Below are 70,988 nucleotides of genomic sequence, written 5' to 3'. Positions count from 1 at the left end.
AGCTGCTGAGTGTTTCATGCTTAACAGTTTCCCGTCTGTATCAAGAATGGTACACCACACAAAGGACATCCAGACAACTGTGGGAAACATTGGAGTCAACACTGGACTTGTGGATTGACTTTTGAACTGTAAATTTGATTGTGAACAGAATTATGTGCTTAATGATTTAGGCCAGGTGTATGTGCTTGATGATAAGATTATTCCCCACAATTCTCATAAGATTTTCTTGCTCATTTCAGGAGCTACGGCTAAGGTCAAACGTTAAAAGCTCTCAAACTGGTAATGTTCCCAAATCACCAATGTCCATCTCAAGTGGATCAAGAAATCTGTGGACGTTTAATTTGAAAAAATATGGCATCATAAAAAACATTGTTTTTTTTTACAACACCATATGGTACAGTAACATTTGTGAACAAATGAAAAGGCTCAAACATCCTCAACCACACAAGCAAACAACAATTCAACACATTGTTGCCTCAATCATACATTCACTACCCCCTTCCTTTGCTCAAAGTTAAAGATCAAATGGAATGGCCACAAAAACATTTACCATTTGTCCTCAATCTCTAGCTTCATTGAGAGCCAAAGTCAAAATAATTTGACAAAGCCAACATAGTATTACAACCAAGTAACTATGTCTTGCTCTAACTGTGCTTTTCAAATTGGTTGAACTGTGTTCTTTCTGACTCAAGAATGTGTGGAGAACAAAGTGCAACATTTATTGTGTTTGCGGGTAATGGGGAAAAATAGATAATAATAGTTCAATGATGGTATTTTCACTATATGACAGACTTACAACCTACAGTTGAAGTCAGAAGTTTACATACACTTAGGTTGGAGTCATTTAAACTTGTTTTTCAACCACTCCACAAATATCTTGTTAACAAACTATATTTTTAGCAAGTCTGTTAGGACATCTACTTTGTGCATGACACAAGTCATTTTTGCAACAATTGTTTACAGACAGATTATTTCACTTATAATTCACTGTATCACAATTCCAGTGGGTCAGAAGTTTGCATACACTCAGTTGACTGTGCCTTCAAGCAGCTTGGAAAATTCCAGAAAATGATGTCATGGCTTTAGAAGCTTCTGATAGGCTAATAGACATAATTTGATTCAATTGGAGGTGTACCTCATCCTGCCCTGCCTATCTAAGGTCTTCGAAAGCCAAGTCAACAAACAGGTCACTGACCATCTCGAATCCCACCGTACCTCGGCAGACTCAGGCGCCTCGGTTTTTCTGATGACTGCCTTGCCTGGTTCACCAACTACTTTGCAGACAGAGTTCAGTGTGTCAAATCGGAGGGCATGCTGTCCGGTCCTCTGGCAGTCTCTATGGGGGTGCCACAGGGTTCAATTCTCGGGCCGACTCTTTTCTCTGTATATATCAATGATGTTGCTCTTGCTGCGGGCGATTCCCTGATCCACCTCTACGCAGACGACACCATTCTGTATACTTCCGGCCCGTCCTTGGACACTGTGCTATCTAACCTCCAAACAAGCTTCAATGCCATACAACACTCCTTCTGTGGCCTCCAACTGCTCTTAAACGCTAGTAAAACCAAATGCATGCTTTTCAAATCAAATCAAATCAAATCAAATCAAATTTATTTTTCACATACACATGGTTAGCAGATGTTAATGCGAGTGTAGCGAAATGCTTGTGCTTCTAGTTCCGACAATGCAGTAATAACGAACAAGTAATCTAACTAACAATTCCAAAAAAAACTACTGTCTTATACACAATCTAAGGGGATAAAGAATATGTACATAAGGATATATGAATGAGTGATGGTACAGAGCAGCATAGGCAAGATACAGTAGATGATATCGAGTACAGTATATACATATGAGATGAGTATGTAAACCAAGTGGCATAGTTAAAGTGGCTAGTGATACATGTATTACATAAGGATGCAGTCGATGATATAGAGTACAGTATCTACGTATGCATATGAGATGAATAATGTAGGGTAAGTAACATTATATAAGGTAGCATTGTTTAAAGTGGCTTGTGATATATTTACATCATTTCCCATCAATTCCCATGATTAAAGTGGCTGGAGTAGAGTCAGTGGCATTGACAGTGTGTTGGCAGTAGCCACTCAATGTTAGTGGTGGCTGTTTAACAGTCTGATGGCCTTGAGATAGAAGCTGTTTTTCAGTCTCTCGGTCCCAGCTTTGATGCACCTGTACTGACCTCGCCTTCTGGATGACAGCGGGGTGAACAGGCAGTGGCTCGGGTGGTTGATGTCCTTGATGATCTTTATGGCCTTCCTGTAGCATCGGGTGGTGTAGGTGTCCTGGAGGGCAGGTAGTTTGCCCCCGGTGATGCGTTGTGCAGACCTCACTACCCTCTGGAGAGCCTTACGGTTGAGGGCGGTGCAGTTGCCATACCAGGCGGTGATACTGCCCGCCAGGATGCTCTCGATTGTGCATCTGTAGAAGTTTGTGAGTGCTTTTGGTGACAAGCCGAATTTCTTCAGCCTCCTGGCGCTGCTGCGCCTTCCTCACGATGCTGTCTGTGTGAGTGGACCAATCAGTTTGTCTGTGATGTGTATGCCGAGGAACTTAAAACTTGCTACCCTCTCCACTACTGTTCCATCGATGTGGATGGGGGGGTGTTCCCTCTGCTGTTTCCTGAAGTCCACAATCATCTCCTTAGTTTTGTTGACGTTGAGTGTGAGGTTATTTTCCTGACACCACACTCCGAGGGCCCTCACCTCCTCCCTGTAGGCCGTCTCGTCGTTGTTGGTAATCAAGCCTACCACTGTTGTGTCGTCCGCAAACTTGATGATTGAGTTGGAGGCGTGCGTGGCCACGCAGTCGTGGGTGAACAGGGAGTACAGGAGAGGGCTCAGAACGCACCCTTGTGGGGCCCCAGTGTTGAGGATCAGCGGGGAGGAGATGTTGTTGCCTACCCTCACCACCTGGGGGCGGCCCGTCAGGAAGTCCAGTACCCAGTTGCACAGGGCGGGGTCGAGACCCAGGGTCTCGAGCTTGATGACGAGCTTGGAGGGTACTATGGTGTTGAATGCCGAGCTGTAGTCGATGAACAGCATTCTCACATAGGTATTCCTCTTGTCCAGATGGGTTAGGGCAGTGTGCAGTGTGGTTGAGATTGCATCGTCTGTGGACCTATTTGGGCGGTAAGCAAATTGGAGTGGGTCAAGGGTGTCAGGTAGGGTGGAGGTGATATGGTCCTTGACTAGTCTCTCAAAGCACTTCATGATGACGGATGTGAGTGCTACGGGGCGGTAGTCGTTTAGCTCAGTTACCTTAGCTTTCTTGGGAACAGGAACAATGGTGGCCCTCTTGAAGCATGTGGGAACAGCAGACTGGTATAGGGCTTGGTTGAATATGTCCGTAAACACACCGGCCAGCTGGTCTGCGCATGCTCTGAGGGCGCGGCTGGGGATGCCGTCTGGGCCTGCAGCCTTGCGAGGGTTAACACGTTTAAATGTCTTACTCACTTCGGCTGCAGTGAAGGAGAGAACGCATGTTTTCGTTGAAGGCCGTGTCAGTGGCACTGTATTGTCCTCAAAGCGGGCAAAAAAGTTGTTTAGTCTGCCTGGGAGCAAGACATCCTGGTCCGTGACTGGGCTGGGTTTCTTCCTGTAGTCCGTGATTGACTGTAGACCCTGCCACATGCCTCTTGTGTCTGAGCCGTTGAATTGAGATTCTACTTTGTCTCTGTACTGGCGCTTAGCTTGTTTGATAGCCTTGCGGAGGGAATAGCTGCACTGTTTGTATTCAGTCATGTTACCAGACACCTTGCCCTGATTAAAAGCAGTGGTTCGCGCCTTCAGTTCCACACGAATGCTGCCATCAATCCACGGTTTCTGGTTGGGGAATGTTTTAATCGTTGCTATGGGAACGACATCTTCAACGCACGTTCTAATGAACTCGCACACCGAATCAGCGTATTCGTCAATGTTGTTGGCTGACGCAATACGAAACATCTCCCAGTCCACGTGATGGAAGCAGTCTTGGAGTGTGGAGTCAGCTTGGTCGGACCAGCGTTGGACAGACCTCAGCGTGGGAGCTTCTTGTTTTAGTTTCTGTCTGTAGGCAGGGATCAACAAAATGGAGTCGTGGTCAGCTTTTCCGAAAGGGGGGCGGGGCAGGGCCTTATATGCGTCGCGGAAGTTAGAGTAACAATGATCCAGGGTCTTTCCACCCCTGGTTGCGCAATCGATATGCTGATAAAATTTAGGGAGTCTTGTTTTCAGATTAGCCTTGTTAAAATCCCCAGCTACAATGAATGCAGCCTCCGGATAAATCGTTTCCAGTTTGCAGAGAGTTAAATAAAGTTCGTTCAGAGCCATCGATGTGTCTGCTTGGGGGGGGATATATACGGCTGTGATTATAATCGAAGAGAATTCTCTTGGTAGATAATGCGGTCTACATTTGATTGTGAGGAATTCTAAATCAGGTGAACAGAAGGATTTGAGTTCCTGTATGTTTCTTTCATCACACCATGTCACGTTGGCCATAAGGCATACGCCCCCGCCCCGCTTTTCAACCGTTCGCTGCCTGCACCCGCACGCCCGACTAGCATCACCACCCTGGATGGTTCCGACCTAGAATATGTGGACATCTATAAGTACCTAGGTGTCTGGCTAGACTGTAAACTCTCCTTCCAGACTCATATCAAACATCTCCAATCTAAAATCAAATCTAGAGTCGGCTTTCTATTCCGCAACAAAGCCTCCTTCACTCACGCCGCCAAACTTACCCTAGTAAAACTGACTATCCTACCGATCCTCGACTTCGGCGATGTCATCTACAAAATGGCTTCCAATACTCTACTCAGCAAACTGGATACAGTTTATCACAGTGCCATCCGTTTTGTTACTAAAGCACCTTATACCACCCACCACTGCGACCTGTATGCTCTAGTCGGCTGGCCCTCGCTACATATTCGTCGCCAGACCCACTGGCTCCAGGTCATCTACAAGTCCATGCTATGTAAAGCTCCGCCTTGGTCACGATGGCAACAACCACCCGTAGCACGCGCTCCAGCAGGTGTATCTCACTGATCATCCCTAAAGCCAACACCTCATTTGGCCGCCTTTCGTTCCAGTTCTCTGCTGCCTGTGACTGCAACGAATTGCAAAAATCGCTGAAGTTGGAGACTTTTATCTCCCTCACCAACTTCAAACATCTGCTATCTGAGCAGCTAACCGATCGCTGCAGCTGTACATAGTCTATCGGTAAATAGCCACGCAATTTTACCTACCTCTTCCCCATACTGTTTATATTTATTTACTTTTCTGCTCTTTTGAACACCAATATCTCTACCTGTACATGACCATCTGATCATTTATCACTCCAGTGTTAATCTGCAAAATTGTAATTATTCGCCTACCTCCTCATGCCTTTTGTACACAATGTATATAGACTCTCTTTTTTTTTCTTTTTTTCCCTACTGTGCTATTGACTTGTTAATTGTTTACTCCATGTGTAACTCTGTGTTGTTGTCTGTTCACACTGCTATTCTTTATCTTGGCCAGGTCGCAGTTGCAAATGAGAACCTGTTCTCAACTAGCCTACCTGGTTAAATAAAGGTAAATAAATAAAAACCTGTGGATGTATTTCAAGGCCTACCTTCAAACTCAGTGCTTTTTTGCTTGACATCATGGGAAAATCAAAAGAAATCAGCCAAGACCTCAGAAAACAAATTGTAGACCTCCACAAGTCTGGTTCATCCTTGGGACCAATTTCCAAATGCCCGAAGGTACCACGTTCACCTGTACAAACAATATTACGCAAGTATCTTTGCTTGACATCATAGTATGCAAGTATAAACACCATGGGACCACGCAGCCATCATACCGCTCAGGAAGGAGACGAGTTCTGTCTCCTAGAGATGAACGTACTTTGGTGCGAAAAGTGCAAATCAATCCCAGAACAACAGCAAAGGACCTTGTGAAGATGCTGGAGGAAACGGGTACAAAAGTATCTATATCCACATTAAAACAAGTCCTATATCAACATAACCTGAATGGCCGCTCAGCAAGGAAGAAGCCACTGCTCCAAAACCGCCTTAAAGATGCCAGACTACGGTTTGCAACTGCACATGGGGACAAAGATTGTACATTTTGAAGACATGTCCTCTGGTCTGATGAAATAAAAATAGAACTGTTTGGCCATAATGACCATCATTATGTTTGGAGAAAAAGGGGAAGTCTTGCAAGCCGAAAAACACTGTCCCAACCGTGAAGCACGGGGGTGGCAGCATCATGTTGTGGGGGTGCTTTTCTGCAGGAGGGACTGGTGCACACAAAATAGATGGCAACATGAGGGAGGAAGATTATGTGGATATATTGAAGCAACATCTCAAGACATCAGTCAGGAAGTTGAAGCTTGGTTGAGAATGGGTCTTCCAAATGGACAATGACCCCAAACATACTTCCAAAGTTGTGGCAAAATGGCTTTAGAACAACAAAGTCAAGATATTGGAGTGGCCATCACAAAGCCCTGACCTCAATCCTATAGAGAATTTGTGGGCAGAAATGAAAAAGCGTGTGCGAGCAAGGAGGCCTACAAACCTGACTCAGTTACACCAGCTCTGTCAGGAGGAATGGGCCAAAATTCACCCAACTTATTGTGGGAAGCTCATGGAAGGCTTCCCAAAACGTTTGTCCCAAGTTCAACAATTTAAAGGCAATGCTCCCAAATACTAATTGAGTGTATGTAAACTTCTGACCCACTGGGAATGTGATGAAATAAAAAAAAGCTGAAATAAATCATTATCTACTACTATTCTGACATTTCACATTCTGAAAATAAAGTGGTGATCCTAAGTGACCCAAAATAGGAAATCATTTTTACTAAGATTAAAAGTTAGGAATTGTGAAAAACTGAGTTTGGCTAAGGTGTATGTATACTTCTGACTTCAACTGTATATGGAATATACAAAACATTAAGGGCCAGCTTCCCGGACATAGATTAAGCCTAGTCCTAGACTAAAAAGCATTTGAATGGGGAATACTAGGCTTAATTTGTGTCCAGCCCTAAAACAATGTTATGTGAATGGGTGGGTGGTAGTTGCAGGATCTATATAGAGAGCTAACCATAGTTATAAGTAAAGTAATTAAGTAGGGCTTGTCCAAATCAAAATGGCCCGTAGGCTCCTTCCCTCTCTCCAGATTATATATCGTAAATCAGCTTGATGTACAAGTAGACCACCTCCTGGACAGGACACTAGTCTATTGCAGGGCCTTACCCCCAATCGATCTAATTATAGGGATAGTGCAACATTTTACAAATGGACATATTGGTTTCTTTACCCTGTAAGCAGTCATTGCTTTGATTTTATTTACCTGACTTTTTAGCCTTTCTGGCACAAATGGGAACAATATAAGCATCTTCGTTCTTCATGTCCAAATCATCTCTAAGTAAGAGCAACAAAATACATTTTTATATACTTTAGGAAGGATTATTTGGATGAAGCTTGAAAATGCTAATTTTGTTCCCATTGACTTGCATTGGATTTGTGCAACAAATGTTACAACATTTGCATTTGAAACAGTGTCTAGGTAAACAAAAACAAAGGATTGATTGCTGTCATACCTTGTCCATAGTCTGCTTACAGGGTAAGATTTCACCGACTAAGGGCTCTTGTCACACCTGCTCCTGCTCCTCCTCTCTGATACTCGAGGGCACAATGCGGCCCATCATTAACGCACACCTGTCACCATCATTACGCGCATCAGCACTTCATTGGACTCACTTGGACTCTATTACTTTATTGATTATCTCCCCTATATCTGTCACTTCCTCAATTTCTTCCCTGTTTCTGCATTAATGTTTTGTTCCCCCAGTCCAGATGCTGTTCTTGTTTTGTTATATGTCCGTTTATCCATTAAATCTTCACTCCCTGTATTTGCGTCTCGTCTCTCAGCATCTGTCCTCGCAGCTCTATTCAATCTGTATCACTGAAGCGTTACAGATTGCACAATAGAAATGTTAAGGTAATTTCAGACTGAGTCAACATATACAACATTTACTGTGAATGCAGTCTCTGCTAATGTGGGAACATTGCTTTTAAATCTCAATCTTGCTGTAACGCTAAACTTCCGGGATACTAAGGGCAGGCTTTTAATCCCCTCTACCACACGGAACCCCACTAATCTACTGACGGAACGCAAGAGGTGGCTAATAACAGACCTCCATCCTATGCTAGCTTGCTACCGATGGCCTGGCTAGCTGTCTAAATCGCCGTAACCCCCAACCAACCTCTCTACTCACTGGACCCTTTTGATCACTCGACTAAGCATGCCTCTCCTTAATGTCAATATGCCTTGTCCAATGCTGTTCTGGTTAGTGTTTATTGGCTTATTTCACTGTAGAGCCTCTAGTCCTGCTCACTATACCTTATCCAACCTATTAGTTCCACCACCCACACATGCAATGACATCTCCTGGTTTCAATGATGTTTCTAGAGACAATATCTCTCTCTTCATCCCTCAATACCTAGGTTTACCTACACTGCATTCACATCCTACCATACCTTTGTCTATACATTATACCTTGATGCTATTTTATCGCCCCCAGAAACCTCCTTTTACTCTCTGTTCCAGACATTCTAGACGACAAATTCTTATTGCTTTTAGCCGTACCCTTATTTTACTCCTCCTCTGTTCCTCTGGCGATGTAGAGGTGAATCCAGGCCCTGCAGTGCCTAGCTCCACTCCTATTCCCCAGGCGCTCTCTTTTGACGACTTCTGTAACCGTAATAGCCTTGGTTTCATGCATGTTAACATTAGAAGCCTCCTACCTAAGTGTGTTCTATTCACTGCTTTAGCACACTCTACCAACCCGGATGTTCTAGCTGTGTCTGAATCCTGGCTTAGGAAGACCACCAAAAATTCTGAAATTTTAATCCCAAACTACAACATTTTCAGACAAGATAGAACTGCCAAAGGGGGCGGTGTTGCAATCTACTGCAAAGATAACCTGCAGAGTTCTGTCCTACTATCCAGGTCTGTACCCAAACAATTTGAACTTCTACTTTTAAAAATCCACCTCTCTAAAAACAAGTCTCTCACCGTTGCCGCCTGCTATAGACCACCCTCTTCCCCCAGCTGTGCTCTGGACACCATATGTGAACTGATTGCCCCCCATCTATCTTCAGAGCTCGTGCTGCTAGGCGACCTAAACTGGAACATGCTTAACACCCCAGCCATCCTACAATCTAAACTTGATGCCCTCAATCTCACACAAATTATCAATGAACCTACCAGGTAGCTCCCCAAAGCCTTAAACACAGGCACCCTCATAGATATCATCCTAACCAACGTGCCCTCTAAATACACCTCTGCTGTCTTCAACCAAGATCTCAGCGATCACTGCCTCATTGCCTGCATCCGTAATGGGTCAGCGGTCAAACGACCTCCACTCATCACTGTCAAACGCTCCCTGAAACACTTCAGCGAGCAGGCCTTTCTAATCGACCTGGCCGGGGTATCCTGGAAGGATATTGATCTCATCCCGTCAGTAGAGGATGCCTGGATATTTTTTTAAATGCCTTCCTAACCATCTTAAATAAACATGCCCCATTCAAGAAATTTTGAACCAGGAACAGATCTAGCCCTTGGTTCTCCCCAGACCTGACTGCCCTTAACCAACACAAAAACATCCTATGGCGTTCTGCATTAGCATCGAACAGCCCCCGTGATATGCAGCTGTTCAGGGAAGCTAGAAACCATTATACACAGGCAGTTAGAAAAGCTAAGGCTAGCTTTTTCAAGCAGAAATTTGCTTCCTGCAACACTAACTCAAAAAGTTCTGGGACACTGTAAAGTCCATGGAGAATAAGAACACCTCCTCCCAGCTGCCCACTGCACTGAAGATAGGAAACACTGTCACCACTGATAAATCCACCATAATTGAGAATTTCAATAAGCATTTTTCTACGGCTGGCCATGCTTTCCACCTGGCTACTCCTACCCCGGTCAACAGCACTGCACCCCCCACAGCAACTCGCCCAAGCCTTCGCCATTTCTCCTTCTCCCAAATCCGTTCAGCTGATGTTCTGAAAGAGCTGCAAAATCTGGACCCCTACAAATCAGCCGGGCTAGACAATCTGGACCCTTTCGTTCTAAAATTATCTGCCGAAATTGTTGCCACCCCTATTACTAGCCTGTTCAACCTCTCTTTCGTGTCATCTGAGATTCCCAAAGATTGGAAAGCAGCTGCGGTCATCCCCCTCTTCAAAGGGGGGAACACTCTTGACCCAAACTGCTACAGACCTATATCTATCCTACCATGCCTTTCTAAGGTCTTCGAAAGCCAAGTCAACAAACAGATTACTGACCATTTCGAATCTCACCATACCTTCTCTGCTATGCAATCTGGTTTCAGAGCTGGACATGGGTGCACCTCAGCCACGCTCAAGGTCCTAAACAATATCTTAACCGCCATCGATAAGAAACATTACTGGGCAGCCGTATTCATTGATCTGGCCAAGGCTTTCAACTCTGTCAATCACCACATCCTCATCGGCAGACTCGACAGCCTTGGTTTCTCAAATGATTGCCTCGCCTGGTTCAACAACTACTTCTCTGATAGAGTTCAGTGTGTCAAATCGGAGGGTCTGCTGTCCGGACCTCTGGCAGTCTCTATGGGGGTGCCACAGGGTTCAATTCTTGGACCGACTCTCTTCTCTGTATACATCAATGAGGTCGCTCTTGCTGCTGGTGAGTCTCTGATCCACCTCTACGCAGACGACACCATTCTGTATACTTCTGGCCCTTCTTTGGACACTGTGTTAACAACCCTCCAGGCAAGCTTCAATACCATACAACTCTCCGTCCGTGGCCTCCAATTGCTCTTAAATACAAGTAAAACTAAATGCATGCTCTTCAACCGATCGGTACCTGCACCTGCCCGCCTGTCCAACATCACTACTCTGGACGGCTCTGACTTAGAATACGTGGACAACTACAAATACTTAGGTGTCTGGTTAGACTGTAAACTCTCCTTCCAGATCCATATCAAACATCTCCAATCCAAAGTTAAATCTAGAATTGGCTTCCTATTTCGCAACAAAGCATCCTTCACTCATGCTGCCAAACATACCCTTGTAAAACTGACCATCCTACCAATCCTCGACTTTGGCGATGTCATTTACAAAATAGCCTCCAATACCCTACTCAACAAATTGGATGCAGTCTATCACAGTGCAATCCGTTTTGTCACCAAAGCCCCATATACTACCCACCATTGCGACCTGTACGCTCTCGTTGGCTGGCCCTCACTTCATACTCGTCGCTAAACCCACTGGCTCCATGTCATCTACAAGACCCTGCTAGGTAAAGTCCCCCCTTATCTCAGCTTGCTGGTCACCATAGCATATCCCACCTGTAGCACACGCTCCAGCAGGTATATATCTCTAGTCACCCCCAAAACCAATTCTTTCTTTGGCCGCCTCTCCTTCCAGTTCTCTGCTGCCAATGACTGGAACGAACTACAAAAATCTCTGAAACTGGAAACACTTATCTCCCTCACTAGCTTTAAGTACCAACTGTCAGAGCAGCTCACAGATTACTGCACCTGTACATAGCCCACCTATAATTTAGCCCAAACAACTACCTCTTTCCCTACTGTATTTAATTTATTTATTTGCTCCTTTGCACCCCATTATTTTTATTTCTACTTTGCACATTCTTCCATTGCAAATCTACCATTCCAGTGTTTTACTTGCTATATTGTATTTACTTTGCCACCATGGCAGAGAGACCGTGGAGCATGTATTGCTACAGTGTGGGCAGTATCAGAGGGAAAGAGAGAGAGTCTGAAATCTAGTATGAGGGAGAAGGGGATACAGGAAATTAGTTTAGAATATATTGAGGAGAACGTCATTAGATATATTCTAAAATATTTTATATTTTTTTAAGAGCAACGGGGCTGACAGGTAGGATTTAGTTTGTCCCTGTCTCTGGCCCACACTCCAGTACAGTAGGTGGCGGTAATGCATCATAACGTTGGATGCCAACCGCCGATAAACCCCACCGAAGAAGAAGTTGTAGCTAGCTGCTGAAATCAAGCAGGACGTGAAATAAGGTACGTGTTATCCTCATTGAAAGCGAAATAACCCGAATGCATTTCTTAGTGTTCACACACATGTGTATATACTGACGTTTAAATACTTTTTGTTCGACAGCTGTTACATAGCTAGCTAATGCTAGCTGGGCTAGCTAGCTAACGTACATTGCTAACTTGTCCCTAGCAACGCTCTCCTGTGGTCCTCATTTATAACGGTTGCGTTAATGTTATAGTAATCTGCTCGCGCAATTTCTGAAAAGACTGTGCACGCACACAAATATTTGAGCAACAAGGCCCGAGTGGGTGTGGTATATGGCCAATTTACCACTGCCAAGGACTGTTCATTCCACAACGCAACGCGGAGTGCCTGGACACAGCTCTTAGCCCAGGTATATTTGCAATGTACCACAAACCCCAGAGGTTCCTTATTGCTATTATAAACTGGTTACCAACGTAGTTAGAGCAGTTTTGTCATACCTGTGGTATACCACGGCTGTCAGCCAATCAGCATTCAGGGCTCGAACCACCCAGTTTATAATGAGAATTTATAGACGTGATAGTGATGTTGTGTTTCCATAAGTGGCTGAATTGGTCTAATTCATGTATGGTAAAGCTTCAGACACTTCCAATTCAAATGAACTCATGACGAAAACTTTTTGAGCTTAGGAGTCTAAGGTGACAAACCGCCCACCCGGTTTCGGTTGGGTCATTTATAATTCAAAACAATGCATTCTGAAGCATAAACTGGGTGGTTCGAGCCCTGAATGCTGATTGGCTGAAAGCTGTGGTATATCAGACTGGGTATGACAAAACATGTATTTTTACTTCTCTACAGTAATTACGTTGGTAACCAGTTTATAACAACAATAACGCACCTCAGGTGTTTGTCGTTTATTGCCAATGTGACACCGCTAAGAGCTGTATCCAGGCACTCCGCGTTGATTCGTGTATTGGAACAGCCCTTAGCAGTGGTATATTGGCCATATACCACACCCCCTCGGGCCTTACTGCTTAATTATAAACGGAGTGGTTCGACCTCTGAGTGCTGATTGGCTGAAAGCCGTGGTATATCAGACCGTATACCATAGGTAGGACAAAACATTTGTAATTACGATGTTAACCCGTGTGGCACAGCGGTCTAAGGCACTGCATCTCAGTGCAAGAGGCGTCACTACAGTCCCTGGTTCGATTACAGGCTGTATCACATCCGAACACAAGCCTAAGATCACCATTCGACAATGCCAAGTGTTGGCTGGAGTGTTGTAAAGCTCGCCGCCATTGGACTCTGGAGCAGTGGAATCGCGTTCCCTGGATTGATGAATCACGCTTCACCATCTGGCAGTCCGACGGACGACTCTGGGTTTGGCAGGTGGCAGGGGAACGCTACCTGCCCCAATGCATAGTGCGATCTGTAAAGTTTGGTGGAGGAGGAATAATGGTCTGGGGCTGTTTTTCATGGTTCGGGCTAGGTCCCTTAGTTCCAGTGAAGGCTATATATAGGTTATATACAAGGAGTACCGGTTCTGGGTCAGTGTAATGGGGTACGAGGTAGTTGGGGTGATTGATTGAGGTAATAAGTGCTTGTAGTTTTGGTAAGGTGATTAATTGAAGTACTATGTACATGTAGACTTGGCGTTCCAGTACTGCTTACAATGCGATAGCAGAGAGTACATATAATGCCATATCTTTTAGTATCAGTGTTTGGACCTAAGATCTAGCCTTTGGGATCTGGTGAAGATTCTTCCAGATGAATCTCTTGCTCTTTCTTTTGTAGAACAGAAGATGGAGGCAGATTCGTCTCTCCTGAGCTCGGAAATGGAACTGCAGCAGCAAGAGGAGCTCTACCAACAGCTTTTAATACAGGTTTGGATGATTGTGTTAAAAGAAATTTGAAGTGTGCACTTTATTAAAGATGAACACCATTGACATCCAATTGCTGCCAAGTGGGCATACACATTGGGTATGCCCATTTGACTCTGGCCTACAGTGCCTTCAGAAAGTATTCTCACCCCTTGACTTTTTCCACATTTTGTTGTGTTACAAAATAGGATTAAAATGTTTAATTGTATTTTTTTTTTGTCAACGATCTACACAAAATACAAAAAAGTGGAAGAAAATGTCAAACATTTACAGTGGGGCAAAAAAAGTATTTAGTCAGCCACCAATTGTGCAAGTTCTCCCACTTAAAAAGATGAGAGGCCTGTAATTTTCATCATAGGTACACTTCAACTATGACAGACAATGAGGGAAAAAAATCCAGAAAATCACATTGTAGGATTTTTTATGAATTTATTTGCAAATTATGGTGGAAAATACATATTTGGTCACCTACAAACAAGCAAGATTTCTGGCTCTCACAGACCTGTAACTTCTTATTTGAGAGGCTCCTCTGTCCTCCACTCGTTACCTGTATTAATGGCACCTGTTTGAACTTGTTATCAGTATAAAAGACACCTGTCCACAATCTTAAACAGTCACACTCCAAACTCCACTATGGCCAAGATCAAAGAGCTGTCAAAGGACACCAGAAACAAAATTGTAGACCTGCACCAGGCTGGGAAGACTGAATCTGCAATAGGTAAGCAGCTTGGTTTGAAGAAACTGTGGGAGCAATTATTAGGAAATGGAAGACATACAAGACCACTGATAATATCCCTCGATCTGGGGCTCCATGCAAGATCTCACCCCGTGGGGTCAAAATGATCACAAGGTCCTGGAGTGGCTTAGCCAGTCTCCAGATCTCAACCCCATAGAAAATCTTTGGAGGGAGTTGAAAGTCTGTGTTGCCCAGCAACAGCCCCAAAACATCACTGCTCTAGAGGAGATCTGCATGGAGGAATGGGCCAAAATACCAGCAACAGTGTGTGGAAACCTTGTGAAGACTTACAGAAAACATTTGACCTCTGTCATTGCCAACAAAGGGTATATAACAAAGTATTGAGATAAACTTTTGTTATTGACCAAATACTTATTTTCCACCATCATTTGCATAAAAATTCTACAATGTGATTTTCTGGATTTTTTTCCCTCATTTTGTCTGTCATAGTTGAAGTGTACCTGTGATGAAAATGTACAGGCCTCTCTCATTTTTAAGTGGGAGAACTTGCACAATTGGTGGCTGGCTAAATCCTTTTTTGCCCCACTGTATTTAAAACATATATATATATTATATATAGTTGAAGTCGGAAGTTTATGTGCACGTATGTTGGCGTAATTAAAACTTGTTTTTCAACCACTCCACAAATTTCTTGTTAAATTAACAAACTATAGTTTTGGCAAGTCAGTTAGGACATCTACATTGTGCATGACACAAGTACTTTTTCCAACAATTGTTAACAGACAGATTATTTCACTTTCAATTCCAGTGGGTCAGAAGTTTACATACACTAAGTTGACTGTGCCTTTAAACCAGCTTGGAAAATTCCAGGAAATTATATCATGGCTTTAGAAGCTTCTGATAGGCTAATTGACATCATTTGAGTCAATTGGAGGTGTACCTATGGATGTATTTCAAAGCCTACATTCAAACTCAGTGCCTCTTTGCTTGACATCATGGGAAAATCAAAAGAAATCAGCCAAGACCTCAGAAAACAAATTGTAGACCTCCACAAGTCTGGTTCATCCTTGGGAGCAATTTCCAAATTCCTGAAGGTACCACGTTTGTACAAACAATAGTACGGAAGTATAAACGCCATGGGACCACGCAGCCGTCATACTGCTCAGGAAGGAGACCCGTTCTGTCTCCTAGAGATAAATGTACTTTGGTGCGAAAAGTGCAAATCAATCCCAGAACAACAGCAAAGGACCTTGTGAAGATGCTGGAGGAAACCGGTTCAAAACTATCTATATCCACAGTAAAACGAGTCCTATATCGACATAACCTGAAAGGCCGCTCAGCAAGGTCGCAAATGGGTCTTCCAAATGGACAATGACCCCAAGCATACTTCCAAAGTTGTGCCAAAATGGCATTAAAGTTAAGATATTGGAGTGGCCATCACAAAGCCCTGACCTCAATCCTATAGAATATTTGTGGGTTAGAAATGAAAAAGCGTGTGCGAGCAAGGAAGCCTACAAACGTGACTCGGTTACACCAGCTCTGTCAGGAGGAATTGGCCAAAATTCACCCAACTTATTGTGGAAAGCTTCCCAAAATGTTTGACCTAAGTTAAACAATTAAAATCAATGCTACCAAATACTAATTGAGTGTGTGTAAACTTCTGACCCACTGGGAATGTGATGAAAGAAATAAAAGCTGAAATAAATAATTCTCTCAACTATTATTCTGACATTTCATATTTTTTAAATAAAGTGGTGATCCTAACTGACCTAAGACAGGGAATTCTTACTATAATTAAATGTCAGAAATTGTGAAAATGGAGTTTAAATGTGTTTGGCTAAGGTGTATGTAAACGTCTGAGTTCAACTGTAAGTATTCAACCCTCTGTGTCAATACACGTTTGAATCACCTTCAGCAGCAATTACAGCATTTAGTCTTTCTGGGTAAGTCTTCTAAGAGCGACACACACCCTGATTGTACAATATTTGCACATTAGTCTTAAAAAATTCTTCAAGCTCTGCGAAGTTGGTTGTTGATCAGTGCTAGACAGCCATTTAAGTCTTTCCATAGATTTAACTAACCAGGCCACTCGGGAACATCCAATGTCATCTTGGTAAGCAACTCCAGTGTATATTTGTCCTTGTGTTTTAGGTTATTTTAATAAAATAAAAAATACAAAAATTGTCCTGCTGAAAGGTGAATTCTGTTGGAAAGCAGACTTAAATGTTTTTTTTTTTTTACCTTTATTTAACTAGGCAAGTCAGTTAAGAACAAATTCTTATTTTCAATGACGGCCTAGGAACAGTGGGTTAACTGCCTGTTCAGGGGCAGAACGACAGATTTGTACCTTGTCAGCTCGGGGATTTGAACTTACAACCTTCCGGTTACTAGACCAACGCTCTAACCACTAGGCTACCCTGCCACCCCGAAGACTGAAGGTTTTCCTCTAGGATTTAGCCTGTGCTTAGCTCTTTTCCGTTTCTTTTTATTGTAAAAAAAACTCCATCGTCCTTGCCAATGACAAGCATACCCATAACACATTTTTATTCTGTACAGGCTTTCTTCTTTTCATTGTCATTTAGGTTAGTATTGTGGAGTAACTACAACGTTGTATATCCATCCCCAGTTGTCTCCTATCACAGCCATTCAATTGTGTAAATGTTTTAAAGTCACCATTGACCTCATGGTGAAATCCCTGAGTGGTTTCCTTCCTCTCCGGCAACTGAGTTAGAAAGTAAGCCTGTATCTTTGTAGTGACTGGGTGTAGTGATACACCATCCAAAGTGTAATTAATAACTTCACGATGCTCAAAGGAATATTCAATGTATTCTCTTTTTTTCTTGTTTTTACCCATCTCCCAATAGGTGCTCTTCTTTGCTAGGCATTGGATTGAATCTCTGTTTGAAATGCACTGCTCAACTGAGGGACCTTACAGATAATTGTGTGTGGGGTACAGAGATGAGGTAGTCATGTTAAACACTATTATTGCACTTATTTAGGCTTGCCATAACAAAGGGATCGAATACTTATTGACTCAAGATATTTCAGCTTTTGATTCATTTAAAATTTGGAAAAAGTCAAGGGATGTGAATACTTTCTGATGGCACTGACTGTATATATTGCCATTTATGATGTTGTTTTGACAGCTTCTATCAAGATTATAACTTTGGCTTTGGCTCTCAATGAAGCTGGATATGAGGGCCTAGGTTAAATGAATTTGTGGCCATTTTAATTGTTATTCAACCATGAGCGTAGGAAGGATGAAGATTTTGTAATTAAGCTGTAGCTCTTGAAATGAGAAAAACATAATTTTGTAGTTTTAGCATCATACACATATCCCTGGAACATAATCCTGCTCCCAATCCAATTTTCAGTTCAATAGTCAATCCAGTTATCTGTTCAAAAGTCAACTGTGTAAACATTTATCCCTGCATGCATCTATCCATCCTCAACCTTAAGCCCTGATCAAACCTACAGTGTCATTGCGCAAAATGGTGCACGGCATCATCTGGATATGTGTGCAAGAAAATATTAATATTCCTCTTCTGATACCATTTCTGCCAAGCAATCTTCACGAATTTGATGCAAATCCAAAGTATGCATCTGACTGCAACTGCCTCTGCAATGCAAAGCTAAGAGCTGTTATAAATCTCTACTGAGAATGTGCCTGGCATTGAATCAATTTCCTTCTCTCTCTTTTTCTCTCTTGCTCATCTTACTCTCTCTCTCTTTTAGACAATGGGAAAAATGCAAAGTGAAAATCCTCGTGATTCTAGAGTCATCCGGCCACAGCCTGGTCAGTCTCCCTTTGGCACACACACACACACACACACACACACACACACACACACACACATAAACAACAGCTATGTGTTTGTTGAATCCGTAGGTCTGTGTGTGAAGACTTTCACCCTGCCTGATAAACAGAAGGTATTTGTCAACATCTGCCAGTCTGCTGCCGTCCCGCCCCCACCCCCCCTCTCCAGGGAGGCACTAGTGGAGCTCCTAGAATCAGAAGACCCCACAGGATACAGAGTGCCCATGAGCATCGGAGAGGCCCACACAGAGGTGGACAACAGTGAGTGAATGGCTACTTTCTGAGGATGTCTTGACTTGACAGTTAATGCAGTTTTTACATTCTGATCATGGAGTTCCGAACAGATTGTGCATCTACACCTACATTTACAGTACATGTGTCCACCTGGTCCACATGGTGTCTGGATTCACTTTTCCCGTGCTATGTTCAAATGCCAGTATGCATTCTGCAAACGATGGAATAGGAAAAAATCGCTAATAATACAATAATTTTGATAGCATTAGCTAACTAATGGAGCTAGTCAGCTAACCTCTGTAGCTAGCCTGCTAGCTAGCAAAGCTAAAGGGATTGCAAAAGGGATAGCATAACTGTAGCCAGAGACGGCGGCGGAAGTAGGGATGCGGGTGGTGCAGATATTTCTGTATTTCATTTTCAACAAATTAGGAAAAATATCGAAAAACATGTTTTCACTTAGTCATTATAGTGTATTGTGTGTAGGTGGGTGAGAGAAAAAAACATATTTAATCAATTTTGAATTCAGGCTGTAACACAGCAAAATGTGGAATAAGCCAAGGAGTATGAATACTTTCTGAAGGAACTAAGTGTCAGTTGTAGACGTGCGCTGATTCTCTACGCTTCTCTCGGTGTGCACTCGTACACTGCTCCTCTTGGATTTAAGAATGGACTGGTGTGAGGAATATGGTGGAAACCATCTCCAGCCATGCTTACTTTTCAAAGCAAGAGAGGGAGGGAAGGAGTGCACACTTCTGGAGAACAGTAGAGAATTGGAACGCAGCCATGTATCCCAATATTCCTGCATGAATTCCTCTCCTTGTTTAATACTCTCCTTCAACCCGCTTCACTTATCCCTGAAGTGTGTACTTGTACCGGAGCAGTTCTTCCCAACCATTCGTTTTTTCACCCCCCCCAAACCTTTACCCTAAATCGGGGGTGTTCAATCAACTACACTTTGTACAGTATAGCAAAATAAATGCTGCGGTAGCTGTTTTCAAAGTTTTTCTGTCATTTTGTTTCATAGTTGGTAGATAATCACACAAGAACTACGAATCCTACAATATATCCCACTGCAGCAACACACTACCTGGCAGGGGAGCTGTGCGCACCGTGATTGAGGTGCTGAAGATACATTTTTAGAAGCGCTGTGCACAGGAATAAAAGTTGGCCTAATTTACTTGAAAGTCTACTAAAGTGAGACATTGTCCAATAATACACTGCTCAAAAAAATAAAGGGAACACTTAAACAACACAATGTAACTCCAAGTCAATCACACTTCTTTGAAATCAAACTGTCCACTTAGGAAGCAACACTGATTGACAATAAATTTCACATGATGTTGTGCAAATGGAATAGACAACAGGTGGAAATTATAGGCAATTAGCAAGACACCCCCAATAAAGGAGTGGTTCTGCAGGTGGTGACAACAGACCACTTCTCAGTTCCTATGCTTCCTGGCTGATGTTTTGGTCACTTTTGAATGCTGGCTTTCACTCTAGTGGTAGCATGAGACGGAGTCTACAACCCACACAAGTGGCTCAGGTAGTGCAGCTCATCCAGGATGGCACATCAATGCGAGCTGTGGCAAGAAGGTTTGCTGTGTCTGTCAGCGTAGTGTCCAGAGCATGGAGGCGCTACCAGGAGACAGGCCAGTACATCAGGAGACGTGGAGGAGGCCGTAGGAGGGCAACAACCCAGCAGCAGGAGCGCTACCTCCGCCTTTGTTTAAGGAGGAGCAGGAGGAGCACTGCCAGAGCCCTGCAAAATGACCTCCAGCAGGCCACAAATGTGCATGTGTCTGCTCAAACGGTCAGAAACAGACTCCATGAGGGTGGTATGAGGGCCCGACGTCCACAGGTGGGGGTTGTGCTTACAGCCCAACACCGTGCAGGACGTTTGGCATTTGCCAAAGAACACCAAGATTGGCAAATTCGCCACTGGCGCCCTGTGCTCTTCACAGATGAAGGCAGGTTCACACTGAGCACATGTGACAGACGTGACAGAGTCTGGAGACGCCGTGGAGAACGTTCTGCTGCCTGCAACATCCTCCAGCATGACCGGTTTGGCGGTGGGTCAGTCATGGTGTGGGGTGGCATTTCTTTGGGGGGCCGCACAGCCCTCCATGTGCTCGCCAGAGGTAGCCTGACCGCCATTAGGTACCGAGATGAGATCCTCAGACCCCTTGTGAGACCATATGCTGGTGCGGTTTGCCCTGGGTTCCTCCTAATGCAAGACCTCGTGGCTGGAGTGTGTCAGCAGTTCCTGCAAGAGGAAGGCATTGATGCTATGGCCTGGCCCGCCCGTTCCCCAGACCTGAATCCAATTGAGCACATCTGGGACATCATGTCTCGCTCCATCCACCACAGACTGTCCAGGAGTTGTCCTGTCATCAGGAGCATGCCCAGGCGTTGTAGGGAGGTCATACAGGCACGTGGAGGCCACACACACTACTGAGCCTCATTTTGTTTTAAGGATATTACATCTAAGTTGGATCAGCCTGTAGTGTGGTTTTCCACTTAAATTTTGAGTGTGACTCCAAATCCAGACCTCCATGGGTTGATAAATTTGATTTCCATTGATAATTTTTGTGTGATTTTGTTGTCAGCACATTCAACTATGTAAAGAAAAAACGTTTTTAATAAGAATATTTCATTCATTCAGATCTAGGATGTGTTATTTTAGTGTTTCCTTTATATTTTTGAGCAGTGTACATTACTTAGGTTGTTTTCCAAGTTATGAATTTACTTAAACTGTTGCTAGTCAGAATCTCACAGGCATACTTTCACTGATGACTCGAGTGCCCCTCATTGCCACGGTAACCTTCTGCCCTTAAAGGGGCAGCTGAAAATTTTGGCCTCATCGGGTCATCGGGATCCTAATTTTAAAAATAAATATCTTATACTTCTAATTGGCTATGCATGGCCTGTCTGCAACAAACTTAATATCAAATGGATCCGGCCCTAAGCTCGCCCTAACAAACTTACAACATTGTTGTCTGGGGCCCTCGGGGTTTCTGGGCAAGCGATATCAGGTATTTTAAGACGTTTGTTTAAGGATGGATGGGGGAAAACTGAGGATGGATCAACAACATCATAGTTACTCCACAATAATAATCTAAATGACAGTGAACAGAAAGAAGCCTGTACAGAATAAAAATGTTCAAAAAAATGCATCCTGTTTGCAATAATGCACTAATGTGAAACTGAAAAAAATGTAGCAAAGAAATGAACTTTATATCCTGAATGCAAAGTGTTATGTTGGGGCAAATCCAACAAAACACATCAATGAGTACCACTCTTCATATTTTCAAGCATGGTGGTGGCTGCATCATGTTATGGGTATGCTTGTCATCGGCAAGGAATTGGGTTGTTTTTGGCCTAATTAACGTTTTGAATTAAATCGTCTTGAAAATCTATAGCAAGACTTGAAAATGGCTGTCTAGCAACGATCAACAACCAATTTAACAAAGCTTGAAGAATTTTTAAAATAATAATGTGCAAATATTGTATAATCCAGGTGTGCAAAGCTCTTAGCGACAGAAAGACTCAAAGCTGTAATCGCTGCCATAGGTGATTGTAACATGTATTGACTTGGGGGTTGACTACTTATGTAATCAAGATAGATATACAGTGCCTTGCGAAAGTATTCGGCCCCCTTGAACTTTGCGACCTTTTGCCACATTTCAGGCTTCAAACATAAAGATATAAAACTGTATTTTTTTTTGTGAAGAATCGACAACAAGTGGGACACAATCATGAAGTGGAATGACATTTATTGGATATTTCAAACTTTTTTAACAAATCAAAAACTGAAAAATTGGGCGTGCAAAATTATTCAGCCCCTTTACTTTCAGTGCATCAAACTCTCCAGAAGTTCAGTGAGGATCTCTGAATGATCCAATGTTGACCTAAATGACTAATGATGATAAATACAATCCACCTGTGTGTAATCAAGTCTCCGTATAAATGCACCTGCACTGTGATAGTCTCAGAGGTCCGTTAAAAGCGCAGAGAGCATCATGAAGGACAAGGAACACACCAGGCAGGTCCGAGATACTGTTGTGAAGAAGTTTAAAGCCGGATTTGGATACAAAAAGATTTCCCAAGCTTTAAACATCCCAAGGAGCACTGTGCAAGCGATAATATTGAAATGGAAGGAGTATCAGACCACTGCAAATCTACCAAGACCTGGCCATCCCTCTAAACTTTCAGCTCATACAAGGAGAAGACTGATCAGAGATGCAGCCAAGAGGCCCATGATCACTCTGGATGAACTGCAGAGATCTACAGCTGAGGTGGGAGACTCTGTCCATAGGACAACAATCAGTCGTATATTGCACAAATCTGGCCTTTATGGAAGAGTGGCAAGAAGAAGAAGATGATGGTTAAAATTGATGGGAAGATGGATGGAGCCAAATACAGGACCATTCTGGAAGAAAACCTGATGGAGTCTGCAAAAGACCTGAGACTGGGACGGAGATTTGTCTTCCAACAAGACAATGATCCAAAACATAAAGCAAAATCTACAATGGAATGGTTCAAAAATAAACATATCTAGGTGTTAGAATGGCCAAGTCAAAGTCCAGACCTGAATCCAATCGAGAATCTGTGGAAAGAACTGAAAACTGCTGTTCACAAATGCTCTCCATCCAACCTCACTGAGCTCGAGCTGTTTTGCAAGGAGGAATGGGAAAAAATGTCGGTCTCTCGATGTGCAAAACTGATAGAGACATACCCCAAGCGACTTACAGCTGTAATCGCAGCAAAAGGTGGCGCTACAAAGTATTAACTTAAGAGGGCTGAATAATTTTGCACACCCAATTTTTCAGTTTTTGTTTGTTAAAAAAGTTTGAAATATCCAATAAATGTCGTTCCACTTCATGATTGTGTCCCACTTGTTGTTGATTCTTTACAAAAAAATACAGTTTTATATCTTTGTTTGAAGCCTGAAATGTGGCAAAAGGTCGCAAAGTTCAAGGGGGCCGAATACTTTCGCAAGGCACTGTATATATATATTTTTGTGTGTGTACATCGTTGACAAAAAATTACAGTTAAATCCATTTTAATCCCACCTTGTAACACAACAAAATGTAGAAAAAGGCAAGGGGTGTGAATAATTTCTGAAGGCACTGTACCTGTTTGAGCTCCTGTTAGACAGATTCGATTTGGTTTCTCAAGGGGAGTCTTACCCTCTACCTGTGTCCGTTCAGATAGGACAGGTCGCGCCTGATACAGAAGCAATCTTTTTTGACCGTGTATATTTGGTCAATCGAGTTGTATATTTTGTATGATATGGCGTTTTTACCATTGGATCACCAAGACCTGTAAATAATATACACTCTGAGCACGTCAACCTGCCTTCTGCTGATTTCATTCCCCTACCACCGCTCCACGGTCTCTATTTTACAATTACATAGGCTAATCAAAGATTTTCAGTCATTGCATGTATAGATCATTTATTTGCTTGACTTACATGTGACTTGACTAACTCATAGAATGCATGACTTGGGCTTGACTCGAGAGATTACATGTTCTACTTGGGACTCGACTTGAGACTCGGATCTCAAGACTTGCTTGTGACTCGAGAAATAGTGACTTGGTTCTGTCCTGTGCCCACAGACTCCCAAGGCTGCACAGCCTACGACGTGGTCATCAGTGAAGAGTTCTTCCAGAAATGCCAGGTGTGTGTGTGTGTGTGTGTGTTTGTTTGCAGGGGTGTGTGTGTTTGCAGGGGTGTGTGTGTAACTTCTGTCTGTGTGTTTGTAGAAGGATCCTCTATTCCAGCAGTTTCTGATCGCTGTGTCATTGGAGGGGCTGGAGAACAAATACAACCTGGAGCTCAGCCGAGGTATGTATGCCTGTATCTTCAGTGTACGTGTAAGCTTCAATATGGATTAGTTTTTTTGTTTCGTATGTGTGAGTGAGTGTGCGAGCATTAATCAGACCCATGTTCTGTGTGTTCTGCTCCAGATGAGGTAATATCCATCTGTTTCACCTTACATCCTGTGTTTTTCTCTCCTTCCCTCCCAGACTGGAAGGTTCTGAAGAACAGGAAGTTTCTGGGCTCTGTGAACGAACAAAATATCCGCACTAAGAGCAAACCTGTGATTCAGGAAATAGAACCCAAGTATGTTTTTGCTCTTTCTTTCTTTCTCTTTCTTTTTTTTTGTACCCTCACTCTCTCTCAGACACACACACCACACAACTCACATCTGTTATCATTAATTCACCACTAGAGGATGGTGTAGAGTTAACTACAGTCTGTATGTGGAGGAGTTCAATCTCCTCTCTCTCTCTCCACAGGGATACTCGCACAGCGCCAGAACCAGCCAAACGGTAGGTCTGTCTGAGTTGTCCGCTGTGGATTTGATTGTCACATACCAAACTGGAACATATTAATTTTCTCCTTCTTTCTCACTCTCTTGCGCTAACCCACCTCTCTCTCCCTCTCGTCTCTTCTCTCCATCCATCTCCAGGCCAGAGTTCTGTCTGCTGGTGGAGCCCCCTGTAGGTGATCCAGAGTTTCTGATAGCCGAGATACAGCTGCCTGGAGTGGTGAGAGACAAGCCCAGTCCTAAACACATCTCTCTCTCCCTATACTCTGTGTTTAACTTCTTCCCCTATAGCAGGGGTGTCAGTCATTTGGCCCTAGGGGCTGCATTCGGAGGGCCGCACTAAAAATCTGTTATTTCTTCACAGTCAAAATTTGCAACGAATAGTCCTCTATCCATTGGTCGCAGTTGCAAACCAGGTCGCAGTTGCAAATGAGAACAACTAGCCTACCTGGTTAAATAAAGGTGGAAAAAAAACTAATCATGTTTTTGGGGAATTTTCGATGCTCTCTGACTATTTAGTGATTTATTAGCGAGCTGGACACAGTCGAGAAACTGTATGAATGTAGGTCCATTATTTAGTCATTTTAAAGTATATTGAGTTTGTTTTTTATTTAACCCGGGGCCTGGATTATACCCCCTCGCAAGCCATATTTTATCATGATCATTTATACAGTTTCGACACCCCTGCCCTATAGACTAGGTCCTAAACCCATTCCTTCACCACTTATACTCAAACCGTTTCCTCACCCATAGATCTATAATCTATATACTATTGTAAACCCATTCTTAATTTCATATTCTCAACGTGTTAAACTGCTTCCTCACTCCCTCCCTATACTCTATGCCAGTGTTCTTCTTAGCTGGTCCTGGGGACCCACAGGATGTGCTGGGTTTTGTTCCAGCCCAGCACCAACACACCTTTTTAAAAATAATTATCTAATCAACATACGTGGCAGTGATTTTAATAGGACCCAGAGTTTTTTTTACTGATTACCTTTGGGTGCTTATTATGACATTAACACGTAAGCCAGCAACGTTTCCCTTGTCCTCTCTCCTTCACTCCCTCCCTTCTCTTTCCAGGCCTCCTCTCTCTCCCTCGTTCTGGACCTTGGGGAGGACAGGCTTGTCCTGAATGCCCGGCCCTCCCTCTTTCATCTGGACTGTTTCATTCCCTTCTTCATTGACCAGGAGGGCAGCGTAGCACAGTACAACACCAACACACAGGTACACACACACATTCTAAAACACAGTACAGCTATTCACTGACACACGGTGTCTGATATTGACACTCTTTGTTCTCCTCTCTCGCTCTCTCCGCCTCCCCTTTCTCTCTCCACAGATTCTCACGGTGACAATGCCAGTGGTGTCTTCATGAAGAAGCTGAATGTCAGATATCTGTCCGTTTTTGTTAGCTAGGTCTTTTTATTTTGTCTAAATTTGCACTAAGAATGGCATAATCAAGTTATATGAAAATAAAACTGTTATTTTTAATCACCGTCTGTGAGCGCTTATGTTCACATCACTTCAGTTCGTCTTTGATAAATGAAGAGTTATCACACGAAACATTAGCCATGCATTCTCATTATCACACCAGTCATATTTAGCCATAACAATCCTTCAAACACTCTTGCAGTTAGTCGACATATATTCCAACAATACCCCATTCAACCGTCTCTTTAGTATGGGTGTTACTCTTTTTTTTACTACTTGTTTCCGGGAGTCCCTCTATGAACGGAAGACCCTATTCGTGGAAAGGGATGGAAGAAAATACTCATCCCACCTATTTCTGGCCATTTATTTCTGGCCCTGGTATGCTCCTCTCATCCATCCCTCTTTTGTCTCCCCTTTCTCTCTCTCCGCTTTCATTCTCTGTGTGTCTCTGTCTCTGTCTCTCTCGCCACCTGCCCCTCTTTTGTTCAGTGAGGTCATTCCCTCGTTCTCTTAATCCCAGTAGGCGGTTGTCTTTCTCCCAAAGTTCTCTCCTAATCCGCCCATGGCCCTCTGCCCTACACACACACACACACTGCCCATCACCACCCCTCCCCTGTATAAAACTCCCATTGTCTCACGACAATAGTCATTCTCCTGGGCTCCTCTGTCTATCGGTCTGTCACACCGTTGAATCCTCACCTTGCTCTTGGTAAGTCTTTCTCCAACTCCTCCTGTACATCCAGGTGCTGAATGACCTTTCACCTCTTGATGCTGCTCGCTCAGTTTTGGTCATGTAGGGTCAGTTTCTCAGACAGAGATTATGCCTAGTCTTGGCCTAAAGTTTTTTTGATCCAAGACTCAGTTTCACCTGTGTCCGGGAAACTGGCATCTTAAGATATTCCTAACAAAAATATACTTATCTGTCTGTGGCATCAGTTTTTGTACCTTTTTAGATCAAACCGACACCCTGTCATTGTCTTTAGTTGGTGCATATACAGTTGAAGTCAGAGGTTTACATACACTTAGGTTGGAATCATTCAAAATGGTTTTTCAACCACTCCACAAATTTCTTGTGAACAAACGATTGTTTTGGCAAGTCGGTTACGACATCTACTTTGTGCATGACACAAGTCATTTTTCGGACAATTGTTTACAGACAGATTATTTCACTTATAACTCACTGTGTCACAATTCCAGTGGGTCAGAAGTTTACATACACTAAGTTGACTGTGCCTTTGAACAGCTTGGAAAATTCCAGAAAATTATGTCATGGCTTTAGACGTTTCTGATAGGCTAATTGACATCATTTGAGTCAATTGAAGGTGTACCTGTGGATGTATTTCAAGGCCATACCTTCAAACTCAGTGCCTCTTTGCTTGACATCATGGGAAAATCAAAAAGAAATCAGCCAAGACCTCAGAAAGAAAATTGTAGACCACAAATCTGGTTTATCCTTGGGAGCAATTTCCAAACGTCTGAAGGTACCATCTGTACAAACAATAGTATGCAAGTATAAACACTTGGTCACAAAGGGATCTTACAAATGGACAATGACCCCAAACATACTTCCAAAGTTGTGGCAAAATGGCTTAAGGACAACAAAGTCAAGGTATTGGAGTGGCCGTCACAAAGCCCTGACCTCAATCCCATAGAAAATTTGTGGGACTTATTGTGGGAAGCTTGTGGAAGGCTACCTGAAACGTTTGACCCAAGTGAAACAATTTAAAGGCAATGCTACCAAATACTAATTGAGTGTATGTAAACGTCTGCCCCACTGGGAATGTGATGAAAGAAATAAAAGCTGAAATAAATCATTCTCTCTACTCTTATTCTGACATTTCACATTCTTAAAATAAAGTAGTGATCCTAACTGACCTAAAACAGGGAATTGTTACTAGGATTAAATGTCAGGAACTGTGAAACTGAGTTTAAATGTATTTGGCTAAGGTGTATGTAAACTTCTGACTTCAACTATAAGTATTGCCTGTACTGATCAATGTAGGCCTGGTCATATATGATGGTTTGTGTTTTGGGTATTTTGTCTCCTGTGGATGATTATGGATTGTACTTTAATTGCAGCGGCTGGGATAAGTCCAGGACCCTCATTGACCTTGTAGCTCTTTTAGCCAGCCCTAACGTCCAGTCAGCTAGTCCGTTATACTGTGCTAACTCTCTTCTTCCTTCCTCCCTCCTCCTTCTCGTTCCCAACGGGTTAGATATACATTCTGACAGACAGATAGCTAGGGGCAGTGATCCCCTTTCTCCCTCCCTCCCTAGGACTATTAATACTGTCCTCTCCCCTATAGCAGTGATAATGAGCCGCTGTGACTCACTCTAATCTCCCACCGTCTCCCCACCCTGCCTCCCATCCCACGGCGTCCTTGACTAAAATGAACCCATCAGAATTCCACCGTCAATGCTCCCTCCGCTGCTGTCCCGGAGAAACTTTACACTTGCCTCAAATCCCGTCTGTCTTGCCGGACCGCTTACCAACCAACTGCCATTTAGCTCCAAATGGTGGGCTTCCGCTGCCTCGCCTGGTCGGCCTACTGCTAGGCCGGTATTCTTAACCCTCCCTCAGCTTGAGTTCACACCCTTTTTCCATATCCATGCTGGCTTCTCCTGGGTCGGTCATTGGGGCCACGCAATAGAGCATGTTTTAATGTTTTGCAACAGAACCAAAATGTATGTTTCTTATTGTACAATTCCAGGTTGTCTCTCCCAGTTTGTCTGTGTTTTTATATTTTATATATATATATATATATATATATTTATTTATTTTACCTTGGTGCCTAATGACCATGACCCTGTTCCTGGTTGGAGTGGAATAAGCTTGGGTACAGGCCTAGAGTCAGGTCTTAAACAATGGTGGATTTCAGATGTTAGGCCGATAAAAACAGGGAGAACTGATCTAGCGCTGATAATTGTCTTAAAGTGAATGTGGTAATGGTCAGGGAGAGGGAAGCAGCACCAGGACTAGCTTTTAGGAGCACATCATTTAACTAACCAAATACGTTGTATAAACACAGTCTACTGAAAAAAAAAAAAACGTCAATCAACTCATGACAATGTAGTACCACAAACGAGCACGAGAAGTCAAACAGAACACAGCGGAGCTTTGGAAGCGAGGTAACGACAGGACCGACTCTATCAGCGCTGGACCTCCACCGATGTTGTCACCCACCATGTGTTCCTTCGTCCATCCGTCAGTGCGTCTCATTGTCCCCTCCGTTGGCTAGGTAAACACACTGAGTAAGTCATTAGCCGTGACACCCCGTTGGAAAGCGGGATGGTTTTCATCTCTGCGAGGCGCCGATGGCATTTTAGGACGGCCGACATTGTTTCAGGCACAAAACCAAGTGAGGGAGAGACAGCTATGTACCCTATAAATATTTCCTGGGCAAATGCTATGCTATAAATTGTTTCAGCTGACACCATTTGTAGAGAGGCGTCACCGGGAAAAGAGAAAAGGGGTTTATAGACACAACAAAGAATACGGGTTGATAGACATAAGAGGAAGATGAGAAAGAAGGACTGGGGAAAGAAGGACCAGGATTCAATATAATTGTCTAATGTGCTGAAACCAACCCCATGCAACAAGTGTAACGTTTTATAAAGCCCTTCCATTCAATGACAACATGTATTGCTGAGGACTAGACCTATAGGTTTTGATTATACAAACCCAAGTATAACCAACCACGGCTATCACAGTACATTTTTGCAGTATTAAATCAACGCTTAAAGTACATTTTAACACTGCCACAGATAACATATGGGCCCACTCTACAGAGTGTAAAAAGTACTCTGATTATAGTGTTACATTTTGCGTGTTAATGTAACACTTGGTAGTGTAAAAAATGTACTCTACATTACACTTCCCCGTGTTATGCAAATTTAACACTGGGCTAATTAACACTGTTTTATTTATATTCAACTCCAGTTTTAATCTAGAGTTAAGTCCTATTAGTGTTAAACAGTCCTTTTGGGTGAGGTCTAAATCCTCATTTGCATATTTCCCATGGTGCCTTTTCTTTTTGAATGAAGCCACTCCTGAGTGGTGCAGCGGTCTAAGGCACTGCATCACAGTGCTAGAGGCGTCACTACAGACCCCCGTTGGATTCCAGGCTGCATCACAACCAGCCGTGATTGGGAGTCCAATAGGGCGGCGCACAATTGGCCCAGCATCTTTAGGGTTGGGCCGTGGTAGGCCGCCACTGTAAATACAAATTTGTTCTTAACTGACTTGCGTAGGTAAAAAAAAATAAAAAATAAAAAATAAAAAAATTTCCAATTGTAGAGATACCACACATGACTGTATTTGTTATTTACTGAGGCACGGTTGTTGAATGCTTTCTATTTAAAGGCCTGTGGCTTTCACCAAATGAGTACCTAGGTGAATGTTGTCATTCAACTTAATGACACTGCATTACATATATCACAAGGCCTTGCTTTGATGGCCTAGTTTTACTCCAATACAGTGAAGTTAGGAGTAATTCCTATTGGAATCCAGCCAGAGGTAGGATGTCATACAGTTGTCAATTCTATTAACCTGCATTCAGCGTTGATTTAAAAAAAGACTACGTAAACCATTTAAACCAGTAACAAGTACAATAAATCTTACTACCTGATTGGATTAGTTCAGAAAAAATATGTTCGTTTTATTTGTACAGCATAAGATTAATCAATCAATCAATCAATGTACATGCAAAAACACAGATACTAAAAACAATCCTAAAAAAAAATCTGCCTGCAGTAAAGCATGCTGGGGAATATGAGGATGGGTGTGGTTTTGATTGGACTGTTTTACTCTTCAAAGTGTAAATCAATACTTTTGGCTATTAACACCAACGCTTGGGATTCTTTTACACCACTGAGTATGAATTTCACTCTTACGGTGTTCATTTAGTTCCTAAATCAACACTAGAAATGTTACATTGAACAATCAACGTGAGCCAATTTGCTGTGTACCCTCAAATTTACTCTCTACTCCTTCACACAAGTCATCTACCGGTCTATTGTTCAAGGTGACAGATAGGAATGGAAAATAGAGGAGAGAAATAAAGAAGGGGAACTGAAGAAAGTGACAGAAACTGTATCTCCCCGTCTGTGTTTAGGGCCGTAACATTCTCACCTGTTCACACTGTCAATCTCTCTGCTTGTCAGCCAGAAAGATGTCAGCACCATGGGACAATTTATAGCAGAAACCCCCGTGGTCCAACATGCAACAATCCCCTTGTGAGTGTGTGTGTGTGTGTATCTTTCTCTGTTCATGTGAACAACCATTATTTTCTTACATTTTTATTGGACATATAAAGCCAAACGACAACGTGAAAACAAAACGAAAGGCTCACGCACACACACACACACACACACACACACAAAACGTACAATATGAAAACAATATTAAAATATATCACATCTTGTCCCCTGTCGGCCCAAGTTCTTACTCCTGACGGACAGAGGGTAATTGTTTTAAATTGTTTAAAGGTCAACATCTCAGGATAAAGTTATCAGTACTTCCTCTGGGTGTATTTATCATTCTTTTTCGAACAAAGAAAGGACATTAGGTCTTTCAACCCGGGTTGATACAGTGGGTGGTTTGGAGGGCATCCAGTGAAGTAAGATCAGTCGGTGGGCTTTCAGCATGCTGTAATGTCTGTCTGGAACTCCAAACGTAGCTGTCAAAGGGCACAGGTCAAGACCAAGAACTTTAGAGAGGCTCGTGGGAGGGAAAGGAAAGGAGGGAGATCCCACCATCCCCTCTTATTGTGGGAAAAAGGATGACCAATACTCTGGCAGCTTAGAGCATGAATGGAATATATGGGTGGGATCGATCATACGTGTGATCAGCGGGGAGACATGTGGTGTCCCATCACAGGTGTCGTTTGTGTATGAGGGAAAAAATGATTTGGTTTTTGCTTTGATGTAGTGAATTCCGTGCAAGACTTTGAACTGAATGAAACCTAATCGAGCAGGGGGGGGGGGGGGGGTTAAAGCCATCAAATCGACTGTCAAAAGAGGAGGGAGAGCACCTATTTTGTTTTTGTGCGTGATAGTTACTAGATAATTGTATTGTAAAGAGGTTGGTGATTATGAATGAGATGTATATCGACTATCCTTTCGGTTTTCTTCTAGTGCAGCCATGTCTGATGTAGAGGAGGAATACGAGTGAGTATGGAAATAATATACATTACCGATGTAATGCTGTGGTGGCCACTTTCCTGGTTTCAATTTTGAATGTATTGCCAATTGAATCTCTCTCTCTTTCTCTCTCTCTCTCTCTCTCTCTCTTTCTCACACACACACACACGTTTGCTCTCTCTCCTTCTCTCTCTCTCTCTCTCTCTGGTAGAGGGGAGCAGGCGGAAGGTGAGTCGGTTGCAGAGCTGAGGTGTTAGTGTTGTCATTCATGCTGGACCACACTTGGGCTTGCATGTGGCAGTCAACGGCCCAGTTATTATTAGCCTGTTCTCTCAGATCCTTTTGCTTTCAGCACACCGCTGACAAATGGTTTTTAAAGCCCCAAGCCTCTGACCCCCTATTAGCCACACACTCTCCGTCTCTCTTTTCATCTCCCTCCATTCTTTTCATCTTCTATCTCTTTAATCATCATTCTAATGTCTCTCCCCATCCCTTTGTCTCGTGTCTTTTTCGTCTCCACACTTGTCTTTCTTAGTCCCCCCCCCCCCATCCCCCTATGTCTACCGCGTTGCCTGGATTTCTTCCTTGTTCCATGTCCCTTCTTGTGTCCTCTGAACTGCTCTCTGACTTTCTCTCTCTCCATTTGGCTCCCCCCCTCTTCTCTTCTCTCTCTCTCTCTCTCTCTCTCTCTCTCTCTCTTGCTTACTCTCTTTCCAGAGGAGGCAGAGGAGGAGCAAGAGGAGGAGCCAGAAGAAGAACCGCAGGAGGAGGATGAAGGAGGTGAGACTAGTTGTCTCTCGAATGATACCTTATATGTACAATAACACTGCACTACTTTTGTCTGTCTCAAATTACAATCTATATCCCCTACAACACAACACTACTTTAGACTGGCTGTGTCCCAAATTTCACCCTAAATCCCCTACAACACAACACTACTTTAGACTGGCTGTGTCCCAAATTACACCCTAAATCCCCTACAACACAACACTACTTTAGACTGTCTGTGTCCCAAATTACACCCTATATCCCCTACAACACAACACTACTCTAGACTGGTTGTGTCCCAAATTACACCCTAAATCCCCTACAACACACCTACTTAACAATGGCTGTCTCAAAAGACATCTCATATCCTGTATAACACTTTAGACTAGAACCATGTGACTTGCTCTATGTGACTTTGGGTTCTTAATTGGATTCGTTCCGACATTTCCTGATTTCTTGTTGTGTTTCTACAGATATATATATATATATATATATATTAAATAATTTGTGTACTTGTTTGACATTTTACTGCATTGTTAGGGGCTAGTAACATAAGCATTTCGCTGCACCAGCTATAAAATCTGCTAAACTGTGTGTGTGACCAATCAACTATGATTTGATTTGATTACATGGGAATTGCCTAGGATGTCATGCCATAATGATGATTAGCCCACTGTGTAGAAATAGCCAATCAGAATCTAGAGATGAACAGACCTCACAAGTCATCATCAGCGACAGAACCTGTCTGTCCAATCAGACTGACTTCAGAGCCGAGGTCACTCAGATGAGATATGGACGACATTAGTATCTTAATGAGCAAGGTATTCTGTGTATAATGCCAGACTAATGGGTGATGCACTCTGACCTGTCAATATCCCTTATGTCCCGCTTCCATTGGCTGACCCTGTGCTGGTCCTGGCTATCAGAGAAAAAAGAGTACACAGGTAGGGTGAGAACACATTATCCCAACAAAAATATTAAAGAAATAAATGCCAATAAAATAAAAAATGATGATATGATCTATATCTACGGAGTACTTATAGGGTTATTCCATTCTATTTAGCCTCAAATCTATTTGCGGTATGGGTTTTACAGTTGTTGTTATCGCTGCGGTACTTTTCAGTGTTCAACTGCTTGTTTTTGTTGCTCTCGCTGCTTAGTTTTCGACTTTTTTAATGCTCTGCACTTCCTTATGTGGGGACAATATGCATGGAGTGAACAAAACATTAGGAACACCTTCATGATATTGCATTGCAACCCTTTTGGCCACAGAACAGCCTCTATTCGTATATATCCCCTACAACACAACACTACTTTAGACTTGGGCGGCAGGTAGCCTAGTGGTTAGAGCATTGGACGTTCGGTTGCTAGATCAAATCCCCGTGTTGACAAGGTACAAATCTGTCATTTTGCACCTGAGCAAGGCAGTTATCCCACTGTTCCTAGGCTGTCAATGTAAATGAGAATTTGTTCTTAGCTGACTTGTCTAGTTAAATAAAAATAAGTAAAAATAAAACATTCGTAGGGGCATGCACTTTACAAAGGGGTTAAGTGTTACACAGGGAAGTTGGCTGGCTGTCCTTTGGGTGGTCGACCATTCTTGATACACACAGGAAACTGTTGAGCGTGAAAAACCCAGCAGTGTTGCAGTTCTTGACACACTCAAACCTGTGCGCCTGGCATCTTCTACCATACGCCGTTCAAAGGCACTTCAATATGTTGTCTTGCCCATTCACCCTCAATGGCACACATACACAATCCATGTCTCAAGGCTTAACAATCCTTCTTTAACCTGTAACCTCCCCTTTATCTACACTGCTTGAAGTAGATTTAACAAGTGACATCAATAAGGGATCATAGCTTTCACCTGGATTCACCTGGTCAGTCTATGTCATGGAAAGAGTAGGGGTTCCTGATGTTTTGTACACTCAGTGTACATCCTCATATGTAGAACATTTGCAATTACTTCTTGTATGTACATGTGTGATTGTGTGCATACGTAATTATGAATACTTGTACAGTACAAGTCTCAGAAAACTACATTTCTCTCTAGTAACTGTTGGGGTCACACAATTGTAGTCAATGATGTGGCCCTCAGTGCATGATGGGACATGTGAGTTTTCCTAAGCCTGTCGTTCCATATCTCTCTTCTTGCACCTCCCTCCTTCCCTCTGTTTTTCATATTTTCCACCTTTCTTATCAATTTTCTGCTTCAATCTTTTATCCCATCTTTATCTTTCTCTCACCATTCCCATCTCTCTCTCTTTCTCTCAATATCTACTGTATATCTCTCTCTTTTCTCTCTCTCTCTCGCTCTCTCTCTCTCGCCCCCTCTGCCTTTGGCACATCAGAGCAGGAAGCTCAGGAGGAGGAAGGTGAGAGTGATTGTGGGAGTGATTCTAATACACCCGAGGCACACATTGATTTTTTAAAAATCACATTAAATCTAACCTACATTTGAAATGCCTGTAAGAAGAAGGAATCACATGTTCTAACTCTTTAACTCATGACCTCATCAACAAAGCTGTACTGTTGCTGTAGCTACACACACAGACACATCATGATGATGATGATGATGATGATGATAGTGCATGCTGTTGCTCCTGTTGTACTCTGGAGGTCAAATACTAACTTTCAGATCTGTAAACATAACTCAAATCTTTTTTTTGGTTGCACACCCTTTTGATATCAATGTATGATTTACGCAAAACATATGGCCTTGACATTTTGTCCTGTTTTTGAGATTTGTGTTTTCTTCAGGACGATGGATTTCATATGACATCTTCAGAATGAGAGCAAGAATATACATTTCTGTGCTTTCATGTGTTAATTCTTCTCTCTCTTTCTCTCTCTCTCTCTATACAGAGGAGAAACTCCCCATGCCCAAGTATGTTCACTTTTGTTTGTGGCAATTTTGCTTTGTGTTGTGTGACAAATAGGTTAAAACATTTATTTCTCTGTTCATCCTCTATTCCACTTATTTCCCCCCCCCCCCCCTCCCCCCCAAGGCCCATGGTGCCCCAGCTAGCCCCTCCCAAGATTCCAGAGGGGGATAGGGTGGACTTCGATGTGAGTGATGTCATCTCATATCAAGGAATTGGTCCATTATTGGGTCCTGATTGGCTGTTCCCCTTCAATGTCCAAATTCACCACTGAACAGTAATAGTGATTGTTAGTTTGATGCAGCTCCGCTTTCCACCACATCTCTGAATAAGAATCCATTTCATCTCAATCCTCTCTCAGGACATCCACAGGAAGAGGATGGAGAAGGACCTCATTGAGTTGCAGAGTCTGATTGATGTCCACTTTGACCAGAGGAAGAAGGAGGAAGAGGAGCTCATTGGGCTGAAGGACCGAATTGTGAGTCAACTTCCTGTATACATAATCTTGAAGTGTTGAAATGAAACAGAGGAAGTACCACCTTAACCACATGAACTTGTCCAATAACAATGCTCATGTTTTTTTTTTTTTTTTTTTAATTACGTTTCATCCCAACAGACCACGACCCTGGTCAAGGAGCGCACAAGCTCATGATCCCCCCCAAAAAGTTGATAAGAAAAAGTCCAATGTCATTTCCTCTCATCCTTTCCCTCTCTCATCCCCCACAGGAGAAGCGTCGGTTTGAGAGGGCAGAGGTGCAGCGGGTTCGAGCGGAGAAGGAGCGGGACCGTCAGAACAGGATTGCGGTAGGCCAAAACACACTATTGCGGTAGGCCAGGATTGCGGTAGGGACAAACAGACACCACTGTGGTACTCCTGGTTTTAAGCAACAGGTAGACTTGTGTCGTGTTCGGGAATGTCCTCTCCCTTTGTAACTTTATCGTTTCTCTCTTTCTCAGGAAGAGCGGCAGAGAAAGGAAGACGAGGAGGCTAAAAAGAAGAACGAAGACGAGGCCAAGAAGAAGAAGGTTCTTTCCAACATGGGGGCCAACTTTGGGGGCTTCCTGCAAAAGGTACTTATGTCTACTGTCCTTCGCTTGTTAGCTTTAGGAGCAGATTATTTTTTAGATTCATACAGCAAACGTGTTTCATTAAGATAAATATCTACGATGTTGGTCAGTTGCGGGTCAAATGTTTTGTCAGACTGTTGCGAACATACAGAGAGAATCAGAACATTCTATATAGTTTGAAGTTTGTGAAGTTCTAGGCGTGTTTGACATGTTCCAGGCGGAGCATCGTGGGAGAGGGAAGCGTCTAACGGGGAGAGAGATCAAGAAGAAGACCTTGGCTGAGAGACGACCCACACTGGAGATCGACAACCTGAGAGAGGACGCCCTGAAGTGAGTCCTGGGCCGATCACGCAACACCACACCTTATCCCCAAGCCAAATACACATGGGCCAAAATTCATGTCCAAAGCCCCCACAGCTGGCTGCCAACTGTGTTTCTATGGTTACTGCCTGTAAACCCCCCCCCCCCCCCCGCCTTCTCTTGGTCTCCCAGGCAACAAGCTCAGGAGATGTGGAACTGGATCTACGCCCTAGAGTCGGATAAGTTTGACTTCATTGACCACATGAAGAAACAGAAATATCAGGTGGGAAGACCTGGACACATGTACCAAAGGCAGAATCCATAGATGTTTAGGCTCGTGTGTGAGCGACTGTGTGCGTCTGTTGTGTAGTATTCGTGAAACCACTGATGCAAATGTGATCTCGTCTCATTTTTTTGTGTGTGTGCAGATTATCGTTCTCTTGAATAGAATAACGAGTGCCCAGAAATTGTAAGTACAGTAACCCTATTCAATTTCTTGATTTCTTTAGATGAACTTTTTTGCCACTTTTTTTCAGTAACACGTGTTTGTATGGTATGTGCATTTGTCGACAAGTAACTCCTCTCTCTCTCCCCTGTAGTAAAAAGGTCCATGGCAAGGGGAAGGTTGGCGGTCGGTGGAAGTAAAGAAGCTCCCGCTCTCATAGGGGAGAAGGGAGAAGACGGCTTTGGAGGGAACAAGAAAGGAGGGAGATCCCACTCTTATTTCCTCTCTTATTGTGGCCACCCTCTTCTTTGGCATGTCCTCATGTGTTTCATTGCAAAAATAAAAGTTCTAATAAAAATGTATTGATAATAACACGGTGCACACTCGCTGAGATTGCTAGTTTGATGTTCCTTTGGAAATTGTCACACACACACACACACACGTATTACTTTATTGGGAGCGTGGGAGAAAGTATAATGACTCAGAATTGACCTTAGATCAGTGTCAAGGCTGGCCAACCTCCTACTCCCACATTACTGAACTAGAGAAACGCTGCCCTCTGCTGGAGAGATGTGTAACACCCACTGTAGAGCTACATACAGTAGGTACACTACACCCAGGTGACCACTAATGAGACACACTCATTGGTTTAAACACACATATTAGCTGACACTATAAACCATAATTACAGCACATACTAGTAATCATCAACCCATAACGTTACTAGACAGGCAGAAGGGAATTATAGGCCTGATCTACTTGCAGAGAGCTCACACACACACACTTTCTCTCTCTCTCTTTCTCTCTCTCTCTCTATGTATATATATATGTATATATATATATATATATTATTCTACAATGTAGAAAATAGTAAAAAATCAAGATTGACAACCGGTTAAAGGTTTGGACACCTACTCATTCAAGAGTTTTTCTTTATTTTTTTACTATTTTCTACATTGTAGAATAATAGTGAAGACATCAAAACTATGAAATAACACATATGGAATCAGGTAGTAACCAAAAAAGTGTTAAACCAAAAAAATATATTTTAGATTTTAGATTCTTCAAAGTAGCCACGCTTTGCCTCAATGACAGCTTTGCTCACTCTTGGCATTCTCTCAACCTGCTTCATGAGGTAGTCACCTGGAATGCTTGAAGGAGTTCCCACATATGCTGAGCACTGGTTGGCTGATTTCCTTCACTCTGCGGTCCAACTCATCCCAAACCATCTCAATTGGGTTGAGGTTGGGTGATTGTGGAGGACAGGTCATCTGATACAGCACTCCATCACTCTCCTTCTTGGTCAAATAGCCCTTACACAGCCTGGAGGTGTGTTGGGTCATTGTCCTGTTGAAAAACAAACGATAGTCCCACTATGACCAAACCAGATGGGATGGCGTATTGCTGCAGAATGCTGTGGTAGCCATGCTGGTTAAGTGTGCCTTGAATTCTAAATAAATCACAGACAGTGTCACCAGCAAAGTACCACCACACCATCACAGCTCTTCCTCCATGCTTCACAGTGGGAACCACACATGCGGAGACCATCCGTTCACCTACTCTGCGTCTCACAAAGACACGGCGGCTGGACCCAAAAATCTCAAATTTGGACTCATCAGACCAAAGGACAGATTTCCACCAGTCTAATGTCTATTGCTTGTGTTTCTTGGCCCAAGCAAGTCTCTTCTTATTGGTGTCCTTTAGTAGTGGTTTCTTTGCAGCAATTTGACCATGAAGGCCTGATTCATGAAGTCTCCTCTGAACAGTTGATGTTGAGATGTGTCTGTTACTTGAACTCTGTGAAGCATTTATTTAAGCTGCAATCTGAGGTGCAGTTAATTGCCAATTTTTGAGGCTGGTAACTCTAATGAATTTATCCTCCACAGTAGAAGTATCTCTGGGTCTTCTTTTCCTGTGGCGGTCCTCATGAGAGCCAGTTTCATCGTAGCGCTTGATGATTTCTGCGACTGCAATTGAAAAAACTTTCAAAGTTCTTGAAATTTTCCTGGTTGACTGACCTTCATGTCTTAAAGTAATGATGGACTGTCGTTTCTCTTCGCTTAATAGAACTGTTCTTGCCATAATATGAACTTGGTCTTTTACCAAATAGGGCCATCATCTATCTGTATACCATCCCTACCTTGTCACAACACAACTGATTAGCTTAAATGCATTAAGAAGGAAATAAATTCCACAAATGTACTTTTAACAAGGCACACCTGTTAATCGAAATACCTTCCAGGTGACTACCTCATGAAGCTGGTTGAGAGAATGCCAAGAGTGTCCAAAGCTGTCATCAAGGCAAAGGGTGTCTACTTTGAAGAATCTCAAATATAAAATATTATTTGATTTCTATAACGCTTTTCTGGTTACTACATGATTCCACATGTGTTATTTCATAGTTTTAATGTCTTCACTACTATTCTAGAATGTAGAAAATAGTAAAAATTAAGAAAAACCCTTCAATGTGTAGGTGTGTCCAAACTTTGGACTGGTACTGTGTATGTTCCCTCCCTCCTCGTCCCCCTCCCTCCTATCTTTCCCCCTCTCTCTAAATCCCTGCTCACATGTTTTGCTGAGGCCAGTCCAGTCCAATGCGTCAGACTGACAGAGAGCGAGGAAAGAGGACACAGAAATAATCCAGTCTTTTCCCTCTCACATGCAGCCATCCCACAGATGTCGCTCAGAAGCTTAAATTGTAAATACAACTCGACCACTGTGGAAAGTTCACCACCCATTTTTAAAAAGATAGAAAATACTACAAGATACAGTACTGAACACACTTTCTAAATTGTTTTAATGACCATCAATGTGTATGCGCTCATTTTGGGTGAGGTATCCCTCCTCTTTTCATCTAAATGGGATTACTTGGATACATAGTAATAGTATGATGATATGGTAATAGTATGATGATATGGGATTGGATGAAATATAGGTTTGAACGCCATTTTTCCACTTCGGTTTGATTAAGGGATGGGTTCAATCCGTATCGCAATCCGTATCACCTGAGATCTGCGTTATAGTTTGATTGACATTTAAAGGCAATGTTCCCACATTCGCGGAGATTGCATTCATGTTAAAGGCTGCATATGTTGGCACAATATGAAATGATCTCAAAATGTTCAAGCGGATCTTCCGCGATACGGATTGAACCATCCATGAAAATGTATGCTCTAATCAATCCGTATCGCAGAAAGTCAGCGTTACAGCATGTCCCCGTGTTTTAGCGATTGGTCCAAAGTCAGTGTAGCGTGTATGTGTGGCTGCGGGTGTGTGCGTGTGTGTCCCCTTACAGAAAAAAACACATTATTTAACTTGTTTTTAGAACACTTCATATGACATTTCACATCTGAAAACGTGTTTTTGGAACACTACACATGAAGAAAATGTGTCATTATGATACACAACATGCTTTTGACATACAATTTTCAATTTACGCATTTGACATACAGGACTATATTGTGTACGTTTATTTATAGAGTAATAATTATTCAACGTGTCCTCACCTGGGATTTGATCTCCAAACATTCCGATCTTTCTGCTAAACCACAACGCCGTGCTAATAACTGATTACACATTTATTCCTATATTTTGGGCTTCAAAGTGAATCTCAGCTCATAAACTCAAGAAAAACGAATATAATTATCATACTGATTCAGGAGTACCATTTAAACAAAATAATATGCCCCACTGACTTTAGATAATACAGAAAACTCTCAAATTGCTGAAATAAAAAGTAAATTAAATTATGAGAGAGTCAGATTAATTGATAACTAAAATAGCAGTGCAGGTGGCACTCGTTTGCAAAACGCTGAGATGTATTATAGGTCAATTACCTAAGGTAATGTATGTGTATGGGAATTGCTACAGAATTTGTGGCGTAGCAGAAAGATCCTGACGACTGGTAAAATCAATCATCGTAACATGTTCCTAATCCTTACGGAAAAACTACATGAATTTTACACGATCACGTCACATGTGAAATGTCACGTGATGTATTCCAAAAACACGTTTTCACATATGAAATTTCACATGTGAAGTGTTCCAAAACCACATTTTCATAAGATTTCACATGTGTAATTTGTGAAATCATGTGGTTTTTCCTTAAGGTGGATGCCAGCCATCTGAATATCCTGCTACACCACCAGGTCTGTGGCCATGACTGAGATTGGCCACATATTTATTGGCAAGAATACATTTCTGCATTTATTGTGCGATTATCTGACAACACTAACAAAAGTGTAGCAGTGTTCAGGGAGACTTGATATTAACTGTGCAGAAATGCTCTCGGGATCTGAACTTGTAACCTTTTGGTCCAGGCATTAATGTCTCAGCAGTGCCTCTAGATGGTTATTTGTTACGAAGAGCATACAGTAACTCCTTCAAGTTGTATATACTTTTGGCAAAGTGTAAAAATATATTCTTGGCAATATATGTATAGCCAATCACTGTTATTTCCATAGACCTGGTGGTGCAGCAGGAACTTCACATATCTAGTAACCAAAAGCTTCTGAGTTCAAATCCCTAAGTAATCTAGGGGACCATGACACAATGTTATTTTATACCTTTATTTAACTAGGCATGTCAGTTAAAAACATATTACAATGACAGCCTACCCCGGCCAAACCCGGATGACGCTGGGTCAATTGTGCGCCACCCTATGAGACTCCCAATCACAGCCAGTTGTGATACAGACTGGAATCAAACCAGGGTCTGTAGTGATGCCTCTAGCCCTGGAACAGAATGTGAGCTAGACAAAATATGATGGGGGACCATGACTGATTGAATGAATGTAAATTATGCCTTTTAATGTCAAATATCATTGAGAATATTTTACATCTGGGTTTTCACCTACGCTCAAATGTTGCATCCCCAAGTTGTTACATTTATTTCACATGAGATCATCTTTTTCACATGTGCTTGCATGTTGTCACTCAAGATCACATGTGAAATCCATGTGGTTTTCCCGTAAGGAGCGTGTGTTCATACTCATACTGTTTCTCTTCCTGCTTGCATTTTGATTTGTCTACTTCCTGTAAATGACATAACTCAGGGCTCATCTGTAATAAAGCTTCAATAAATAAATACTCAAGCTGGCAAATCTATCGGACTATCCCTCTGGTCATTTTGGGAATGATTTATTTCGTTATTTTACAACCACTCACATTACATTCGGGAAAAAAACCAGAGAAAGCTTTCATGTACTACGGTTTAACACGAACACACACAGACACACGCGTTCGTACACACGATAATAACTTAACATCATACAGCACAAAGAGTTAATACGCAAAACCAAAAAAAGTTACGAAAGAATAATAAGTAAGGAAAGAGTACACAAAATGATCCGAAATGGCAATGCAGCACTGCATCGATGCACAGGTGGCTTGTAGTGTTTGAGTGGTAGCTCAAGTTGGTTTTCTTGGAAGTTTCTATTTGAGTAGTGCAGTTGTGTCATGATCAGCACTACTGAGCTTATTCGCTGTTGTGTAATTTTCAGGTCTTATGCTGTTTTCTTTGAACGTGCACAGGAATGCTCAGTGTACGTGTGTGTGTGTTTTAGCGGAGGGGTTTCTTCAGGGCCTCATCCACCTCCTCCTCAGGACACAGGGCGTGCCACTGGGCCACGGGACGTCTTGGATTGGCCAGCATGTCTGACCAATGGCGGAGGCCCACCCCTGAGGCGCCGAAGCCGATCCAAACCTTCCCGATGGCGTCGTTGCTGCCCAGCTTGTCGTAATCGTACACCGTGATCAACACTTGGACTTTCTGCAAGAGGAAAGGGAAGAGTGGAAAAATTAAATTTAAAAAAAGTCAGGTGAAATCAAAATACCACCACATGTACTGTGTTGTTCAACACACAGGAAAACCTGTCATAACGACCCCAAGGTGTCTTCCTTGCGGGACGTTTGGTGTACAGACCTGTATTTGGCCAAAGGGGATCTCGAAGCTGAAGCTTTCGTTGAAGTAGGGGTTCAGAGTGTTCTGTTTGACCGTCGTCTTCTTCTTCTTCAGCCGCTTGCCTTGGTGCTGCAGCACCACTTTAACGAAGGGATCTGGAGGAATGTTAGTTACAGAGGTCAAACAGAGGTCAAACAGAGGTCAAACCGAGGGTGAGCCGGAATGAAGAACACCTGAGGACACATGATTGTGCAGTAGATTAATGTGTGGTGTCTGCAACTCTGTAATGTTGCCCAGTGGTTCATGTTGAGGTACTTCAACAACATTTCGGCAACCAGATGTCATTAACAGGTCACAACTGGCTAATATTGGGGAGTGGAAAGTCACAGCATGGCTGGTATTAACTAGATGAGTGTAAAGTCACAGCATGGCTGGTATTAACTAGATGAGTGTAAAGTCACAGCATGGCTGGTATTAACTAGATGAGTGTAAAGTCACAGCATGGCTGGTATTAACTAGTTGAGTGTAAAGTCACAACTGGCTAATATTGGTGAGTGTAAAGTCACAGCATGGCTGGTATTAACTAGTTGAGTGTAAAGTCACAGCATGGCTGGTATTAACTAGTTGAGTGTAAAGTCACAGCATGGCTGGTATTAACTAGTTGAGTGTAAAGTCACAGCATGGCTGGTATTAACTAGTTGAGTGTAAAGTCACAGCATGGCTGGTATTAACTAGTTGAGTGTAAAGTCACAGCATGGCTGGAATTAACTAGTTGAGTGTAAAGTCACAGCATGGCTTGTATTAACTAGTTGAGTGTAAAGTCACAGCATGGCTTGTATTAACTAGTTGAGTGTAAAGTCACAGCATGGCTGGTATTAACTAGTTGAGTGTAAAGTCACAGCATGGCTGGTATTAACTAGTTGAGTGTAAAGTCACAGCACGGCTGGTATTAACTAGTTGAGTGTAAAGTCACAGCATGGCTGGTATTAACTAGTTGAGTGTAAAGCCACAGCATGGCTGGTATTAACTAGTTGAGTGTAAAGCCACAGCATGGCTGGTATTAACTAGTTGAGTGTAAAGCCACAGCATGGCTGGTATTAACTAGTTGAGTGTAAAGCCACAGCATGGCTGGTATTGGGTAGGAGAGTGTAAGGACTAATAGAAGGTCACCTGACAAGCCTCCACAGTCCATCGCCTTCAGGTGCTTGGCCTCCATGATGTTGATGGTCAATTTACCGGCCGTGGGGACGTAGCGCAGAGAGATACAGATGTCCCCTAGCTTCTCTACCTGTGTGACCAGACAAACACACACAGGCACGAAGACAGAAAGATGTATTAAAACAGGCAGTTCGATACAGTTTGATGTGCACAGACAGACAGACAGATAGACAGACAGACAGACACATACAGGTAGACGTAGAGAAAACATGCATCCAAAACCCAGACAGACTGTATACGTCCTTCCTCACCTCCTCTTTCTCTCCTCCAACCAGATCCCTCCATTCGTGGAGTGGCTGAGCCAGGTCCACACTGTTCATGGGGATGGAGATCTGCCCAATCACGTCGTGTTTACCAAAGCGATCAAAGTCAAAGACCTGCAGGACCAGAGTCTGACCGCCCAGCTCCTGGTAGGGGATCTGTGGAGGGACGCACAGAACAGGGAGGAGACGGTCAGGACCGAGCGTTCTCGACTAGAGAAACCTCAGTACTGTAAGAGCTTTTCTAAGGGTTATACCTGTACACATGAATGAGTACCACATCTCTCTATCGCCATCTGTTCTCCAGCACCACAGACTGACCTTGAAGATGAAGGTCTCATTGAACACGGGGCATAGGTTCTTGCGCTGGACTTTGGTCTCAAACTTCTTCTTCTTGTCTGGCAGCATGTATACCTTAACATAGGGGTCTGAGGTGCCGCCCATGTCCATGGCTGCCAGGTTTTCAGCCTGCAGGATGCCCACGATCAGCTGGAAGAGGGGGCAGAGAGGGGGAAAAGGTCAGAGGTAAGCAATGGCCGTCAAAATATTTTTAACAACGTCCGTAAGAACGCAGTGATGATTTAGGCGGATTTAGGCCGGGATTCAATCCATATAGGGCTATAACATACCTGATATTTGACCAAACACAAATGTAACACTTCAAAACAATGTCATTAGTCAGTGTCATTAGTCAGACACTTCACATCAAGGAGGTCAAATGTCAGGGAGGACAAGACACACATGCACACAAACACACACACGGACACACACACACCTGGTTGTCAGTGAAGTTGTAGTCCAGGGTGAACTCCAGTTTTCCGAAATTCTCTTTTTCCTCCTCCTCTCCTTCCTTACCTTCTCCTTCCTTAATGACAAAGAACATCATATCAATCATTTATCACAGGTATCATTACACAGTCACTGCATTAGTCTCTCCCTCCACACAGTTACTGACGCTACATCTGGAAATCACTTCAGATCATTTCAAAACCAGTTGCAAATTAGGTACTTGAACCCATTACACCACCCACTATATTGCCCTCCCTCCCTCCGTCTCCTCTCACCTTGCCCTCCTCTCCTTCTCCGGCTCCCTCCTTCTTTCTTCTGCCTCGGCCTCCTTTCCTCTCGCGCACTTTCTTGGGCTTCTTGCCCTTGTTGATGCACTTCTTCCAGATACAGAAACAAAGACAGGCCACCAGAGCCAGCACCACTACCACTATGGCTCCTATTGCCCACATGGGCACTGGAGGAGAGACAAACATAGGCCTTATGTAGCCTTATGACATATATAATACAACATACATATAACATACATAAAATAATTATGTAGCCTTTATGACATCTATTATACAACATACTGTACATAGGCCTTATGTAGGGTTATGACATATACAATGAGTGTACAAAACATTAAGGACACCTTCCTAATATTGAGTTGCACCCACCCCCTTTTGCCCTCAGAACAGCTTCAATACGTCAGGGGCATGGACTCTACAAGGCGTCGACAGCGTTCCACAGGGATGCTGGCCCATGTTGACTCCAATGCTTCCCACAGTTGTGTCAAATTGTCTGGATGTCTTTTGGGTGGTGGACCATTGTCGATACACACGGGAAACTGTTAAGTGTGAAAAAATCCAGCAGCATTGCAGTTCTTGACACAAACTGTTGCACCTGGCACCTACTAACATACCCTGTTCAAAGACACTTAAATATTTTGTCTTGCCCATTCACCCTCTGATTGACACACATACACAATCCAATGTCTCAATTGTCTGAAAGCTTAAAAATATATATTTTCTAACTTGTCTCCTCCCCATAATCTACACTCGTTGAAGTGGATTTAACAAGTTACATTAATAAGGGATCGTGGCTTTTTTTTCTCTTCTCTCTCCAAGCATTACAAACAACAGTCAGGGGAATACAGACTATACATTATATAAAGACTTTCTAAAACAAACATTCTAAGGGATCCTAGCTGTCACCTGGATTCACCTGGTCGGTGTATGTCATGGAACGTGTCCTTAATGTTTTGTACACATAGTGTATAACACGACATACATAGGCCTCGTGTCGCCTTATGCCATGGAATAATAACATCTGACATGTTATTGTGAGGAGGGATGGAAAAGGAGAGCACAAGCGATGGGAAAACAATTGTAACTTACTTTTGAGTTTATGATCTGGGATAAGTGGAGGAAAAGTAGGGGATGGAATGAAAGAGAAGAGATGATGAGAGGACATTATGTGAAACAAAATTACACACACAGAATTAGCAATGAGTGTGTGTGTGTGTGTGTGCTCATTGTGTTCAGGGCTTACTTGGCATGTGGGTGAGTTCGTTGAAGAACTTGCTCTTCATGTTCTTGAACTGGTGATCAGAGTGGTGGGTGGAGGGAGGGGCGGGGCCTGGGGGCGGCTCTTCTCTCTCCTCAGCCGCCCGACGAGCCCGCGCTTGCACACTGGCCAATCGCATCGCAGCTCAACTAAACGGCAGAGGAGACAAAAGAGCAATCATTAAGAGCTGTGTAAGAAATATTTTTATATGCCATGAATTTGAAACATCCTGGTAGGTAAGTCGACTAGATAGGGTTAGGGTTGCGGCTTAACCAACTCAGTGGCCTTGTGGTTCGAGTGTCGGACCTGAGACTGGAAGTTCTTAAATGGTTCTTCCTCAGCTCTTAAGGTTCCTTGGAGAACCTTTGCCCGTTAGAGAACCTTTGAGTTAAGTGTGGGGTCCTTGACCTGGCATCTACGGTTCTTCAAAATTCTAAAAGGTTCTTGAAATGTGTGGAAGCCTGTAGATGTGTCCCATTCACAGGAAATTGGCCAGTGCTAACTGTTTATTTTCCAATGTAACATTTCTAGTGTTGATTCCAAGAGTTAAATTAGCACACATTGGTATAAAGGAACCTCAGTGTTGGTATTATTATCATATTTCCCAGCATGCTCTATTGCAGGTAAATTCTTGCATGAACATTGATTAATTCATTAATCTCATGCTACTCAAATATAAATAACATACATTTTTCGAAATGATTCCAATCTGTTTTTTTCTTTTGGAAAAGTTTTATTGGCACGATTCCTTTAAAAACAGCTCATACATTTTTTACATCATTTACACACATAAAAACGGCAACAAGGCATAAAACACAGCATTTGAGAGTTACATTTGAATTTGTTAAAAAGTACATGTTGTTAAAACCAATTAGTTAAAACAACCATGAGTAAAAGTACTTTCCTTGTAAAAATATCAAATCTGTAGAAGCCATTTAAAATGTGTACTAATGATCTAAAAAGGTAAAACATTTTTAAGACATGAAAAAGATGTTAAAAAGCCACTTTGTTAAAAAGCTGTCTTCAGTCCTTTGTACAGGAGCGGGGTGAGTCTTTATCAAGCTCGCCTCCTCCTGCTCTTCTGAATAGACCATCGTCCCATCCTTCGGGGCCCAGAGGAGATCCCTCCCCTAGGCGCATCGCCCTAGGCGCCGCAGCGCTGTCAGGCCGTGGCCGCCGGGACCTAGGGTGTTGTGGGGGACCCTTCGCCTGGGGTCGAGGCCCCCTTCCTTTCGTACCACCCCAGGGCTTCCGTGGCTACCATGGCCACTGCCTGGGGGGTGGTCTCTACGTTTTTCGCTACCAGCAGGTTGCGGGAGGACCACAGTGCTTCCTTCAGGCACGTGAGGGTGGGCCAGAGCTTGGTGAAGGTCTTCGATGAAATGGGCCTTCGGCCCACCCCATATAGCACGAGCTGAGGTGTTAGGTTACTTGGACTTATTCCACTCGTTCCTGAAATGATTGTTCCAGTTTAGATGTTTAAGCTCGCCTCATATCTTAGTCTCCCAACCGTGGCAGTCATTCTGAATGCAGGTGATTTTTTTCACTAAATGTTGGATGTCTATACTCTCACTTTGCCACAGGATTGAAAATGAATGAATGCAACAACCATGTCTCTGTCACCAGCAAACAAAGTTATAGGTGGTACTATAAAACTAAAATTAACTGGAAAGGCACCCTGGGAAATATGCAAATAAGGCTTAAACCCTACAGCAGGGCTATTAAATTGCGGTCCTGTGGGTTCAAAACATTTCTGGTTTAGGATTTTTGCATGATTCTTCAAAAAAACATCCCATTCGTGGTTCTCTAGAGATCCTAGAATGGTTACCCTATGAAATTGCTCTCAATAACTTTATTTGGTTCCAACTTGCACCTTTATTTTAAAGAATGTACCCTGCTGAGTCATACCATTTTCCCCGAAACATGGTAAGTAAGTTAAGTGAGTCAATGCACCTTTGCTTGACACTCAGCTTTAAAGAGACAAATTGGTAGGTAAGGCCCTGTGACAGAATAGCGCCAACTTAACCAATGGCTTAATCAGCATTATTCTGTGAGTTTGGTAGACATAAGAAAGACAATAAATTGAGCTTAATGTGTCCACTCAACAAACTTTGCTCACAGTAAGCTGAATGTATAAAAACTTGTTGAGTCAAAATACAAATTCATGTTTGTCTTCACTGTAAAAAAGCCAATTTAGCTTAGCCAGAATTATTCTGTGATTTGGGTGGACTTCAGAAGGACAAGAAATGTAGCTAATGTGTGAACGTTTGTTCACTCTACAAACTTTTCTCGAAGTGAGTTGAATTTGAAAAGGCTTTGGGTAAATTTATGCCCAAAGTTTGTGCACTCACAATCCTACTGCAGCTGGGCTCCTTATAATTATACGTTGTATCAACAAACTGCTCGAAGATTACAAATGTTTGCTCAAAACCACGGCCATCGTTATATTTCCCAGCATGCTCTATTGCAGGTTGATTTTCAGAATTGTTTCAATAAATATATATTTTTTTGCATGTACATTAATTGGTTGATTACACAAACATAAATAAGATACATTTTCTAATCTAATTCAATCTGTTAGTAGTTGGACATTTTGATCCTGTCACTGAGCTGTCTGTTCCAGTGTTTATGATCTAGGTAGTCTCACTAATCAATCTTCCTTACAGTCATTCTCAATGCAGGCTGCAGGTGAATAAAAGTTCAAATTGCTGGATATCCTCACTCTGGATTCCAATAGGAATTACACATCACTTTGCAAGTCAGCATTGAGGTTTGAATCAATGTAAAATTGTAAGGCAACCAGCTGCAATAGGATTTGTGAGATTGCTCAACAGAATGGCAATGACGTTGATTCAACGTACAACTGGAAGGCAACCGGCTCTCGTGTTGTCCCTTCATTTAAAACAAAGCCTCAAGGGATAATACGGCTTTGCCTCGGCTTCCAATCTGTCTCCCTCTAGCTCTCTTTCTATCTCTCTCTCCTACTTTGTGTGCGTATGTACTGACATGTCTGTGCAACTGATAGATACACACACACACACACACACATCTGGAATGTCTACATATTAATGGTTTTAAATGTATGTAGATTGTAAAGTATTTTTGTCTGCAATGTCTTTGTTTTTCATTGTGTCAGACCCCAGTAAGACCAACTTTCGCCATTGGCTTCAGCTAATGGAGATCGTAAATAAAATAAATACTCCCTGTCTGTCTGTCTGTCTGTCTGTCTGTCTGTCTGTCTGTCTGTCTGTCTGTCTGTCTGTCTGTCTGTCTGTCTGTCTGTCTGTCTGTCTGTCTGTCTCTCTATGATTTTTTTAGTCTGCTTTCCCCTTTCTCGCACCCATTATCCAGTTCATCAATATGTCTCTCTCTATATGTCTATTTTTCCTCTGTTTCCTCACAATCGTTCTCCCTTTACTTCCTAGACACTCTCTCCCCCCCTCCGATACTAAACTTCCTACTCATCCCTCTCTACCTGACTCTTCTCAATCCCACTCTCCTCTTGAGACTTTCTTCCCCCATCATCACCCCCTGCCTCCCTCTCACTCCACCCCTTCCTCTTGTCAGTTAATCTCTCTATCTAACGCATCGCTCTCGTCCCGTCTGTGTCCGGTATCCCCTCCCTCCTCACCCGCTGCCTCCCGCTCCCCAACCCTTTCTCTATCTCTCTCCTCCCTTCCATATCCCCCTATGTCGTTCTCCCTCCCTCCTTCCTCTCTTGTTTCATAGTGTCCATCACTAATCCCCCTGACTCCATCACAGCCTGGCTGTTGACACACACATGCATGCACATGCACACACACACACATACTAACATGCAAACAAGACCAGTTCTGTTACATATGCATATGAATACCTCCCTGCAAGGCTGCATTATGCCACACACACACACTCCGACCCTCCAACATCTGCTGTCCTCCTCTCACTGTGCACAGACACGTAACAGGATTAATTGCCAAAGGTAATCCCCAAATCCCAGAGCTTAACTAAATTAGGGACAGGTCAGTTCGCTCTCTGCTCCCGTTCCTGTCCTATCCCCTACTATCCCTTATCCACCCTAAGCCACTACCATTAACCCCCACAACATTACCTGCTGTCACACAGACAGATCCCACCTAGTTATCCATACCAATAATCACATTTCCATAACAATATCTGATTTGTGGCTTGTCAAATCAACCCGTTAAATCCCAACAGATAGAGTGAACGTCGCAGGATTAGTAAGCACAGCTATGTGATGGTGAGTGAGGGGAGGCAAACATAAGAGGTTATAGACTGCTGGCTAATAGGCTTGTGACTTCACCAGTCAAGATCACACACATACAGTGCCTTGCGAAAGTATTCGGCCCCCTTGAACTTTGCGACCTTTTGCCACATTTCAGGCTTCAAACATAAAGATATAAAACTGTATTTTTTTTGTGAAGAATCAACAACAAGTGGGACACAATCATGAAGTGGAACGACATTTATTGGATATTTCAAACTTTTTTAACAAATCAAAAACTGAAAAATTGGGCGTGCAAAATTATTCAGCCCCTTTACTTTCAGTGCAGCAAACTCTCTCCAGAAGTTCAGTGAGGATCTCTGAATGATCCAATGTTGACCTAAATGACTAATGATGATAAATACAATCCACCTGTGTGTAATCAAGTCTATAAATGCACCTGCACTGTGATAGTCTCAGAGGTCCAGTTAAAAGCGCAGAGAGCATCATGAAGGACAAGGAACACACCAGGCAGGTCCGAGATACTGTTGTGAAGAAGTTTAAAGCCGGATTTGGATACAAAAAGATTTCCCAAGCTTTAAACATCCCAAGGAGCACTGTGCAAGCGATAATATTGAAATGGAAGGAGTATCAGACCACTGCAAATCTACCAAGACCTGGCCATCCCTCTAAGCTTTGAGCTCATACAAGGAGAAGACTGATCAGAGATGCAGCCAAGAGGCCCATGATCACTCTGGATGAACTGCAGAGATCTACAGCTGAGGTGGGAGACTCTGTCCATAGGACAACAATCAGTCGTATATTGCACAATCTGGCCTTTATGGAAGAGTGGCAAGAAGAAAGCCATTTCTTAAAGATATCCATAAAAAGTGTTGTTTAAAGTTTGCCACAAGCCACCTGGGAGACACACCAAACACGTGGAAGAAGGTGCTCTGGTCAGATGAAACCAAAATTGAACTTTTTGGCAACAATGCAAAACGTTATGTTTGGCGTAAAAGCAACACAGCTCATCACCCTGAGCTCATCACCCTGAACTCAACATCCCCACTGTCAAACATGGTGGTGGCAGCATCATGGTTTGGGCCTGCTTTTCTTCAGCAGGGACAGGGAAGATGGTTAAAATTGATGGGAAGATGGATGGAGCCAAATATAGGACCATTCTGGAAGAAAACCTGATGGAGTCTGCAAAAGACCTGAGATTGGGACGGAGATTTGTCTTCCAACAAGACAATGATCCAAAATATAAAGCAAAATCTACAATGGAATGGTTCAAAAATAAACATATCCAGGTGTTAGAATGGCCAAGTCAAAGTCCAGACCTGAATCCAATCGAGAATCTGTGGAAAGAACTGCTGTTCACAAATGCTCTCCATCCAACCTCACTGACCTCGAGCTGTTTTGCAAGGAGGAATGGGAAAAAATGTCAGTCTCTCGATGTGCAAAACTGATAGAGACATACCCCAAGCGACTTACAGCTGTAATCGCAGCAAAAGGTGGCGCTACAAAGTATTAACTTAAGGGTGCTGAATAATTGTGCACGCCCAATTTTTCAGTTTTTGATTTGTTAAAAAAGTTTGAAACATCCAATAAATGTCGTTCCACTTCATGATTGTGTCCCACTTGTTGTTGATTCTTCACAAAAAATACAGTTTTATATCTTTATGTTTGAAGCCTGAAATGTGGCAAAAGGTCGCAAAGTTCAAGGGGGCCGAATACTTTCGCAAGGCACTGTACGCACACGCACGCTAACACACACACACAAGCACACGCACAGTGCGGGTGAGATGGAGGCTAGCTTGGTTGAGTAGCATAGGGTCGGCCACCACTTCTCACTCATGGTACGTTCCCTTAAGCTGGTCATGGTGGCTGAATGCAGGGATTCAGGGCAGGGCCTTACTGATTAGATACTGGTTAACAGGTAGATCACTGTGTCAGTGATTAGGGTTTTCATGCCTGACTGACCACTCTGTTCTAGGGTTAATTTTTCGCTTCCGGTCTTGGATATATTCACTGTTATTCCAAGGGTTTTATGGTCACATAATAGTATAAGCCTTTGGATTGGTTTGTGCTGGCCAAGGTCATTGGAATAGGCCTAGCTAAACATGCTACTGGTTGATTCTGTTGGGCCATTGGCAGTTAAAGTTATTCTGCAATGAAGTCCAGATAAAATAATCTCCTTAAGAATTTGGATGGATGAACTCATGTTGGAAAGTGCCTATCTAGATTCAGTTATAAATGTGCAGTTCGCAAAGGTCAGGGATGCGAGGACTTTTTTAAATAACTAGGCAAGTCAGTTAAGAACAAATTCTTATTTACAATGACTGCATACCCCGGCCAAACCCAAACAACGCTGGGCCAATTGTGCGACCCCCTATGGGACTCTCAATCACAGCTGGTTGTGATACAGCCAGGTGAACGGATCTCCGTATGTGTGGTTCCCACCGTGAAGCATGGAGGAGGAGGTGTGATGGTGACACTGTTGGTGATTTATTTAGAATTCAAGGTACACTAACCAGCATGGCTACCACAGCATTCTGCAGCGATACTCCATCCCATCTGGTTTGTGCTTAGTGGGACGATCATTTGTTTTTCAACAGGACAATGACCCAACACACCTCCAGGCTGTGTAAGGGCTATTTGACCAAGAAGGAGAGTGATGGAGTGCTGCATCAGATGACCTGGCCTCCACACTCACCTGACCTCAACCCGATTGAGAGGGCTTGGGATGAGTTGGACCGCAGAGTAAAGGAAAAGCATATGCTCAGCATATGTGGGAACTCCTTCAAGTGTTGGAAAAGCATTCCAGGTGAAGCTGGTTGACAGAATACCAAGAGTGAGCAAAGCTGTCATCAAGGCAAAGGGGGGCTTCTTTATTTTATTTGTTTAAGAATTTTTTTGTTACTACATGAATCAATACGTGTTATTTCATAGTTTTGATGTCTTCACTATTATTCTACTGTGTAGATAATAGTAAAAATAAAGAAAAACCCTTGAATGGGTAGGTGTGTCCAAACTTTTGACTGGTACTGTATAAAATCCTTGGAATAACATAAAAATCGATCAAATAACAGAACAAAAATATAAAGGCAACATGGACAGTGTTGATCCCATGTTTCATGAGCTGAAATAAAATATCCCAGAAATGTTCCATACGCACAAAAAGCTTTTCTCTCAAATTTTGTGCACAAATTTGTTTACATCCCTGTTAGAAGACATTTCTCCTTTGCAAAGATAACCCAACCACCTGTGGCATATCAAGAAGCTGATTAAACAGCATGATCATTACACAGGTGCACCTTGTGCTGGGGGGACAATAAAAGGCCACTCTAAAATGTGGAGTTTGTCACACAACATGATGCCACAGATGTTTCAAGCTTTAAGGGAGTGTGCAATTGGCACTGAATTGGAATTGAATGTTCATTTCTATACCATAGGCCGCCTCTAACGTCGCTTTAGATAATTTTGCAGTACGTCCAACCTGCCTCACAACTGCACACTCCATGGATGGCATCGTGAAAGACGAATGGTTTTCTGACGTCAACATTGTGAACAGTGCCCCATGGTAAAAGTGGGTTTAATTGTATGGGCAGGCATAAGTTACAGACAATGAACACAATTGCATTTTATTGATGGTAATTTGAATGCAGAGAGATACTGTGATGAAATCCTGAGGCCCATTGTTGTGCCATTCATCCGCTGCCATCGCCTCACGTTTCAGCATGACAATGTCGCAAGGATCTGTATACAATTCCTGGAAGCTGAAAATGTCCTGCATACTCACCAGACATGTCACCCGTTGAGCATGTTTGGGATGCTCTGGATCGCCGTGTACGACAGCTTGTTCCAGTTCCAGCCAATATCCAGCAACTTCGCACAGCTATTGAAGAGGAGTGGGGACAACATTCCACAGGCCACAATCATCAGCCTGATCAACTCTATACGAAGGAAACGTGTCGCGCTGCATGAGGCAAATGTTAGTCACACCAGATACTGATTGGTGTTCTGATCCACACCCCTAACTATTTTTAAGGTATCTGTGACCAACAGAGGCATATCTGTATTCCCAGTCATGTGAAATCCATAGATTATGGCCTAATGAATTTATTTCAATTGACTGATTTCCTTACATGAACTTTAACTCAGTAAAATCTTTGAAACTGTTGCATGTTGCGTTTATATTTTGGTTCTGTATATATACAATAATTGTGCATTTCCTGTGACCAATACCTGTGACAGTTCCCTCCTTATTTGTCCCAGCATCAGTATTCCATCCCCAATCGATCCTAGCCTTAAAGACGTCCTCCATTTATTTATTTTTTTTACTTTTGAAAAGTACACACACTAAAGGTAAAAAAAAAAAAAAACATGTTTTGAGCAAAATAGTGTTTCTTAGACACAACTGAAAACTTCAAGGAGTACGGGCATTCAAGGTTTGATTTGGTTTGATGGGAAGTTGTGATGTCATCGTCCTCCCTCCTTGCTTGAGGAACAATAGAGGAGCAATAGGGAAGAAAAGAGGAAAGGCCCACCCCCCAACTTGTGCCATGTCATGACTTACCTGAACCATCTTTAGAGATGTGCCTTTTGTTAGGTAAATGAAGTGGTAAATTAGCTGAAAAGGAGATTGGAGTAGGACTTCAAGTAAAGCAGGTGTTAAATGATTTGACAAGGAGAAAAGATTACAACTGAATCCAGGCCGGAACTTTCCAACATGAGTTTATCAACCCAAATTCTAGAGTGTCCATCACAAAATGAGACCTTGACCATCTGAAATGTTTCTGACTTCCTCTGGAAAAAATGTCAGGTAACCAGATTGCCAAGAACCATTTATCTGCCTTCTATGTTTATATCCTGAACAACAAGAGTATGTAGGAAACAATCAACAAACACATCATCATCACACCTGTCTGTTTTGTGGGTTAGACACCAGGAAGACCATGTAGGCCAGTGTTTCCCAATCCTGGTCCTGGGGATCCTAAGCGGTACACATTTGAGTTTTTGCCCTAGCACTACACAGTGACCTGATTCAAATAATCACAACTTAATTATGAGTTGATTATATGAACCAGGTGTTAGGACAAAAACACAAATGTGCACCCCTTGGGGTCCCCAGGACCACGATTGGGAAACACTTCAGAAGGCCTATGCTGGGCCATCTGTTACAGGTGGTAATATCCTAAAAAACAATCCCAAACTGATTCCTCACCCCAAATAATAGGCACATATTGACACCATTCTGCAGACCTGAAAGAATTGGATGGCTATCAGGGATATGGTTAGCCCTCAGGTAACCTGGTCCCCAAACTACTGAAAGCTGCTATTTGTTTACACCCACCCACCTGTCTTTTAAAAAATACACATATTTTACCAGGCAAGTCAGTTGAGAACAAATTCTTACTTACAATGACAGCCTACTGAGGAACAGTGGGTTAACTTGAGGGGAAGACCGACAGATTTTTTTTATCTCGTCCGCGCGGGGATTCGATCCGGCAACCTCTCGGTTATACTGGCCCAACGTCCTAACCACTAGGCTACCTGCCGCCCCAAAACTGTAGGGGGAGGGACTCGTTTTGGGATTGGTGATTTGGCTCATATTTCCATGGGAGCACAGACCAGACACAATGCTAAACAAGTAGGTACAAACGTGGGAACTGAGGACAGAGTAGCGCACTAGCGGTGGTAAAGAGATGACAGGAGAGGTGAACAGCTGGCAGGGGGATTTTGAGAGGGTTCAAGGCTTAGTAGCTATGTGGTGCTTATGGCCCTCTCTATTGTGCGAGTCAGTAAAAAAAAGGAAGTTGACCATCTGAGACTGGAGTGTACTGTCTCATCTTCATCATCACCATTGTCATCGTCGTCAAGCCTGCCTTGTGCAATGCGCATGCATGGTGCACACTGTAGCCAACATCAAAGATGTACATCTCCTCCAATTTGATACTTTTTACTCCACTAACAGATACAACTACGGGATTTAACGGCTTACCAAGACACAAGACACAAATGTACCAGTCCAAAATGGTTTAAAACCCAAAATAAGCGCCAACTTCGATATTTCATACGTGCTGGTTGTCACGCACGCAGGGAGCTTTGGAGGGGAGGGGTGGACATTAGACATATGCACACACAGAAAATCAGAGGTGAGGTAGCTACAGTAAAATAGTTGTTTTTCACCTAATGAAAGTAAACGGATAAAAATACATTATCAATCCAATTAAATAAGTGTCGCCAACTTTGGACCGGCGAAAACGGCTAAACACCTTATGGGTCAAATCTTGGATAGGCGATGGCTCAGAATATGGAATAGAATGTGAATGGTAGGCTACTCTCTCAAGTATTAATTCAAAGCAGCAATAGCGTATGTCAGTTAACAAATATGTTAATCAGATACGGCAAATATTGTGCCCATCAACCGGTAACACTGGACGTCCCATTCACCATAACCGCTCGCTAGCAGATTTACCGAGCATAGCACAAGGGTTTGAATGACCTCTAGGCCGTCTAATTATACACTTTTAAAATGCAGTGTGGAGTATAGGCTACCCCATGAACATACACCAACAGAACTCACCCGATTGAAATCCCCAATTTAAACCCAAACGTCTTCCTTTTGTTAACGATGAATTATGGACTCCGTGTTGAAAGAACTGTTGCGCTGCGCACCACCCCCTCCCCCAGTCGCGTTCTCCCTCCCCTGTCCGTTAATCTTCCTTAATATCGCTGTGCCAACTACTTATCATCCACTTTTATAAGCCATTGGTCACTCGCTCTCGAAACGCATGTGAAACACCAAAACCCGACATCACTCAAATTAATCTTTCAATCCCCATCTGTTTGGCTATCATTTCTCTCGTGCAATGCCTGTAAAAAACTATCCATTGCTGTGAAAGAGAAAACTACTTTGAAGGCCATTTTGTCAGTCTCGGCTTTTTTTCCACCTTGGTCTATTGTCATCCTGTGTTATGGTTCATCTTCAGACTGTGGGAGGGGAGCCAGTGAATACCGTAAAAAGCCCAACTTATTGATACACAATTTCAAAGGATGTCTGCTATCATGTATATATTTAAATTGTATTATGCATGTAACATACGTTTCCACAGACCACCATTTGATCGAGAAAATGTGGCTCTCATTTCACTCCGTTATGGCCCTAGAGTTGACGGTTGTTTTATGGGCCACGCATTAAGGCACCGTGACAAGATACGGTAATGGCGCCACTCTGTGTTCATCAGAGGTAGTGTCCGTTAAACCTCAAGTCAGCCTTTCCCCATTTTATGACCCTCGAAGTCACTATTGGCCTACAATTGTCAGTATTATAATTTCAATGATATATAAATACATGCACACTGATGTAGACTTTGGGCAACCAGCATTTGAGTTAAACAAAGTGAATCCAGCTCAAAATGAATCCAGCTCATTCTTCAGATTCAGTGCAGATTATAAATGACCAGTTATACACTTAATGAAAAGGATCCTTGTTTGGTATTCTTGTTTGGTATTGAGCTACTCACTACTCACCAGAATAAACTGATATATCCATTACTCAAAAGCAACAACTTTTGTGATCTTTTTACTTAATTGTTTCACAAGATGCATTCCCTCCCAAATCTAGTACAGTGTTGTCAAACTGAAACAGATGCATTGCTCTGTACCAGTTCATCACTCGCCCTCCTCAAAGATGCAAAGGCAGCAGGATAGAGCAGAGAAGCCAGGAGTCCTGGTCAGAGGCCGGAGGACGGAGGCCGTAGCCTGGGGATGGAAGTGGTTTAGCTCTGGCCTCCCAGGGTGTGCTTGTCAAACAGGTACTCGGCCATCTTGTTGTTGACAGCATCCATCTTGGTGAGGTTGGTGATGTGGTCACCCAGCTTCTTTAATGGCCTCCTCCTGCTCATTCAGGTAATTGGGTCTCCAGGAAGTCACATGGCTAAACAGGGAAAACACTGGTCGAGACGAGTGACTACAGACACTACCGTAGATGCATCAACACACAAGAGCCTGGTGGTAATGGCAAAAGGGCAGCTAACTCAATGAGGTGTTTGCTGCTGTCCAACTCATGCATGAGCTGCATTGTGTTTATAGTGTGCATCCGTGCTTCTGTGGATTATTGTGTTTGTGTGAAGAGGCAGGTCACACAATCCTGTGTCATTAGTTATCAGAGCTACAACAACCTGATCATCTTCTGGGACAATACAGTAGCTGGATTCTATGTGATATATACATGTGACATGTGGTTCCACCATAATGTGGGGGACATAACTTACGTGCGGGTCAACCTTGTCGGAGGCAATCTTGTGCATGTTCAGCAGGGCCTGTTTCACATTCTTCCCCAGCTGCATAAGAGGAAAACATCAACATGTTGATCATCAGGTCGATGGCAGTTTCGCAGTCGCTGTGGTAGTTCTGGCAGATCTGAGACTGCATTTTGGCAGATTTTTTATTTATTTTTATATCAAACAGAATGGTACAAAAAATAGAGTTTCTTAGACTATTTTACTATTACAGTTCAAGTACGTGTTAATAAGTTATAAATCCATAATGTTCTATAATGCGGGACGAAGGCAGAGGAGTTCCGTTCAATCACTGTTGAAGCAAGAACTTCTAGATGCGTCTACCCACTAATGTGAATAGTGATGGGTCGTTCGCAACGAGTCAGCTCTTGTAGGTTAACGCACTATTTAAAACATAAAATAAAAAATAAAGACATGAATAATCAAAAGATTTAAATTAATAACTAATTCAAAGAACAAAATAATAAATAATATAATATAAGCCTAAATGCTCAAGTGCACACACCATCGTTCTGACTGTCTGCTCAGACCAACTGTCACGACTTCCACCGAAGTCTGCTCCTCTCCTTGTTCGGGCGGCGTTCAGTGATCGACGTCACCGGCTTTCTAGCCATCGCCGCTCCATTTCTCATATGTCTTGTTCCATACACACCTGGTCTTCATTCCATAATCACACTGCATGTATTTAGTCCTCTGTTCTCCTCCATGTCTTTGTGTGTAATTGTTTATTGTTCTGTGAGTATGTTCACGCTCTAAACTTTTGTATAATTTTCCGTGTTTTTTGGGGGCACTTTGATGTCATTTTGTGCCTATTTCTTGACTGGAATAAAAGTGCGCCTGTTTACTCTACTCTGCTCTCCTGCACCTGACTTTGGCCTCCCTTACACAGCCCTTACACCAACAGCCTCATCTGTTGTTCCTGTCAATCAGACAGGAACAAAGATGCAGGATGCAGGAACAAGGAACAAAGATGTGCAAATATGCAGGATGCAGGAACAAGGAACAAAGATGTGCAAAGATGCGTGAGGGAGGGCAGAGCCAACTCCCTCACAGTCACACACTTAGCAGCTGAGGACAGAGTAGAAGGACAGCTGTGAAAACAACAGCTGGAAAATGAGTCAGAAGCACAGTAGCATTTGGATGCATTCTAATAATGTATGCATTCTAATGTATCCACTCAGTCAAGTCGGCCTACTCCACGACGCACAGCAACACAGTCTTCTATGGATCAGTTTATACCAAAGTCCATGTCTGTAGCAAAACAAGGCCAAATTCATATTGCTTTGGCTAAAATGATTGCCACTGATTTCCTGCCGTTTTCGATCGTTGAGGACAGAGGTTTTAGAAATTATATTAATAGTATAAATCCAATGTACAAAACGCTTTCAAAATCACTTATTCCACAACTGTACAAGAGCACACAGGCTTCAGTGTGGGAAAGAGTCCAAAAAGCTACTGCAGTTTGCCTTACCACTGACTGCTGGACATCAAGGTTAACCACTTCTTCCACGTCGGTTACATGTCACTTCATTGAAGATTTTTCGATGTCTAGCTGTTTTCTGGACTGCTTTGAGTTCAGTGACAGACACACCTCAGAGAACTTGGCAGAGGATCTGTTGAGTGGCCAAAGAATGACAAGTAGATGGAAAAGTGGTCTGTTGTATTAGCGACAATGGAGCTAACATAACCAAAGCCTTGAAAATGTTCAAATGGACCCATCATCCATGTCTTGCCCACACAATCAACCTGATTGTAAGAGATGCTCTGAAGGTGATGAAGCCCACTGTGGACAAAGTGAAAGCAGCTGTGGAATACTTCCCCAGGTGCACAATAGGTGCTGAAAAACCCAAGTCTACACAACGCCAAATGGGGATGAGGCCTAAACAAGACTGCACTACAAGGTAGAATTCAACATTTAAATGTTGAAGCAGTTTCTTGAGTCAAAGGACACCATCATCTCTACCCTGGCCATTGTCAATGCATCTGTTGATGCTCTGACCCAAGAGGAATGGGAGGTGGTGGTGGTGGAGGTGGTGTGCAGAGTCCTGCAACCCTTTGAGCAGGTCACTGTGGAGATCAGTGGCGAGAGGTACAGTAAGCAGTTATTACTACATCATTATTGAATCCAGCATTATATGTGTATATGAGCAGTAGATGAGAGTGTAGTATCAGTAGACAAAACATGAACCTGAACTAATAAGTTACTGTTCTCTCTTTTCAGCTATGTGACAGCCTCAAAAATGATACTCCTGGTTAAGGGTCTGCAGCAAATCACAGCCAGCTGCCAGAGAGAAGCAAATGTAACCACAGGACATGTGACAGAGTTGATGGACACCCTATGTTCAACAATAGACTGAATGTTCCACAGAATGGAATATAATCATATGCTATCAGAAACCGCTGCACAGCGGCAGGGAGGGACAGCCCCAGCAGTTAGCTGGCTCAGGCACCAGGGCAACATGAAGAAGAGGGATCAGATGGAGCAGAAGCACCAGTAGTAGTGCCACAAACGTCTGCTGTTTGGATGCTGTTTGACGAGATAGCAACTGGGGATGCAGCACGAAGGAGTCCCTCAGCCATAATGGAGGGCCGATCCTATTTGGAGGAGATCTGCAGATCCTCTGAGCTTGTGGAAGAACAAGGCCTCTGTCTACCCACAGATTACTAAAGTCATGACAGGGAGACTGCATAGTGGCCATATCCGTTCCCTCTGAGAGGGTCTTCTCGAAAATGGGACGAATAATTACTGAGAGAAGAAACCGCATCAGCCCTTCAAAAGTGAGTGTTCAGATTGTATTCATTTTGAATGGTTACATTTATATGCACTTTGTTTATACACATTAAAAAAGTTAAACTTTAAATGCAAATGTTTAACAGCATTATTTTTCATAACAGAACAATGCATTTTTAAATACATTGTGGTGAAGGTAGAGTATCATTTCATTTCATAATTTAATTAGAATTGTTTTAACACCAATCATAGTCAAACTATCACAAAACTGTTTTTTTTAAAGAGCCGTTTGGGAGCCAAAAGAGCCGGAATGCCCATCACTAGTTGTGAAATGTAAGGAGCCTTGTTCGCTGCATTTATAGTTCCAAACGGAATGCGTCAGTGAAATCCACCCTCACGTTTAGAATATAAACAGGAAATAGGCGGATCATTTGATGATGATCTCGCTCATACACATGACCTGAAGAAATCAATGTTTGTTACAAAGTAACATTTTATTGGCAACATCTAAAACAGTATCAACCAAAATTAGTGCTACAGTTTAAATACAGCTGTTATTGTTGCAAAATGTGTGTATTATGCCCTTAGAAGAAAATAGTGCTAATTTGACAATTATTTCGGATAATAGGCTAATTGAGAAATACTCGAGGTCTACATTTTATTTAGGCTATTAAAGGAATTGAACTTTGAGACGCAGTTCTGTGAACTTCGTGTTTCATTCTCTAAGAGCACATGTTGCAATAGCATATGTAGCTTAATTATTTACCTTTATCAGAAGGCAGTCAAAAGAAAAACGTTTTCATATAAACTCAATTTGCAGTATGAGGTATGGGAATACAGTAGTGGACAGAGAAAGGTTGGCTTTTGTTTTATTTTATTTCACAATAACACCTTTCGTTTTCAAATGACGTATTGTAGTTGACAAATGGTATGTCAGTTGATTACATTAGTCTAGAAATAACTACACAAAATCAGTAGCTACATACATCTAACCATACATATGTTATTAAGCTAAAACTGTGAAGTGGAAACCTTTTTACAGCTAATGAAAATCAAAGACGACAGTAATAAAGTAACCTTCCTAACAACTTCAGTTCACATGACCTGATCTTCCACAACTGTTGACAGGGTGCTTTCAGGGTGCTGGGTTATTGCTCAATACAGCCATGTAGTTGAAACATCATTGGTATTCATAAGAACTAGGTCTTCTGGGGCAGTATGTATGAAGCGTCTCAGAGTAAGATTGCTGATTTTGGATCAGTTTTGCCTTTTTGATCTTAAAGAATAATATCACTTTCATACATAGACCGAATCCCACTGACCATGCCTGCTTCTTTTTGACAGATTTTTTTGTGAAAGGGGTAGGTGGTTAAAAAACAAAGAAGAATAAAACCCACCTAAAGACCTAGTCATGATTCCTGCATTTATACAGACCCTGTAACCAAAATACAGGTATCAGGTCTGTGTGAATGGTTCTGATTATTTGTAGGTAAAGTCATTAAGATGTCCGTTGTGTAACACATCCCTAATTTGATGCAAACATCCCATGGTTTAACAACTGTCACGGATGTTGAAAAGGTCGGACCAAGGCGCAGCGTGTGTTGAGTTCCACATCTTTTATTTAAGTGAAACTGTCAAACAAAACAATAAACAAGCAACAAAACTTGACCTATGTGGTACAACCAGCACAAACACAAACAATATCCCACAACCCAGGTGGGAACAATGGAGAACTTAAGTATGATCCCCAATTAGAGACAACGATAATCAGCTGCCTCTAACTGGGAACCATACCAAGTACACCAACATAGAAATAGGAAAACTAGAACACCCCCCTAGTCATGCCCTGACCTACAACAACGTAGAGAACCAAGGGCTCTCTATGGTCAGGGCGTGATAACAACACCCCCCTGCTCCCCCCCTCCCAATTTGCCAGTTACCCACTGACATGTATAAAAAGTGTATACCTGTAAGAAAATGGTAAATAAGGGGCTGTTTGAAATGGCGTCATATAAACATGGCCTTATATTGTTTTTACAGGTAATGTACCCAAGAGTACGTGGACAGGGAGGACCTGATCCTAGATCATCACTCCTACTCTGACAAGAGGCTTGATACATTTATATGGCCCCTAGTCTGTCCTGGCCTAATATGTATGGTAGCACCTCTACTCCAATTGTTTGAGAACAGAACCGCCTTTTTCCTAACATGTAACCCAAAACAGGCTCCATCTATCAGGCGCTACTATCTAGGTTTATTGTTTGTTGAAAAAGTAAGGGTCTTTGAACATAGATAGCCCTTGAAATGTGTGCTCTCCGTTTGACTAACTCTTCTAGGCTGAACCTCACTTCATAGCGTCATGTTTTAATTATTAGTGCAAACAAGGTTTTGGAGACAATGAGTCAAAGCCTCTTCAGACTGTTGGGAGTGACAGTGTTACAAAAGGGCTGTGGACATACTTGGCATTCCTTTTTTATTGTTGTGAAAAGTCAAGCATATAGGACTAGTTATAAATCCTTACCCTGACAGTAGGCCCTAGTCTATGGGCCAGGAGAGATTGTAATCCATGGTTCAGGTCATGGGATTGAGATTGAATCATTTTCATAGTATCACAAAAGGACAAATGTCCCTGTCATTTCTGTCAACTCAGCTGTTGCTAGTCAGCAGCAACCCTTATGAACTGTTGTTAGTCAGCAGCAACCCTTATGAACTGTTGTTAGTCAGCAGCAACCCTTATGAATTGTTGTTAGTCAGCAGCAACCCTTATGAACTGTTGTTAGTAAGCAGCAACCCTTATGAACTGTTGTTAGTCAGTAACAACCCTTATGAGCTGTTGTTAGTCAGTAACAACCCTTATGAACTGTTGTTAGTAAGCAGTAACCCTTATGAACTGTTGTTAGTCAGCAGCAACCCTTATGAACTGTTGTTAGTCAGTAATGACCCTTATGAGCTGTTGTTAGTCAGTAACAACCCTTATGAACTGTTGTTAGTCAGTAACAACCCTTATGAACTGTTGTTAGTGAGCAGCAACCCTTATGAACTGTTGTTAGTCAGCAGCAACCCTTATGAACTGTTGTTAGTCAGTAACAACCCTTATGAACTGTTGTTAGTCAGCAGCAACCCTTATGAACTGTTGTTAGTCAGCGGCAACCCTTATGAACTGTTGTTAGTTAGTAACAACCCTTATGAGCTGTTGTTAGTCAGTAACAACCCTTATGAACTGTTGTTTGTCAGTAACAACACTTATGAACTGTTGTTAGTAAGCAGCAACCCTTATGAACTGTTGTTAGTCAGTAACGACCCTTATGAACTGTTGTTAGTCAGCAGCAACCCTTATGAACTGTTGTTAGTCAGCAGCAACCCTTATGAACTGTTGTTAGTCAGTAACAACCCTTATGAACTGTTGTTTGTCAACAGCAACCCTTATGAACTGTTGTTTGTCAACAGCAACCCTTATGAACTGTTGTTTGTCAACAGCAACACTTATGAACTGTTGTTTGTCAACAGCAACCCTTATGAACTGTTGTTTGTCAACAGCAACCCTCACTTATTCTAAGTTACCTTTGTTTTAGCAGAAGGCCAAACATAGCATTAAAACCCTGGTGACCTGTGTTTAATTGTTAAAGTCATGACCGGGTCCATCGTGACCAGCCACACAAAGTTATAAACAGAAGTGATACTGATACAGTAAATGGTTAACCATTACAAAACTCTTTCTATTGAAGTTCTGAAGGGTGAGACAGCGTTTTTAGTCTGTACTTTTCCCCCTCCCCTCTATTCCTATTGCTCCCTCTCTCCCACTATTATTCCCAGGGGTTAAACTTTGGTTTTAGAAGTGGTGGAGACATATACAGTTGAAGTCAGAAGTTTACATACACTTAGGTTGGAATCATTAAAACTTGTTTTTCAACCACTCCACAAATTTCTTGTTAACAAACTATAGTTTTGGCAAGATGGTTAGGACATCTTTTCCAACAATTTTTTACAGACAGATTTTTTTACTTAGAATTCACTGTATCACAATTCCAGTGGGTCAAAATTTTACATACACTAAGTTGAGTGTGCCTTTAAACAGCTTGGAAATTTCGAGAAAATTATGTAATGGCTTTAGAAGCTTCTGGTAGGCTAATTTACATTATTTGAGTCAATTGGAGGTGTGCCTGTGGATGTATTTCAAGGCCTACCTTCAAACTCAGTGCCTCTTTGCTTGACATCATAGTATGCAAGTATAAACACCATGGGACCACGCAGCCATCATACCACTGAGGAAAGAGACGCATTCTGTCTCCTAGAGATTAACATACTTTGGTGCAAAAAGTGCAAACCAATCCCAGAACAACAGCAAAGGACCTTGTGAAGATGCTGGAGGAAACAGGTACAAAAGTATCGATATCCACAGTAAAACGAGTCCTATATTGACGTAACCCGAAAGGCCACTCATGCAAGGAAGAAGCCACTGCTCCAAAACCGCCATAAAAAAAGCCAGACTACGGTTTGCAAGTGCACATTGGGACAAAGATCATACTTCTTTGGAGAAATGTCCTCTGGTCTGATGAAACAAAAATGTAACTGTTTGGCCATAATGACCATTGTTATGTTTGGAGGAAATGGGGAAGCTTGCAAGCTGAAGAACACCATCCCAACCATGAAGCACGGGGGTGGCAACAACATGTTGTGGAGGTGCTTTGCTGCAGGAGGGACTGGTGCACTTCACAAAATAGATGGCATCATGAGGGAGGGAAATTATGTGGATATATTGAAGCAACTTCTCAAGACATCAGTCAGCAAGTTAAAGCTTGGTCGCAAATGGGCCTTCCAAATGGACAATGACCCCATGCATACTTCCAAAGTTGTGGCAAAATGGCTTAAGGACAACAAAGTCAAGGTATTAGAGTGGCCATCACAAAGCCCTGACCTCAATCCCATAGAAAATTTGTGGGCAGAACTGAAGAAGCGTGTGCAAGCATGGAGGCCTACAAACCTGACTCAGTTACACCAGCTCTGTCAGGAGGAATGGGCCAAAATGTTTGACCAAAGTTCAACAGTTTAAAGGCAATGCTACCAAATACTAATAGAGTGTATGGTAACTTCTGCCCCACTGGGAATGTGATAAAATAAATCAAAGCTGAAATAAATCATTCTCTCTATTAATATTCTGACATTACCCATTCTTAAAATAAAGTGGTGATCCTAACTGAACCTAAAACAGGGAATTTTTTTCTAGGATTAAATGTCAGGAATGGTGAAAAACTGAGTTTAAATGTATTTGGCTAAGGTGTATGTAAACTTCCGACTTTAACTGTATCTCCCCGGCATATTTCATCATTTATGCAGCAGCATACAAGACATTTTTGGATTCGTTGTGCTCACTTGAACAGGAAGGTGGCGTAGCGATCCTTTGTGGATGCCCCACCACCACAGAAAGCACTGAGCTAGGCTGAAACACCAAACATTTCTCCACCGTTCTGTCTCCCCCTCTCATTTATAACTTTCTATTTCAATAAAGAGACAAAATACTAATAAATATACATTTTTAAAAACATTTCATTTCAAGACTATGTACTAGGTATATGTATATGTGGTGACGGGACACAAATAGAATAATGGGTTTTTACATTTAAATGTTGTTATATGAGAGGTTTGGTGGTGACTTTCTGAACTGTTATATTTAGACCAACAGTTTAAAGTAATACAGAAAATATTGGTATTTGAGTTCTGATTGCAGTATACTGACCAAATTATCAGTAAAGTTGTTGATGTGTTTCCCCTCCAAAATTAAACAGAAACAATAATTTAAGAGCTATTAGTTTAAAAATGGCTTAGTAAGTTACATAGTACAGTATATGTTCCTGCTGTTCTCTCCTTCCCTTTTTCCTTTTCTTCAAATCTGGTCTCAGCTGGTCTTCACCCTCACCACCGCCACAGTCACGAGACCCCGCCTCCTTCCACCATTATCACTGTGATAACAGAATAGAATGGCCTTGAGACCAAATATGTTGGATAATGAAGGTAGTTCACTCAGGCCATTTTTTAAATGTTTTATTGAACCTTTATTTAACTATGCAAGTCAGTTAAGAACAAATATTAATTTACAATGATTGCCAAACCCGGACGACACTGGGCTAATTGTGCGACGGTCTTTGGGACTCCCAATCACGGCCGGTTGTGATACAGCCTGTCCCATAGGTAATGCGTTGTTCTTGACTTCCATTGAGACAGAAAACATTAGGGAGTGGGATGTTTCACTTCCTCTTCCGTCTCTGCTTGAGACTCCAGATTGCTGAGTCACAACGACAAGCCAGAAATACAGCCAGTGCATAGCCTGAGTCGGTCCACATAGAACTTGTGGTTATGACAGGAATAAGTGGGAAGGAGGGAGATATAGGAACGTTTAGACTTTATCCAACAAAAAAATAAATACAAGTCAGAAGTTTACCTACATTTTAGCTAAATACTTTTAATCAGTTTCCCAATTCCTGACATTTAATCCAAGTAAAAATTGCCGGTCTTAGGTCACCACTAGTTTCATGTGAAATGTCAGAATAGTGATTTATTTCAGCTCATGCCGTTGGTCTGAAGTTCATACACAAATAGTATTTTGTAGCAGTGCCTTTTAATTGCTTAACTTCAGTAAAACTTCAGGTAGCTATCTACACTCGTCACACATTAACTTGAGTGAATTTGAGTAAGGGTGTCAAATTTTCCCAGGTATCCCTCTACAGTCCAAGTGCCTTATAGCTCAAAATATGGAAGTGAATTGAAGGCTACTCAAGTATTAATTTGAATGAGCAGTGTGTGTCAAAGCTAAGATACTGATTGCAAATGCTGTCCTTCAACCCTAAGACGACCTGTGGGTTATTACAGAGTGCTAGTAGCGTTGCGCACAGGGTCGAATGACCTGACTTTTAAAATGCTCAGGTTAAAAGCGACAACGATTGTAGTGAATTCAGTTACCATGTCCCAGTGAATGACCTAGCGGTTTTATGGTACCTGAATAGACCATGGCAACACAAGTTATGTAACAGCCCTTATAAAGCTCTCGGCAACCTAATATGACCCTCAGTAACTGTAGTAGGAATACAATTGTCAGTATTGATCATTTCTATAGAGAAATAAATGCCCAGATGGTAGACTGGGCTCATGGCAATTTGACAAAAATATATTACGCAACAAGTATCTTCAGTCCCATGTGACATTCATACACAGTAACAAACTGAATCCAGCTCAAAAAAGGTTTTATTCCTCAGCTTGAATATGAGAAGTCACACCTAGTGAAAAAGATCCTTGTGTTTTAAGTATTGAAATGCGCAGTAAGACAGCGCAACAGAATAGTACAAACTTTTACAATACACCTCCCTTCCAATAACAAATTTGTCAACATTACAGTCAGTGTCCTCCTTATAAATGCAAAGCCAGCAGAATAGAGCAGAAAGACCAGGACTCCTGGTCTGAGGCTGGAGGCCGTAGCCTGGGGATGGAAGTGGTTTAGCTCTGGCCTCCCAGGGTGTGCTTGTCAAACAGGTACTCTGCCATCTTGTTTTTGACAGCATCCATCTTGGTGAGGTTGGTGATGTAGTCTCCCAGCTTCTTAATGGCCTCCACCTGCTCATTCAGATAATGGGTCTCCAGAAAGTCACACAGCTAAAGGAGGTAAAGAGATCAGACAAGAGAATGACTACATACTACTGTAAATACAGTAACACACAAGAGCCTGGTGGTAATGGCATAAGGGCAGACAGACAACTCAATGAGGTGTTCGCAGATGTTTAACTACTGCATTGTGTGTGTATTGTGCGTGTGAAGTGGCAGGTCACAATCCTGTGTCATTAGTTAGCAGAACTAAAACAACCTGATCATCTCCTGAGACAGTACCTGTATTCTATGTAATGATATTACTTACATGGGGGTCAACCTTGTCAGAGGCAATCTTGTGCAGGTCCAGCAGGGCCTGGTTCACATTCTTCTCCAGCTGCAGAGCACACTGCATGGCCTCCAGCCC

The 70,988-nt window shown here is 42.5% G+C and overlaps 4 protein-coding genes and 1 long non-coding RNA gene across 10 annotated transcripts in view; 2 read left to right on the top strand and 3 right to left on the bottom strand.

The window, feature by feature from the left end:
* The first annotated feature begins 11,947 nt into the window (after positions 1-11,947).
* On the top strand, positions 11,948-26,491 carry pih1d1 (PIH1 domain containing 1). Of its 2 annotated transcripts, none has more exons than XM_020486219.2 (11): positions 11,948-12,075; positions 13,837-13,920; positions 18,350-18,410; positions 18,504-18,692; positions 24,285-24,346; positions 24,432-24,513; positions 24,696-24,792; positions 24,969-25,001; positions 25,142-25,220; positions 26,081-26,224; positions 26,340-26,491. In XM_020486219.2, exons 2-11 carry the CDS (start codon positions 13,840-13,842, stop codon positions 26,373-26,375), a joined length of 864 nt encoding a protein of 287 aa, XP_020341808.1. In that variant the 5' UTR covers positions 11,948-12,075; positions 13,837-13,839; the 3' UTR covers positions 26,376-26,491. The 2 variants fall into 2 exon arrangements, with proteins under 2 accessions (XP_020341808.1, XP_020341807.1); XM_020486218.2 differs by having other exon boundaries at positions 11,951-12,075; positions 13,832-13,920.
* A 565-nt stretch (positions 26,492-27,056) lies between these two features.
* Positions 27,057-38,414, top strand: tnnt1 (troponin T type 1 (skeletal, slow)). 4 transcript variants are annotated; one of them, XM_031827129.1, is made up of 14 exons: positions 27,057-27,140; positions 32,567-32,599; positions 32,784-32,800; positions 33,290-33,352; positions 35,692-35,715; positions 36,206-36,227; positions 36,349-36,409; positions 36,584-36,700; positions 36,949-37,026; positions 37,180-37,293; positions 37,508-37,620; positions 37,783-37,873; positions 38,019-38,059; positions 38,190-38,414. In XM_031827129.1, the coding sequence occupies exons 2-14, from the start codon at positions 32,574-32,576 to the stop codon at positions 38,233-38,235; spliced, it is 813 nt and encodes a 270-aa protein (XP_031682989.1). In that variant the 5' UTR covers positions 27,057-27,140; positions 32,567-32,573; the 3' UTR covers positions 38,236-38,414. The 4 variants fall into 4 exon arrangements, with proteins under 4 accessions (XP_031682989.1, XP_031682990.1, XP_031682991.1 ...); XM_031827131.1 differs by having other exon boundaries at positions 27,085-27,140; positions 32,572-32,599; XM_031827130.1 differs by lacking the exon at positions 35,692-35,715.
* A 4,722-nt stretch (positions 38,415-43,136) lies between these two features.
* Positions 43,137-58,687, bottom strand: syt5a (synaptotagmin Va). Of its 2 annotated transcripts, XM_031827127.1 has the most exons (10): positions 58,542-58,667; positions 47,734-47,897; positions 47,580-47,594; positions 46,479-46,657; positions 46,190-46,279; positions 45,736-45,903; positions 45,406-45,573; positions 45,107-45,224; positions 43,958-44,091; positions 43,137-43,804 (listed from the first exon to the last, which is right to left on the bottom strand). In XM_031827127.1, exons 2-10 carry the CDS (start codon positions 47,885-47,887, stop codon positions 43,595-43,597), a joined length of 1,236 nt encoding a protein of 411 aa, XP_031682987.1. In that variant the 5' UTR covers positions 47,888-47,897; positions 58,542-58,667; the 3' UTR covers positions 43,137-43,594. The 2 variants fall into 2 exon arrangements, with proteins under 2 accessions (XP_031682987.1, XP_031682988.1); XM_031827128.1 differs by lacking the exon at positions 47,580-47,594 and having other exon boundaries at positions 58,542-58,687.
* A 1,020-nt stretch (positions 58,688-59,707) lies between these two features.
* On the bottom strand, positions 59,708-60,376 carry LOC109893148 (uncharacterized). The gene is made up of 2 exons (XR_004210154.1): positions 60,232-60,376; positions 59,708-59,894 (listed from the first exon to the last, which is right to left on the bottom strand). It is a non-coding gene; the product is annotated as an uncharacterized LOC109893148 (long non-coding RNA).
* A 9,831-nt stretch (positions 60,377-70,207) lies between these two features.
* The window catches only part of LOC109893146 (ferritin, middle subunit-like), a 2,753-nt gene continuing 1,972 nt past the window's right edge, over positions 70,208-70,988 (bottom strand). Inside the window, exons 3-4 of the mRNA XM_020486215.2 lie at positions 70,890-70,988; positions 70,208-70,630 (exon numbers count right to left, since the gene is read on the bottom strand). The exon at positions 70,890-70,988 is cut by the window's right edge and continues 27 nt beyond it. Coding sequence (XP_020341804.2) covers positions 70,475-70,630; positions 70,890-70,988 — 255 coding nt within the window. The 3' untranslated portion in view covers positions 70,208-70,474. The remainder of the gene's footprint in view (positions 70,631-70,889) is intronic.

Source organism: Oncorhynchus kisutch, linkage group LG6 (assembly GCF_002021735.2).
Source record: "Oncorhynchus kisutch isolate 150728-3 linkage group LG6, Okis_V2, whole genome shotgun sequence".
Lineage (NCBI taxonomy): Eukaryota > Metazoa > Chordata > Actinopteri > Salmoniformes > Salmonidae > Oncorhynchus > Oncorhynchus kisutch.
The sequence above is the reverse complement of the archived record's forward strand: the minus strand, read 5'-3'. Positions and strand labels throughout refer to the sequence as shown.

Bases quoted from the DNA above. Each gene is read 5' to 3' on its own strand.
- pih1d1 (XM_020486219.2), top strand. From the start codon at position 13,840: ATGGAGGCAGATTCGTCTCTCCTGAGCTCGGAAATGGAACTGCAGCAG. The intron at 18,411-18,503 runs GTCAGTCTCCCT...TTGAATCCGTAG, and splicing joins AGTCATCCGGCCACAGCCTG to GTCTGTGTGTGAAGACTTTC. The intron at 25,002-25,141 runs GTAGGTCTGTCT...ATCCATCTCCAG, and splicing joins GCGCCAGAACCAGCCAAACG to GCCAGAGTTCTGTCTGCTGG.
- tnnt1 (XM_031827129.1), top strand. From the start codon at position 32,574: ATGTCTGATGTAGAGGAGGAATACGA. The intron at 36,228-36,348 runs GTATGTTCACTT...CTCCCCCCCAAG, and splicing joins GAGAAACTCCCCATGCCCAA to GCCCATGGTGCCCCAGCTAG. The intron at 37,027-37,179 runs GTAGGCCAAAAC...TCTCTTTCTCAG, and splicing joins ACCGTCAGAACAGGATTGCG to GAAGAGCGGCAGAGAAAGGA.
- syt5a (XM_031827127.1), bottom strand. From the start codon at position 47,887: ATGCGATTGGCCAGTGTGCAAGCGCGGGCTCGTCGGGCGGCTGAGGAG. The intron at 45,904-46,189 runs GTGTGTGTGTGT...CCCCTCTTCCAG, and splicing joins ACAACTTCACTGACAACCAG to CTGATCGTGGGCATCCTGCA. The intron at 43,805-43,957 runs GTCTGTACACCA...TTCCTCTTGCAG, and splicing joins TCCCCTTTGGCCAAATACAG to AAAGTCCAAGTGTTGATCAC.